This window comes from Mobula birostris, chromosome 26 (assembly GCF_030028105.1).
Source record: "Mobula birostris isolate sMobBir1 chromosome 26, sMobBir1.hap1, whole genome shotgun sequence".
In the NCBI taxonomy this organism is placed as follows: domain Eukaryota; kingdom Metazoa; phylum Chordata; class Chondrichthyes; order Myliobatiformes; family Myliobatidae; genus Mobula; species Mobula birostris.
In genome coordinates, this window is record NC_092395.1 from 24,400,842 (window position 1) to 24,472,930 (window position 72,089).

At 44.6% G+C, this 72,089-nt stretch overlaps 2 protein-coding genes across 4 annotated transcripts in view; both read right to left on the reverse strand.

Annotated features, from left to right (window-relative positions):
* Positions 1-12,917: 12,917 nt before the first annotated feature.
* On the reverse strand, positions 12,918-31,560 carry enc3 (ectodermal-neural cortex 3). 3 transcript variants are annotated; one of them, XM_072244215.1, is made up of 5 exons: positions 31,386-31,560; positions 25,797-25,883; positions 23,213-24,089; positions 21,110-22,032; positions 12,918-14,882 (listed from the first exon to the last, which is right to left on the reverse strand). In XM_072244215.1, exons 2-4 carry the CDS (start codon positions 25,817-25,819, stop codon positions 21,139-21,141), a joined length of 1,794 nt encoding a protein of 597 aa, XP_072100316.1. In that variant the 5' UTR covers positions 25,820-25,883; positions 31,386-31,560; the 3' UTR covers positions 12,918-14,882; positions 21,110-21,138. The 3 variants fall into 3 exon arrangements, with proteins under 3 accessions (XP_072100316.1, XP_072100317.1, XP_072100318.1); XM_072244216.1 differs by lacking the exon at positions 25,797-25,883; XM_072244217.1 differs by lacking the exon at positions 31,386-31,560 and having other exon boundaries at positions 25,787-25,844.
* A 29,647-nt stretch (positions 31,561-61,207) lies between these two features.
* The window catches only part of pex11g (peroxisomal biogenesis factor 11 gamma), a 16,723-nt gene continuing 5,841 nt past the window's right edge, over positions 61,208-72,089 (reverse strand). Inside the window, exons 2-5 of the mRNA XM_072244320.1 lie at positions 67,813-67,991; positions 66,593-66,661; positions 62,274-62,519; positions 61,208-61,961 (exon numbers count right to left, since the gene is read on the reverse strand). Of these exons, the coding sequence (XP_072100421.1) occupies positions 62,300-62,519; positions 66,593-66,661; positions 67,813-67,991 (468 nt within the window). The 3' untranslated portion in view covers positions 61,208-61,961; positions 62,274-62,299. The remainder of the gene's footprint in view (positions 61,962-62,273; positions 62,520-66,592; positions 66,662-67,812; positions 67,992-72,089) is intronic.

Below are 72,089 nucleotides of genomic sequence, written 5' to 3' on the forward strand. Positions count from 1 at the left end.
CTGAGATCATATCTGACCCCTCAAACATAGCCTGCCATTTTTCTGTCATCCATTTGCCTATGTCCCTAACGTATCTGCCTGTACCATCAACCCTGATAGGGGATTCCACGCATCCAACACTCTGTGTAAAACCTTACCTCTGACATCCTGCCCCCATATCAAACCATTGTGCTGTCCTCACTCCAAACATAAGGTCGCCATCACAAATGGTCCAGGCACACAATAATCCAGAATACGCACAAGAAAACATAAAAATAACATTAAATAATATGAAAAACAGTAAAAACACAGGAGCTACTACAACAAGCTGTCACTAGCATGGCACCATCTTTGCAGCTTTATGTTGGGGGGAGCAGCATCGGTGCTGGTGATGCAAAAAGACTAAATACACTCATCAAAAATGCTGGATTCATCCTTGGCTACAACCCAAACTCTTTTGATTTAACGGTGAAGAGGAGGTCACACCCTCTCCATGACCGACTGAATAAGCAGAGGACCACCCGTTCAAACAGAATCATTCAGCTCCACTGTCACAAGGATCATTACAGAAAATCTTTTCCACCAAATGCAGTAAGTATATACAACAGTTCATCTCTGTGCGACAGGAGAACGCACATCGTAGTACAATAGTCTCTGTTTTATTATTTTGTATCTTATCATTGCACATTATTGCACTTTGGTAGATTATTATTGTGTATATTATTATTCTGTACTTTATTATTAGTTAATATTATTTTTTATTATTATTGCTAAGTGTGTTTTAAATGTTGCTGCTGTAATGAAATAATTTCCCGCTCGGGATCAATAAAGTACTTATTATTTTATTATTATTATTATTATATTTTGCTCCAATCAGCTTAAAGTTATGTCCCCTTTGTATTAGTCATTTTTGCCCTGGGAAGTAGTCTCTGGCTGTCCATTTGATCTATGCCTCTTGTCATCTTGTCCACCTCTAGCAAGTCCCCTCTCTTCCTCCTTTGCTCCTTATCTTGCTACATAGCAACCTGCTGTCACTGCAAAAGGCTAACTTTCACGGCAAGCGTACGCTGTGGGTGTATGCCTGTGACAGCAATGAACGCATCGGTATGAAGAGTCTGCGGCGCAAGACCGGCTTTCCGTGAGAGAATCCCACCATGGGGGAAGGCCATTCAGTGTGAAAGAGCAACTGGAGAAATACAGGTAGAGAGACGCAGCTCAGGTTGTGAGAAAGGGAAGGTACTTTCAGAGATGACAATGGAAGGTGAAAACAGGATTAAAAATTCTTAATAATTTTTGGAGTTTTATTTCTGGTTTGGCTCTGAAGTAACTTGCACTCTTATTTTCAGTTACTAAGCAAATATAGTCAAGGGACATATTAGCATGCGATCTCAAAATAATTAAATTAAAATTAAAAACAATAAAAACATGGACAGTGTCATTAAAAGTCACATAGCTGGTGATCCTAGAAGTCTGAAATAAAACAAAGTGCTGGAAACATGCTGAAAATGGGCCTTCAGTCTGTTTTTCTTTCCACTGATGCAGCCTAATTTACTGAGGGCATCCAGCCTTTCAAAGTTCAAAGTTTATTATCACAGTACATATACAGTATGTCACCACGTACTTCCCGGAGATTTGAAATACAAGAAAATCAGTGAAAACTATGCACAAAAACTGACAGACAGCCATTGTGCAAAAGAAGAAAGCTGTGCAAATAAAAATTTCTACGCTGAAGTCAGATTAACTGATTGGAACTTGTCACTGACCATCAGACCATTGCATCCAATTGAACTGGTCTATGTATGTATTGTGAATCTCCTGTTTAGTATTCCTGAAGCAAAATGAATGAAATGTTCATGGTGAAAATGCTCTGGCAGCATCTGTGGAAAGAATATCTGTAAACATTTCAGTCCTGGCCTCTGCATGGGTTCAATTGTGATGAGGGGTCCTGGACCTGATATATTAACTGCCTGCCTGCTGAGTATTTCCAGCACTGGGATCATTGTGCTCTTGTCCAAGTGAAGGTGGGACCTGTACAGAAGGGACAGTTTGCACCTGAACTGGAGGTGGGCTAATATCCGAGCAGGAACGTTTATTAGTGCTGCACAGTGGGGTTTAAACTAGAGTTGCAGAGGGATGGGAACCAGAGTGCCAGGACAGTTAGTGGAGGCAAATGTTGGTAAGACCTCAGACAAAGTCAGGAAACAAAAAGTTGAGCATGGTGCGACTAGTGTTCTGAGCTGTGTATATTTCAATACAAGAAGTGTAGTAAAACAGGTGAATGAAGATGAGGGAGCTGGTTTACAAATCGGCAGTGTGTAGTAAGGAGAGGCTGAGGGGCAAAATTATAGTCAATGGGATGAGCTACAAATATAAAAGGCGGACAAGATTAAAAAGCGTGAATACAGGACTGAAGATATATTTGAACAAGAACGGTATAAGGGATAAGGTAGGTAAACTTGCAGCACAGTTGCAGATTGCCGTGTATGATGTTTAAGGCATCACTGAATCATGGCTGAAAGAAGATTATAGCTGGGAGCTTACACATTGTATCGAAAGGACAGGCAGGAAGGCCGAGGGGACGGTGTTGCTCTGTTGGTAAAAAATGAAATCAAATCATTAGAAAGAGGTGATACAGGGTTGGAAGGTGTTGAATCATTGTGGATAGAGCTAAGGAACTACCAGGGCAAAAAGACCCTGATGGGAGTTGTATACAGACCCCAAGAAGTAGTAAGGATGTGGTCTACAAATTACAATGGGAGTTAGAAAATGCATGCCAAAAGAGCAATGTTACAATAGGTATAGGTTTCAATATACAGGTAGAAAATCAGGTTGGTGCTGGATTCCAAGAGGAGGAATTTCTAGAATGCCTACATAATGGTTTTTTAGAGCAGCTGGTAGTTGAGCTCGATAGGGGATCAGCTATTCTGGATTGGGTGTTGTGCAGTGAACCAGAAATGATTAGAGAGCTTAAGGTAAAAGAACCCTCAGGGGAAAGTGATATTTAAGAAGGAGAAACTAAAGTCAGATGTATCAGTATCACAGTGGAGTAAAAGGAATTACAGAGGCATAAGAGAGGAGTTGGCCAGAATTGACTGGAAAAGAACACTGGCAGGGACGACAGCAGAGCAGTGATGGCTGGAATTTCTGGAAGCAATTTGGAAGGCACAGGATATATACATCACAAAGAGGAAGAAGTATCTAAAGGCAAGATGTTACAACTATGGCTAACAAGAGAAGCCAAAGCCAAAGATAGGACATAGAATAGTGCAAAAGTTAGTGGGAAGTTAGAGGATTGGAAGCTTTTAAAAACCAACAGGAAGCAACTAAAAAGTAATTAAGAAGGTAAAGATGAAACTGAAAGGTCTGAAGGAAAATAAGTCACCCTGGACTGGATGGTTTACACCCCAGGGTTCTGAAAGAGATGGTTGAAGAGATCATGGTGGCATTAATAATAGTCTCTCATAAATCACTGGATTCTGGAATGGTTCCAGAAGACTGGAAAATTGCAAATGCCACTGCACTCTTCAAGAAGGGAGAGAAGCAGAAGAAAGAAAACTACAGGCCAGTAAGTCTGACCTCAGTGGCTGGGAAGATGTTGGAGTTGATTATTAAGGGTGAGGTCTCAAGGTACTTCGAGGCACCTGATGAAATAGGCTGTAGTCAGTGTAGTTTCCTCAGGAGAAAATCTTGCCTGACAAATCTGTTGGAATTCTTTGAAGAAATAACGAGCAGGATAGACAAAGGAGAATTGGTTGATGTTGTGTACTTGGATTTTCAGAAGGCCTTTGACAAGGTGCTACACAAGGCTGCTTAACAAGCTTTGAGCCTAAGGTTTACAGGAAGATTCTAGCGTGGATAAAGCAGTGGCTGATTAGCAGGAGGCAGAGAGCGGGTATAAAATGATTGGCTGCTGGTGACTTGTAGTGTTCCACAGGGGTCTGTGTTAGGACCAATTTTTTTTACTTTACATGTCAATGATTTGGACAATGGAACTGATGGCTTTATTGCAAAGTTTGCAGATGATATGAAGACAGGTGGAAGGGCAGGTTGTTTTGAGGAAGTAGAAGGGCGACAGAAGGACTTGGACGGATTAGGAGAATGGTCAAAGAAGTGTCAAATGGAATACAGTATCAGGATGTGTATGGTCATGCACTTCGGCAGAAGAAATGAAAGGGTTGACTATTTTCTAAATGGAGAGAGAATACAAAAAACTGAGGTGCAAAGGGACTTGGGAGTCCTTGCACAGGATTCTCTGAAGGTTAATTTGCAGGTTGAGTCTATGGTGAGGAAGACAAATGCAATGTTAGCATTCATTTCAAGAGGGCTAGAATATAAAAGCAAGGATGTAATGTTGAGGCTTTATAAAGCACTGGTGAGGCCTCACTTGGAGTATTGTGAGCAGTTTTGGGCCCCTTATCTTAGAAAGGATGTGCTGAAACTGGAGAGGGTTCAAAGGCAGGGTTCACAAAAATGATTCCAGGTTTGACTGGTTTGTCATATGAAGAGCATTTGATGGCTCTGGGCCTATATTTGGTAGAATTCAGAAAAATGAGGAGTGACCTAATTGAAACCTATTGAATGGTGAAAGGCCTTGACAGGGTGGATGAGGAGAGGGCGTTTCTTATGGTGACAGAGTCTAAGACCAGAGTACAGAGCCTCAGGATAGGGAGGCGGCGTCCTTTTAGAATGGAGATGAGGAGCAATTTCTTCAGCCAGAGAGTGATGAATCTGTGAAAGTCCCTGTCATAGGCAGATGTGGAGGCCAAGTCTTTATGTATACTTAAATCAGAGTTGATAGATTCTCGATCGGTCAAGGCACAAAGGAATATGGGGAGAAGGCAGGAAATTGGAGCTGGAAAATGATGAAATGGCAGAGCAGACTTGATGGGCCAAATGCCTATATCTTATGGTCTTTTTGAATGTTTTAACTTCATATTTCTGGCCTCTGCTGTGTGTTTTAAACTTTCATTTATGGGGTGGCATGGTACTGTAGTGGTTAGCATAATTCTTTACAGTACCTGCAACCCAGGTTCAATTCCCACCGCTGCCTGTAGGGAGTTTGTATGTTCTCCCCGTAACCACAGGGGTTTCCTCCGGGTGCTCTGGTTTCCTCTCACAGTTGTAAATTGTAAACTGGTCATTGTAAATTGTCGCAACACACATCAAAGTTGCTGGTGAACGCAGCAGGCCAGGCAGCATCTCTAGGAAGAGGTACAGTCGACGTTTCAGGCCGAGACCCTTCATCAGGCCTGAAACGTCGACTGTACCTCTTCCTAGAGATGCTGCCTGGCCTGCTGTGTTCACCAGCAACTTTGATATGTGTTGCTTGAATTTCCAGCATCTGCAGAATTCCTGTTGTTTGTCATTGTAAATTGTCATGTGATTAGTCTCCAATTAAATAGGGGGATTGCTGAGCAGTGTGGTTTGAAGGGCCAGAAAGGCCTGTTCCAGGCTGTATCTAGACAGATAGATAGATTAGATAGATAGATAGATTATCTCTCAGCCTCAAGTGGTACCAGCAGAAGTGGCTGAGGCAGGTTCGATGTCGTTTAAAGTTAAATTGGACAGCTATATGGACAAGAAAGGAATGGAGGGTTATGGGCTGAGTGCAGGTCGGTGGGACTCGGTGAGAGTAAGAGTTCAGCACGGACTAGAAGGGCCGAAATGGCCTCTTTCCGTGCTGTAATTGTTATATGGTTATATGGTTATTAGATTAGATAGATAAATAGATAGATTAGATAGATAGATAGATTTATATAGGTAGATAGATAGATATCGATTTTAATTCTACATTCTGATATTTATTGCTGGCACTCAGCTTTAATAATGAATTAAAAGTATTTGGTTTTTGGGTCTCATTGCTCTGAAAATTCACACCCTGATAATGAGCACAAGCCCATATTCAGGGTGGAGGGCTCCGCAGACAGCACAGATGGGGGAGGTTTCTGTTCAAAGATTGAGTTACCTTTGTGCTTTTCATTTCGAGAAACAGCTGAATGTCAGACAGACTGTTTGTACAATGTGAGGTTAGAGGTCGATGATAACTGAAACAAACACACTCTAATTATGATTCATTCAGGTCTCAAAATGTAATGAAATTGAACCTCTCATTACCCAGGCCAGTCAGCCTGTGCTAACAATGAAGCTAATAATGCAGTGGAGCCAGTTTACATTTGTCTGGGAGACTCAGCACCCTCTGTGCTACCAGCCGGCTGGGGGAGGTGAATGTTGGGCGTTCAGACTGGGTCCTGGGGCAAGGTGAGGAAGTTGGAGCGATGGGACGTGGGGGAAGTGGAGCGTTCTGTGCTGTATCCTGCTGACTCCTTACTTCCAGCATTGTCCACTGACACAAAGTGCTCTCAACAGAATAACGGCTTCTTTTCCAATCTCTCACATTCTTCCAGAAGACAAGAGACATAGCATCAACGCTTGCACAGCTGCCTGGGAGTGTGTGAATAACTGAGGGAGTTCTCAGGCTGCACTAATTACAACCAAAGAACAGACCATTCAGTAGACTGATCCAGTACTTCTAGCATTCTCTTTTATTTTCATCAACTACAGCTTGATTTATCTATAGATACGGTGCGGAGCAAGCCCTTCTGTCCCTTTGAGCTGCGCCGCCCAGCAACACCCAATGTAACCCTAGCTCAGTCACAGGACAATTTACAATGACCAGTTAACCAACTACTGTTATGCCTTTGGACTGTGGGACAAAACCCACACAGTCACGGGGAGAACGTACAGATTCCTGACAGGTAGTGGCGGGAATTGAACCTGGGTCGCTGGCGCTGTAAAACGTTGTAGTGACTACGCTACCAGTTTTCAACTCACATTTCCCCAGTGTACTCTAACTTTCTGCATGCTCACTTGTTCTCTCCATATCTCTGCAGAGAAGTGGTGTCCTGCTCACATCGTTTTTCATATCATCAGCAAACTTGACTTCAAATCACTTGGTCTTTCATCTAAGCCTCTGATGAAGGTTGTAAGTCGCTGAGGGCCAGCACTCAGCCCCACGGCTCATTAATCCCCGTTCTTTGTTTTCTGTTGCTTAGCCTCACTCCTCTATCCTTTCCATTCAAAATTCAAGTAGATTTATCATCGAAGAATTATACAACCTTGACATTTGCTTGCTCAGAGGAAAGCCACAGAGCAAGAAACCTGAAATAATCCAATTAAAGAAAACAAGAATAAAAATAAAAAGACCAACATTTGATGTCTCTAATTACCTGCAGTGCTGTGAGTATTATGGGACAAGTCATTAAATACTTTCTGGAAGTTTAAATACTCTACATGTGCACTGCATGAGAATGCACACAGGGAAAAGAAACACAAAAACCAGTGTTCATAGGTTTAAGGTGAGAGGGGAAAGATTTAAAAGGGGCCTGAGGGGCATCTTCTTCACGCAGACGGGGGTGTGTTTAATGAACTGCCAGGGAAAGTGGTTGGGACGGGTACAATGACAATGTTGAAAAGACACTTCCACGGGTACAGGGAAGGGAAACGTTGAGAGGGTTATGGATTAAGTGCATGTGAACCTGACTTGCTTAGATGAGAATGTTGGACGGCATGCACAAGTTGGGCTGGAGGGCCTGTTTTTCAAGTTGTGTTACTCTGTAAATCTTTGCACCCAACTTAGGCATTGTTTGGACAAACTGTGTTTTACAAATTGCTCTGTCTGAAAATTGGTCAATGATTTTCTCAAAGAAATCTAATAAACTGCATGATTTTGCAACCACGTTGACTCTGCTTGGTTGTACTATGGTTATGTAGGTCCTTTTTAATCAGCCGGGCTTGACTGACAAGGCTGGTCATTCCCAGTGCTGAGCATTCAGCTTCAGCCCCTGACTGGGAACCAGTGATGGCACTGCACAAGGCAATGGCTCTAATCACACATACAGCATGGAGAGGTGGTATTATTGTGAGCCAGACCCGGTAAGGATGGCAGGAATCCTTACCTACAGCAGTCGGGACTTTACAGCAATTTGTACATTTTTAAATGCTGTATTTATAGACAGTATGTACAGTTGTATTCAAACTCACATTCGTTAGTTCACTGGAGTGGTGGTTTAACCATCACAACATCTGCCCCAAGCGGGACTTCCCAGGGGCCAAACATTTCAGGTCCGAGTCCCATTCCCACTCTGAGGCTGCCTGACCTGCTGAGTTCTTCCAGCACTCTGTGTGTCCCGCCTACCACTCCTGTTTGCAAAAATATGGGAAAGTCTACGAGGTGGCTCGGAAGCTCAAGAGGCTGAGGAATAGATCCAATTTCCTCCCACATTCCAGACATACTGGGTTAGTAGGTTCATTGGTCACGTGGGAGTAAGTAGCCAGCATGGCCTCGATGGGCTGAAAGGCCTGTTACTCTGCTGCATCCCTAAGTAAATAAAAACAAATAAAATAAATCTGGGATTACTCTCCTTTTAACAAAACAATTAAAACTTGGTTGCGGTGTACAGGACTACGTATAACACAATTAGGTAAGGTGGGCAAAAAAAAACAAGTTCATGGTCCCAGGACCAAAGGACAGAGGTATGAGGTCCAGGATATGAGAAACAGGGGAGATGTGTATGTCACAAATGGTATTGATTAGTGTGAGTAGTTGATCTTTAGTCACAGTGATACTGAAATCCAAGAAGCTAACCTGAGAAATAGATCAGTAAAACATGAAGTTCTCTTAATATTCTGCTTACAAATACTAGCTTGCTCTTTGTTGTCAGATGAACCGTCACCGGAGAGAAGTACTGGTAGATATAAAGCAGTCTCTTTACTCAACAAAATGAGATACAACAGGCATCATATGATGCCTTTCAGAGGAAGAAGGCCTCCTTGACCCAACACTGCATGACATTTTATATGCTAAAGGACAAGTCCATATTTACAAGGCATCCACAATACTTCCTTTGAACAACACACAAACTTCACAACTCCCGCTTTGCACCCACCACTCTACAGACACCCAAATAATGAATTCAAAACAGCATGACTGGTCTTCCAGTTATCTGTGATTCACGGTTCTTAGAAACCCATTGTTCAGAGCTAGCATTTTAGATTTAATCTACAGTCCATATTCAGATCTGAAGATTGGTGGCTGAAGTTATCTGCTGTATGTGCTAACCCCAAAAAATGCTCTAACACCCTTTAGCTTTAAACACCCTTACTTGCAATTCTAAGTTTTCTCAAATATCACTCATCTTGCCGATCATTTGGAGGAGTCTGGTACAATCTGTGCAGGCAACCAATCCTGTTTGCCGTACCTGCAAGTTGCTAAAGTTTGCTCTGAATATTCCTTCTTATAGTACAAAAGAAGGAATATTCCTACATGATGGAGTGATAGAGCAGACTTGATGGGCTGAGTGGCCTAATTCTGCTCCTATGTATTGTGGTCTTATAATCATAACTATAGTAATTTGATTGATTCTTCCACAATCTCTGTACAGTCTTTATCAGGATCTGTCAACTCTGATTGTGAAATGGTTGCTTTTCACTCCTATGTTAGTGAATTAGTCCATTGTTCCCTTGAAAGGGGAATTTCATCTGGCTATATTTTGCCCATTGTCACTCTGCTGTGTTTTGATGGGAAAAGTTCTGGTTATGTCAACATTCTGAAAGAATGATGAATGGATTTCAGTCCAGCAGTGACTTGGGTTCTAATATTTACAAGATTTGGCGGAACAAAGGTTGTTACTTCTCAGGGATTTGTAAACCCTGTGGCCAGCCAGACTTTAAGGGTTCAGGGAGAACTGATAGAGCTAGGCTTAAGCATGGTTCACACACTTTACTGCACCAGCGGCCGGGGTTCAGTTCTTGCTACTGCCTATAAGAAGTTTGTTCCTTCTCTGCGAGGGTTTCCTCTGGGTGATCCAGTTTCCTCCCACAGTCCAAAGATGTACCGGTTGGTAGGTTAATTGGTCATTGTAAATTGTCCCGTGTTCAATAGGTGGGCTGCTGGGCGGTGTGGCTCGTTGGGCTGGGATGGGATGGCCTGTTATGCGTTACGTCTCTCAATAAATACATAATAAGACCATAAGATATAGGAATAGAATTAGGCCATTTGGCCCACTGAGCCTGCTGCACCATTCCATTTCCCTCTCGCTCCAATCTTCTGCCTTCTCCCTATATCCCTTCATAACCCAACTAATCAAGAATCTGTCAACCTCTGCTTTAAATATACCCCATGACTTGGCCTCCACAGCCACCTGTGGCAATGAATTCTGCAGGTTCACCACTCGCTGATTAGGAAACTCCTCATCTCCATTCTAAACTGATGCCCCTCTATTCTGAGGTTGTGTCCTCTGGTCTTAGACTCCCCCACATCCACTCTATTGAGCCTTTTCAATATTGAATAGGTTTCAGTGAGATCCCTCCTTATGCTAGAACCATCAAACGCTCTTCATATGACAACCCTTTTAATCCCAGAATTATTTTCACAAACCTCCTCTGAACCATCTCCAACGTCAGCCCATCCTCTCTTAGATAAGGGGGCCAAAACTGCTCACACGACTCCGTGAAGTCTTAACAGTGCCTCATAATACCTCAACATTACATCCTTGCTTTTATATTGCCGTCCTCGCGAAATGAACGCTAACATTGCATTTGCCTTCCTCACCACCAACTCAACGTGCAAATGAAGCTTTAGGGAATCCCTACATGATAACCTCAGTTTGATCCCAATCTCCAGTGTTGTCTGTTGAGTTTCCATGTTCTGTGTTTGTGTGGATTTTCCCCTCGCTTCCTCTCATGCCCCTCAAAAATATGCAGTTTGACTGATTAACAGGCTGCTGTAAATTGATTTTAATGTGTAGGTGAGTGGTGGAATTTGGCAGGTGGGCGGTTGATGAAATTCTGAAGCACAGGTTGGCATGGTAACATAGTTAAGCACGATGCCTTACAGCACAGGCGACCCAGATGCAATTCTCACCACTGTAACTTCTCCCCATGACCACGTGGGTTTCCTCCAGGTGCTCTGGTCTCCTCCCACAGACCAGTTGGTCATTGTAAATTGTCCCATGATCAGGCTAGGATTAGATCATGGGATTGTTGGAGAGCTTGGCTCGAAGGGTCAGAAGAACCTATTCTGCACTGTATCTCAATACGTTTTTTTTAAATGGGACTAATGTTTGATCGCAGTAAGCAGGGGTTGGCACCAACCTGCGGGGCAAAAGGGTCTGTTTTTGACCCTGTAACTCAATGACCAATTGTTGCCGTCTGAATGTTCTTGATCCCCCGCTTCATCCTGGAATATGATAACCGGTCAATCTGATCTTTCAGGGCCACAAAACTAACTTTACAAATTGTCCCCTTTAATAGCGGCTCAGTTTATGCCGAGCTGTGCTCTTGCTGTGATTGTTGCACTGCAGTGCACAAGGCCAGTAGAAACAGGGAAAATAAATAATTCTAAATGCAATGGACACTTGAGAGTTCATATTCGGACCTGAAGATTGTTGGCTGAAGTTACTTACCGAATGTGCTTGACAGCTGACAGGTGTCATTCCAGAAGTGTGCTCATTTTGTGTTCTGGGGAAACAGGTCCCTGGTTTGGTTGAAGGTGAGGGGAATGAGTGGATGGTGGGTACAATTCACCTGAAGAACTCCTCTTTTCCCTATAACACTTAATAAAATTGCCTTAACAACCAAGTTTTATGCCTCGTTCATGACTTGCAAAGGATCCCAGGATCAATATCACCAGATCCAATACCATTCACTCCGAAAAGATATTTCACTCTAATATCCTTCAAATTTAGGAGTCAGTAATATTGAATTCATGGTCCTATTTGGTTTTCTTACAGAAATTGCAAAATCATATTTGAAGCTCCTTGTCAAACCAATTCCTATCTTTTTAAATTAAATTTTGTTTTAAGGATTTGGACATTATCAGTAAGACTGGCACTTATTACCCATGAGAAGATAGCAGTGACCTGCTTTCTTGATAATTTGCAAATCTTCTGGTGTTGTTGGGGGAAGGGGTTACAGGATTTATGAAGATATTGATATGTTAACACCTGCATGAGCAAAGGCCTGCAAGTACACTTCTCAACTAAATGTTGACAGACTTTTCTTCACAGAAGATTAAAATCAAAACAAATTGAAATGGCGAGAGGCCATTCAGCTCCTTTCCCCAATCCACCATCATGATTGATTTCTAGTCTAAATTCCATACGACTGGCTTTTCTCTATATCCCAAAATACTGCCGAGACCGATTAACCAATCACAGATTTAAAGTGAACAAGTGACCTAGCATTCATTGCCATTGGATACCAAACGTTAACCACTCTATGAACGTCAACGTTTTCACACTTCACTCCACAAAAGATCTGGATTTAATTTCTAAGAACATATCCCCTGGTCCATGGGTGGCAGGGTGGAGTTACATCTCTCCCAAAGGAGGTGTAGGGTGCTCCTTCCATCTGCTAGCCTGTAGGTCACCCCTGGGTGAGGTGTAGCACCTGCTTAGCCCCCCCTCCCCCACCCCTGACCAGGGTCAAATGAAGCCATGAGAGCAGGTGGTGGATGGTCATATGAGCAGTTGGTACATATCACATGTTCAGGTTATATGACCACTGACCCCAAGCTGACAATCTCTGCTGAGCATTGATAATGGCTGGGGTCACCCATCTTGTAAAGACACTGCCTGGAAGGCAGCAATAGCAAATCACTTGTCTGTAGAAAATTCTGCCAAGAACAATCACGGTCATGGAAAGCCCAAGTTATATGACACAGAACATACTAAACTAACGTACCCCTGGTTCCAAAAATCCCCCTCCAGAGTTAGCCAGCCATGCAAAAAAAGCAAATTTAACATTTAAACATTAAAAAAATCAGGCATGTGAAAGCAAATATTTTAGATGCAAGATAAAATGATAATGCTCTTGCTGAAAAGAATGTGTGTGTTGGTGGGGAATGAAGAATGAGCAAAGGGCTTATTATTTATTTCAAAGACCATTTATTGAAATCTTCAATGCAGCACCAGGCTGTAAAGATGAGTTCTTCAAAACTAAAGTGACACACAGTGTTAGACATATACAAACTCAAACACAAGGCTCGGAAGCAGATAAACACCGACAGACGGCTGTGCAGGTCAGACAAGGACCAGAAGAATTCTCAATAAAAATTCCTTACATTGTTAGAAAACACAACATTTACAGTACAAGAGTACAAATTGTTTCCTTCATCTAAAAATTTTGAACAAAAATAAATACTGCTCCACCCTGGTAGATGAAGCATTCAAACATTCCCTAGTGCTGGAGATAGGTTTTCAGCTCACAGCCCAAGCGTGGCTGTCTCTATAGCCATCAATACCTGTGCCCTCCCGAATTACAGGGGTCAGGTTCTGCTGTGGCTTGCCACCTGGGTTCTTGGATTTTCCTGTGCCCTTTTCACCCGGCATCGTGTGGTAGAAGCCTTCACCAAATCTGCCATCCAACATGCATTTTAATTTATTTGAAAAGGTGTGGGCTTCACAGGCCCAGCCAACTTATCCTGATGAAATTGGGGGGAGGAGGTTAAAAAATCTTCAAATGAGAGAATGATGAGATATGGCAGAGGTACACAAAATTAGAATCGGGTAAATGCAAGGCTTTCTCCACGGAGGTTGGCTGAAACTCAAACTAGAGGTCACAGGTTAAGGGTGAAATATTAGGGGAACCTGAGGGGGGCGGGGGGGGGGGGTGGAGAAATTCTTCACTCACAAGTATGGAATGAACTGCCAGAAGTGGAAGATTGGGTACAACTGCAACATTTAAGAGAGGTTTGTGTAGGAACATGGATGAGGGGGATGTGGAGGGCTATAGTCCAGGTGTGGGCTGATGGGATGAGGTAGGACAGTTTGGTACAGGCTAGATGGGCCAAAGGGCCTGTTTCTGTACTGAAGTGCTCTACGGCTCCATGAGGTCATCCCAATGGTTTCTTGATACAGGGTACTTCAGTCACTTTCATTCTCTCCAAACTCTGCCCAGAACTAGAGTACAGAACTGCAGGTGAAGAGCGAAACTCTGGGAACAATATTTCTGACGCTGAGGTGCGTCTCTGGTAACTTGGCTGATTTACAAGCAAAGCACATTGGGCTTTTATTTACTGTTCCCCCATTGTAATCACCTCCTCAAAGATGCAGAACTCTCCCGATATGAAAACAGTACCAAGTAGTCTGCAAGGGCATTAAAAACCAAAGTGCAAAGCAACAGTAATGGTGATGGAGACACCATACGGACCAAGAACACCCTTGCTTGATTAATTAGGTTGTGTTCAAATGGACTTCTCAGGGTCCCAGATTAAAAAGTGTGGATTACAGGCAAGAGGCACATCACAAATTAGTATTCAAAATGGCATGTACTATGTCTGAAGAGAAACAAGACGACAGTTCACAGCTCCTGCTTTTTAAGACATTAGCATCTGGGAGGTGTTTTGCTGGTTTGTCCAACAGTTCCCCAACACTAGTCTTCAGCAAATTGTGACGTCACTTCCTTGAATTGCTGTAAACCTACCCATATGATGCTGTCCGATAGACAGGATGGAATTCCCCATCTACCTGCACACACACTGCCTCCGTGCAGTGGTGAAAGTCAAAGGCCAACCCCCACTATTGGGATGGCACCATAAACTAGCAGCCATCCACCGAATCTGTCACTGTTACCACAACAGCAGCCATTTTAGCAAATGCTTTGTCCTAATGACTGGATGAGCAAAGGAAACGTGTGACAGAGATGGCCATCTAAAAACTCTCTGGAAGCCCCAAACTCTTGGCGTACGACTTGCCGTCCATGTACCAGTCCTCAACTGGATGTCCTGGTTCAATCCTTCCTCTCGCTCCATTGGTTCAAGTAACTGAGGAAAGGCTAGCAAACATGGCTTCGCCAATGCAGCTCTTCACAAAAACTCTCCAACAGCACCACACGGTCCTTCACACCTGCACCAAACAGAAAGAGAACACTAGTTTTATTCAAAGCTTTCAGTTATGAGGGCTTCTGCTCACTATCTAAAGGTCACATGTTTCATTTTCATTCTAAGGTGACAAATTTGGTTCTCAGTTAGTAGAAGGAAGACTATTAGCCCTATGGTGCTGTTCAATGAGAGCATAGCAAACACGTCTTCCCCAGACTCCCGAAACCTCAGGTCACCAAAAATCCCTCAGAATTGTAATTATCAACTGATGCCAGGCAGATGGATATTTCACACTATCTCTATGCTCTGAATGTACAATCTTCATCACAGAAAATCATTCTAAATCAAGTTTCCACTGATTGAGTGCAAGCCGATGGGTTACCCTGCATCTACCTGTTGACCGCGTTGCCTCGCTAACTTTTATCAAACCACCATTAATCTTTTAAGTTCAAGGGACCATCAAAGATGTTAACATTTCTTGAAAGGCCTGGTATTGACTATGAGAGCACCTACTTTTAACCATCTGCACCCCAGCTTCAAATCTAAAGCCCTGCACTCCATAAGCCTCTCTTTATTCATCCATGAGCTTTTCATTCTCCCGAGGTCAAAATGAATAGCAAGTTCTACGTATGTGCCATAAAATCAAAGCATTTTCCAGGGAACATAGATATGTTTGACTGAATACAAGTCTGGGTGGGCGAGACACTTTTATCCAATGAGGGGGAAAATGAAGTAGACTGGACCTGTACGGTTTGGAGTTTAAAAGAGTTACGAGTGCTCTGACAGAAATAAACAGCATGGGATTACTGTAGCACAGTGTCACAGGATTAAAAGATCAGCAGTAATTTTGGAAATGGTGGGGCAGCCTTAAGGGGCTGAATGGTCTACTTCTCAGCCACATTTCCCAGAGGAGACAGGGACCGTAATCTGTCGATTTCCTGACTGGGCTTGCTCGCAGAATGGCAACTGACAACGTTCAGACAGCTGCTGCCGGCAGCCCATGCCCCAACGGGGGAGGACTGGCTTAACTACTGTAACTGCTCGCCAATTGCCTTGATGGTCATGGCGGCTTCCTGAACCTCTACAATGACACAAAGCCAAAGGACATGCTTCCATCCGTTTAACGGAGAGCAGGCCAGGCTGCTCGAAGCCTCGAGCTCACTCCTATGGAGTTCCTCCTGTCCAAGGGAAGCGGAGGCCTCCATTTTCTGCCGGACTTTTGAGCTTGGCACCGCCATATTTGATAATTCAGTCGGTGCAGCATTCACCACAGGTTTTTGGTTTGTCCCCCAGACAAAGGCAAAACAGGAAGGCTTCATGGTCATAGAAGCCAGCTGCTTGGCTGGGCACCCCCCTTCCCATTTAGAATAATCACCAGTAATTCTCCTATGTACACCCCAACACCCCCTCCCACTAAACAAGGCCCCTAACAAGGCAGTTTAATGGTCTCACAGCACACCGGCTCCCTCAGCACACGGTCCTCTCTGGCCCCTCCCTCTTGGCTGTGGTTGCCATTACAGCAGTTCAAATTGTAATTGGACACCTTTCCCTTGGCCTTTTACCAGCAGAGATCAGCTGACAGAATTTTGCTGCTTTGTCATGCTGCGACACCCCCACGAACGATAACCAGCTCAGCCTAAATTTCTACCTGACGCGGGTGAGTTGACACTGGTTTCCAGTGAAAAATCCCGCCCACTCAAACGGCAGTGAAGAACCTGCCAAGCAGCCTGGCTAATATTTTAAAAAAAAAATCACTCAACTGTCTGCACTAAAACAGGGCACCTGGCTACTAACACAATTACTGCGCAAGGGAGCTCGATGTGACAGCAATCTCACTCAGAGAGGCTTGGAACATCCTGGGGTAGATAGCCAGCAAGCTAGACACAGGGAAGTAGCCATACCGACAGACACACCATGTAACCTGTTCACAGACGGGATCCAGCTGCCTCACACAAGCCTAGGGCCATTATCATCTTCCTTGAATTTGACAGTATGGAAGCATTTTGTAAATATATTTATTCAACAATAATTGTTTCATATCTCCCAATACTCATGAGTAGAGTGGTCTTCTGGGCCTCAGAAGGGATTTATAATTTGACCACAAAAATCACACGAGACCATAAATATAGGAGCTGAATTAGGCCATTTGGCCCATCAAATCTACTTCACCATATCATCATGGCTAATCCATTTTTCCTCTTGGCCCAAAGCTCTTGTCTTTTCTCTATATCCCTTCATGCCCTGACCAATCAAGAATCCATCAACCTCTGCTTTAAATATACATAAAGACTTGGCCTCCACAGCTGTCTGTGGCAAAGAATTCCACAGATTCACCACACTCTGGCTGAAGTAATATACATGCCAAGACCATGACACCCAATTGAGCACAGCACCCAGACAGTGGCGGCCTCTGCCCTTCCCCGCCCACACTGTGGGAGTGACAGTGAATGCCCAGTGGCCAGGTGTGACCCAGTTACAATCCAGTGGCTGCGCTGTAATGCCAGCATCTGCTAGTGAACTGGCCTGAGAGCCCAGGACTAGATGATCTTCACATTGGTACCATGCAGTTAACAGGAGTCCTGCACACTCTCCTGGCTTCCCCCAGACATGGGCTACTGATCTAATCCTGCTACCACACCCCACGGGTATGTGAAACTAACAGCCTAAAATAGCGATCCAACACAAAAACCATAAAATTATCAGCTCGTGAAGAGCAAAATATCTGAGGTGGTGACCCAAATAAAATTTTCATTCCAATTCTACCTATTAAAAATGGCACCTGCTTCCTTGATCTGCCTGTTGTCCATTGATGCTGTTTACAGTTATTGTTAGATTTGTCAAGTATTCCCGCAGGAAAAAAGAATCTCCAGGGTTGTATGTGGTGACATGTATGTAATCCGATAATAAAATTTACTTTTGAACTTTCAGCCTCAAAGGTTCATTTATTATCCAAGTATACAACTTGAAATTCTTCCCACAAGACATGGGTGCAAAATTGGGCTATTCTCTCCACCATTTTGCCCTGCCTATCCATCATGGCTAATTTATTATCCCTCTCAACCCCCTGCCTCCTCCCCATTACTTTAGGGTGTCAGGACCCATCAACCTTTAAACATACCCAATGAGCTGTCTGTGGCAATGAATTCCACAGATCCACCATCCACTGGCTAAAGGGATTCCTCCTCATCCCTGTTCTAAAGGGAAATCCTTCTATTCGGAGGCTGTGCCTTCTGGTCCTAGATCATCTCACTATAAGAAACATCCTCTCCACATCCAACACACATAAAAGTTGCTGGTGAATGCAGCAGGCCAGGCAGCATCTCTGAGAAGAGGTGCAGTCGACGTTTCAGGCCCAGACCCTTCGTCAGGACTAACTGAAGGAAGAGTGAGTAAGGGATTTCCTTTTGCCAATCACCTGTCCAGCTCTTGGCTCTATCCCTTCCCCCTCCTTTCTTCTCCTATTTCCGATCTCCCCCTCCCCCTCTCAAATCTCTTACTAACTCTTTCTTCAGTTCGTCCTGACAAAGGGTCTCGGCCTGAAACGTCGACTGTACCTCTTCCTAGAGATGCGGTCTGGCCTGCTGCGTTCACCAGCAACTTTCATGTGTTGCTTGAATTTACAGCATCTGCAGAATTCCTGTTGTTCTCTCCACATCCATCTAGGCCTTTCAACATTCAATTGATTTCAATGACATCTGCCCCTCATTTTTCTAAACTCCAATTAATACAGGCCCAGAGCCATCAGATGCGCATTTAACCCTTTCACTCCCGAAATAATTCTCATGAACCTCATTTGGACCCCACCCAATGGGAGCACATCCTTTCTTAGATAAAGGGGCCCAAAACATCCCTTCCCTCCACTTTATATACCACCCACCCTCTTCTCAGAAGAGATGGCTGATAAGCACACATTTCCCCCTCCCCAACCCAGCAACCATGTGGTCAGATTTGGGAGTTATGGATGGGTATGTGCATGTGGCCCCATCCCAACACAAATATCAAGAGGACTTCGACCGTTGGTTTGCAATCACAACACAGATCAGCAGGGAACACACATCAAAGTTGCTGGTGAACGCAGCAGGCCAGGCAGCATCTCTAGGAAGAGGTACAGTCGACGTTTCAGGCCGAGACCCTTCATCAGGACTAACTGAAGGAAGAGTGAGTAAGAGATTTGAAAGTGGGAGGGGGAGGGGGAGATCCAAAATGATAGGAGAAGACAGGAGGGGGAGGGATGGAGCCAAGAGCTGGACAGGTGATTGGCAAAGGGGATATGAGAGGATCATGGGACAGGAGGTCCGGGGAGAAAGACAAGGAGGGAGGGACCCAGAGGATGGGCAAGGGGTATAGTCAGAGGGACAGAGGGAGAAAAAGGAGAGTGAGAGAAAGAATGTGTGTATAAAAATAAATAACAGATGGGGTACGAGGGGGAGGTGGGGCATTAGCAGAAGTTAGAGAAGTAGATGTTCATGCCATCAGGTTGGAGGCTACCCAGACGGAATATAAGGTGTTGTTCCTCCAACCTGAGTGTGGCTTCATCTTTGCAGTAGAGGAGGCCGTGGATAGACATGTCAGAATGGGAATGGGATGTGGAATTAAAATGTGTGGCCACTGGGAGATCCTGCTTTCTCTGGCGGACAGAGCGTAGGTTAATTCCACAAATAAATAAATAAATAAATAAATAAATCAGCCAGCAGCAAGCCAAAGGCACTGGTAGCTGCACAGAATCATTGGGAACACCCAGTCAAGTGAAACGCAGGAGCTCAGGATATCCACCCAGAAGGCCATTCCAGTGGGAAGGATCCACAAACCAAACCACCGTAGCTACACTGAAAACAACAGGTAACCCCTGTACTGAATTTAACCCACGCAAGCCCTCATCTGAAGCGCATGGATTAGTGACCATGGAGGCTGATAACCCAAGAATTACAGTGTGCTGACCTGGGAACGCGATTGAAAAACTAGCCTTGAGAAAGGTTAAACGCATCACATAAACACAAGAAATCCAGCAAATACTGGAAATCAAGCGTAACAGTTACAAAATGTTGGTCATGGAAGCATTTGAGGAAAGGAATAAAGAGGTGATGTTTCGGGCTGAACCCGCTGGTGAGGACTAGCACAATGAAGGGTCATCCTGAAATGTTTCATCTCCATTCCTTTCCACAGATTCTGTCTGACCTGATGAGTTCCTCTGGCGTTTTGAATGTGTTCAAAGCATCACAAGGCCATCACTATTCAGGAATCCCCTGGTCTGGCCTCACTAAGTTTTGCAGTTAACTCTTAAAGCACTCCAAAGCAGCCTATTCTGACCAAAGAGCTACCACCTCTTCCCCGATATACAGGTTACTCAGTCCAATCCCACACCACAACTCACAGTACATCACACACGAGAGTCTGCAGATGCTGGAAGCCTTCAGCAGCGCACTCAAAATGCTGGAACACAAAGTCAAGCAGAGGTTTACTCCACAAGACATGGGTGCAGGTTCAGCTCATCAAGACTGTTACACCATTCCAACATGGCGGACTTACTAGCCCTCTCAATCCCATTCTCCTGTCTTCTCCCTGTAACCTTTGATGCCCCAACTAATCAAGAACCTATCAAACTCCACTTTAAACATATCCAATGACTTGACATCCACAGCCGTCTGTAGCAATGAATTCCACAAATTCACCACCATCTGGCTCCTCATCTCTGTTCTAAAAGGGATATCCTTCTACTCTGAAGCTGTGCCCTTTGGTCCGAGACTCGCCCACTACAGGAAACATCCTCTCCATGTTCACTCTATCTAGGCCTTTCAATATTCAACAAGTTTCAATCAATGAGACCCTCCTCCCCCATTCGTCTGAACTGCAGCAGGTAAATCCTCATGCATTAACCTTTTCATTCTCACGAACCTCCTCTGGACCCTCTCCAATGCCAGTACTTCCTTTCTTGGGTAAAGGGGCACACAACTGCTCACAATACTCCAAGAACGGTCTGGCCAATGCCTTATAAACCCTCAGCACTCCCCTCCGTAGAGGCCGGCTGACTTGCTGGGACAGCCCCTCCAGAGATCACTTTGCAACGCAACAAGGGTTCTTGCCCCTCTTTCCTCTCTCAGGTATCAAGTCCTAGCTTGTTAACCCCTGCCCCACCTTGTTGCGAGGAAAATTCCTGGTTTCTCTTAATAGGTCCTTCCCTTAAACGTGGAGCCTGCTTCTGGGAAGCTATCCCAGTGGCCCAGCATAAGAAAAGGGGCTTTGCCCCACCGTTACCTGAAGGCAGCAGTGTTTGACGAGAGGTCTTAAACCGAGAGGTACTTCCAAGTGCTGACAAAGGCGGTGGGAATGAGCGAATACGGCACTGTGCTGATGTTACTCCAGGTGTCAGTCGATGCATCGTAACAGTCCAGGGTCTTGCACCGCTGGTCACCAAAGTAGCCCCCAACGACATAGAGCCGGTTGCCTGAGGCCACCGAGTGGCAGCTCACCCTTCTGGCTGCCACGTCGCCGAACTTGGACCACTGGTAAGTGTCGGTGTTGAAGCGGTAAGCGGAGTTGGCCGAGATCTCGGTGTCGCCGCCGATAACAACGATGTGGTCGCCCACCACGGCCGCTGAGGTGTAGCGCCAGGGCTGCGGGCACTTGGCAGGCACCGTCCAGCGGTTCTCCCCCGGGGTGAAGCACTGGACGCGGGGCAGCTTCTCCCGGTTCACGCTGGTGCCGCCGAAGACGAAGAGTTTGAGCTTGGCGCCGACCACGGCCGCATTGCTGACGCCCTCGCGGAGGGGGGCCACCAGGCTCCACTTGTTGGTCTGGGGGTCGAACTGCTCCACCTGCTTGACAGAGACAGAGGGTGAGGCGGGCAGCGTGGCACTGACCGCCGTGTGCCCGCCCACCGCGTACAGGCACTGCTCCAGCTCCGCCGAGCCGTGGCCGTACCGTGCCAGCAGCATGGGTGCCGCCTTGGCCCACTCGTCGTGCAGCGTGTCGTAGACCCACACGTCCCGGGACACTCCGTTCTCCGAGCTCCTGCCGCCGCTCACGTAGACCTTGCACCCAATGGCACACACGCTGCACTCCTTGCGCGGGCTGGGGATGTCCGCCCTGGGTGTCACTGCCTTAGTCTTCTGGTCGATGGCGTAGATCTTGTCGCAGGCGAAGGTCTGGCCGCCTAGCAGCAGGATGTCATGGTTGACCTGAAAGGCGGCGATTGAAAAGATTAGCTTTATACACCACACATGGTAAAACACGTAGCTTGCATAATGACCAGCACAGTTTGAGGACAAGCCGGGGGCAGACCATAAATGTTGCTAAGCTTCCTGTGCTGACACAGCATGTCCATTACTTACCTGTACGTCTTTGGAAAGTGGGAAGAAACTCGAGATCCTGAAGGAAACCCACGTGGTCACGGGCAGAACGTACAAACAGCAGCGGGGTATTGAACCTCGATCTTACAGCTAACAGCTAGCTGCTATGCTACCATGCCATCTCTCTGAAGTCAATTCCAATACAGTAACAGGAAGGTTGCGGGAACAATGGTTAAAATGACGTACCCTCAGTGGCCACTTTATTAGGTACACCTGCACGTTAATGCACATAGCTAATCAGCCAATCACTTGGCAGCAACTCAAGCACGCAGACGTGGTCAAGAGGTTGAGTTGCTACAGCAGAATGGGAAGAAATGTCATCCAAGTGAATCTGACCGTGGGATGACTGTTGGTGCCAGATGGGGTGGTTTGAGTATCTCAGGAACTGCTGCTCTGGGATTTTCACACACAGCAGCCTGTAGAAAATGCTGAGATAAATACACAAACACCCAGTGAACAGCAGTCCAGTGGGGGGGGGGGGGGGGGGGAATGCCTTGTTAATGAGAGAGGCCAGAGGGGAATGGCCAGACTGATAGGAAGGCGACAGCAACTCAGTGAAACACACATCACAACAGTGGTGTGCAGAAGAGCATCTCTGAATGCACAGCACGTTGAACCTTGAAGTGGATGGGCTACAGCAACAGAAAACCATGAACACACATTTAGTGATCACTTTGTTAAGTACAGGAGGTACCTAATGCAGCCATTGAGTGTATGTGTGTATATATATAGATATAGAATTCTAATAGTCATTTGCTAGGTCCCAAATAAAGGGCTCGTCACCAGAGTTGAATGCCCTCCAGGTGGGATTAGGACGCTGATCTGTTACAAGCCCTGTTCATCATTCACTTCATCAAACCATGTCCATCCAGTACCCTACTAACCTGAACATCTTTGGGATGTGGGAGAAAAACCAAGGTAGACCCAGGGAGAAGGTACAAACTCCTTCCAGGGAGCAGAGGGAACCGAGCCTCGATGGCAGGCTGCCCCACTACGCTATGATACTGACCTTGCGGGGCCGGGCGCACAGCAGCGTGATCACGCCGTCGTTCTGGAGGATGCGCAGCTTGCAGGAGATGGCCTCCTCCACCACGCCGCGGCCCAGCTGGTGGCCGGCCACCAGCTCCTCGCCCAGCACGCTCTGGTACAGGTAGGACTCGGGCAGCAGGGCCAGGCGCACACAGCGCAGCAGCTCCGGCAGGTGGTCGCGCCTCCTGCATAGGTCGTGCTTCACCCAGCCCAGCACGGCCTCGTAGACCAGGCTCTCGTCTTCCACCTCCAGCTCCTCGCTGAGGATCAGCTCCAGCAGCTTGTCCTTGGGCAGGCTGAGGAAGTCCTCCGTCTGGTAGAGCGCGGCGAAGTAGGTCAAGCAGGTCTGCCAGGAGAGCTCGAAGAGCTGCTCACACTGGTGGGCGTCGGACAGCAGCATCATGCCCAGGCAGTTCATGGGGTGAAGGTTCTTCTCCAGGAACTCAGCCGATGCCTCGCGGATGTCGTGGAACTGCAGCATGTCGCTGGCCTCCAGCAGGGACTCTGCGTTCTCCTCGTTGATGAGGACCCGCGAGGTGTAGGCGTAGTCCAGGAGCAGCTCCAGCACCTCCGGGTGCAGCGAGTCGTGGAAGTTCACCTCGTCGGCACGGCTCTCCCTCATGCCGCCCGCGAACATGGCCTCGAAGTAGCGGCTGCACGAGGCCAGCACCACCCGATGGCAGTGGAAGGCGCGGTTACCGGCGCGGAGGGTCACATCTGTGAAAAGCTGCCGCTTGCGGAGGAGGTTGAGGTGAGTCAGGAGGCTGTCGGCGTGCGAGGGTTTGTGGAACAGTTGGATGTTCATCGAGCCCGAGCTGGAGCGAGATTTTCGGTTTTCGTGCACAGTCACTGACATTCTGCCAAAACACAAAAACAAAGTGGACGTCAACACCTAATGCACTAATCCACCTCTATCAAAATCCGACAATCCTAACCAAAGTAATCCTCTAAATTATAACCTATATACACCTTATTAAACTGAAGTTTATGGTAATTTCTTGTTTGATTTCCAAAATTTAAAATTTTATTACAAATACTGATTAGTGACTGGCTATTTTTTTAAAAAAATATATACAGCCATGTACTAAAACTCATATCTTCCATCACAACCCTATCTAGTCATCAGAAACCTCAGCTTCCCACACATCTGATCAGTTGTGGTTAGAACTTGCTTTAAAATCGAAATACCCTCTTAGTGGATGCACAACAGTGACAAAAAAAATTATACTTTTACAGCACACAATTAATATCCCAGAGAATAACAGAAATACAATGGCAGAGAAGATGCGCTTGGTGCAAAGGAAGGATGCTTTAAGACTTGACTTTACCTAAACACGCTCATTGCAGGAGCGAACAAGCAAGTTCTGATAGTCCACAATACTGTACATTTAAGAGGAATACAGTGATGTGCTGGCCATCCCCTTCCATATCTATGTGATGCCAAAAGCACTCATTTCCACAGTCCTGTAATAACAGCTTCTACTCATTCAATAGGACTGAGATGGTATGAAGTTCCCAGCCATCCACGTCTACCCTTACTAAAATAAAGATTAGCTTGAAATGTCACGTGTACATCAATACAGTGAGATGTGTTGTTTGTTGCCAAATCAGTAAGGATTGTTCTGGGTAGCCCCCAGGTGTACACCATCACAGCATGCCCACAACTAACTAACCCTAAATATACGCCTTTGGAGGGTGGGAGGAAACTGGAGCACCCGGAGGAAACCTACATGGTCACAGGAGGAACTTACAAACTCCTTACAGACTGTGGCGGGAATCGAACCCCCATCTTAAAGCTGCACGGTGTAAATGCTGCACTACTGTGCCTCCATCCCTGTTCAAAAGGTTAATTCAGTCCAGACTCAGTCTTGCCCAGGAAGCAATGATCCTGGGCCATCTCTTCGGCAAATTTCACAGTGCATCGCCCGAGAACAGGAACGCAGAGCTCCCAACACTGGCACCGTTTCATGCGCCTTGGAGCACATCAGAGATGTGCTTTTCTGATTCATGTCCAAATCAGAACACAGCCGCTGAATATTACTACATAATGTACTGGCTGGGCACAGGAGTACATTCAGCCAGAGGCTCATTCCACCGAGATCCAACACTGAGCGTCATAGGAAGTCATTCCTGCCTGTGGCCATCAAACTTTACAACTCCTCCCTTGGAGGGTCAGACACCCTGAGCCAATAGGCTGGTCCTGGATTTATTTCCTGGCATAATTTACATATTACTATTTAACTATTTATGGTTTTATTACTATTTAATTATTTATGGTGCAACTGTAACAAAAACCAATTTCCCCCGGGATCAATAAAGTGTGACTATATCGAAACGTGGTAGGAATCAACTCCCGTCTGCGGGTGAATGAACTCCCATTCACCTCTGGTTCATTATTACAAACAGCCACAAACAATTGCTGCAGGTAATAGAGTCTGGGCTCGACTGAAAGGTCTCTACAGCAAGAGTAAGAATACGAGGGGCGATTGACAAGTTTGTGACTTAAGGTAGAAGGAGTCAATTTTAGAAAACTTAACACATTTATTTTTCCTACATTTACACACTTAGTCCAGCGGTCGTGGAGCATACGGATCCCTTCTTTGTAGAAGTCGGCGTCTTGGATCCCAGAAAGTGATTGATAAGTTCGTGGCCTAAAGTAGAAGCAGATGAGAGAAACATCAAACTTTCTGCATTCTCACTCAGAGTTGAACTGCACGTTTATGTAACGAGAGCTGTATAACTCATCTCCTCCTACCTTAGGCGACAAACTTATCAATCAGCCCTGCTGTGGACCACCTGCAGGTCCAAGACATTACATGCACGTTCAGCTTTTGGGTGATAATGCAGAAAGTTTGAAGTTAGTAACTCATCTCCTTATACCTTAGGCCACGAACTTATCAATCACCCCTGCTGTGGACCACTTCTACAAAGAAGGGATCGTTATGCTCCACGACCGCTGGACTAAGTGTGTACATGTAAGGAGGGGACTACGTTGAAAAATAAATGTGCTAGGTTTTCTAAAATTGGCTCCTTCTACCTTAGGGCCCGAACTTGTCAATCACCCCTCGTACCTGTCTGCAGCCTGGTTAATTACAGAAAGGGGAAAGAGGCCGTGTAGCCCACTGAATCTGCAGCACTGCGATCACATGAGCACAATTTTCTCCTCAGGGGTTATTCCCTTAATGGAGAACACCTGTATGAGACTTTGCTTAACGTGGGGAGGCTGAGGCACAGGCAGTCACCAAACAGTCCTTGACGGATTGGCAGCCGAGTCCGCTAGCAGGGAATGCAGACAACTGGGGACCCTTCTCTGCTGTAGCCCTCCTCCACCTTCACTGTCATCACCTCCCATCAGCTCCACCATTGAGGCCTTGGTTGGATTGACCTTTGTCTGGAACCTTCCCCTGGCCATTATTGGTTTGGGAGACCTTACCAGGAGCCAATCTCCACAAGTCATTGCTCTTGGAATCTCACAGCTACCTCCACCGTGACAGTGTGACGATCCTCAGATTGCCACAGGCAGTCTGGGCAACTCAGTGCCTCTCAAGATCCAGCTCTTCATCTCTGTCGCAGGAGGTGGAAGGCAGCAAGGCTGGCCAACAGGGCTCTGGTGAAGCTGTACAGGCCAATCCCCTGTACAGTGGATGCAATGGACTGCAGGAGTGTGGATGAACTCCAACCATAACCACTGACTTCAGAGGATGACGGAGATGGGAGGTCAATGGCCTATGCTCCACCTCGGAGCAGAGGGCCCAAATCTTTAAAAAGGCACCACTGTAACGTAGTGGTTAGCAAAATGCAATCACAGCTCAGGACATTGGAGCTCAGAGTACAATTCCAACGCCATCTGGAAGGAGTTCGTACATTCTCCCCATGACCTCCCGGTGCTCCGATTTCCTCCCAAAGACACAGCAACTAGTAGGTTAGTTGGACATCGTAACTTGTTCTGTGATTAGGAACAGTTGGGTGGCTCGTTGGTTTGCAAGTGCCTGTTGTGCATCTCCAAATAAATAAAAATATGCATAATCACTGACTGACAGTTTAAAATTAATGAAAACCCAACATCAATTGACTTCAGTGGAATAGTTCTGAATTTCCGTCACCCTGAAAGTATACAAGAACTCATGGAACGCCTGGCTCCAATTTAACCATCACCAGACTACTACTCTGCTCCATCCAACAAAATATGACAATCTCACTTCAATTTAACAAGTTACACTCACACAAAATAACAGGAGTAAAAGGGGATTAAAAAAAGGGCTATTGGGCTGTGTTTGGGACATCTTCCCAGTTCTTCAAGAAAAACTTTTATTTATGCTTTTAATTAGATAAGATGTCCCTAGCAATGAGATTTTTCTGTTTCCCTGAAGGCACTGACAAGGCCTCTGCTTCCCCAGAGCCCTTCTCTGGAACTTCCTCCAATCCCAACATTTATTCAAGCAACACACACCAAATGCTGGAAATACTCAGAAGGCCAGGCAGCATCTATGGTAAAAAAGTGCAGTTGATGCTTCAGGCCGAGACCCTTTGGCAGGATTTTATTTAGGGATACTGCTCAGTAATGGCCTTTCCAATCCAATGAGCCTGCACTGTCCAATTATATCCATGTGGGAGGAAACCAGAGCACCCGAAGAAATTCAGGGTCACAAGGAGTACGTACAAACTCCTTGCAGACAGCAGTGGAATCGAACACAGATTGCTGGCACTAATAGTTTTATGCAAGCACTGTGCCACCTTTGAAGGTTCACCAAGGTCTCTTCAATCTGCCATTTCTTTAGCACCTTTCACATCCCCCATTGGTAGCTGTGCCGTCAGCTGCCAAGGCCCAAAACCTCAAGGATTTAGCCCCAAAGCTCTTCACCTCTGTCCTGCTCTCTCCCCTGGTGTCAAACTTTTTCTGGGTTTTTTTTTTGCAACTCCAAGGCATAAAACTAATTGAAAGAAAACACAAAGCCAGGAGGTGTGCGTCCCCTTCGGTTTTACTTTTAGTGAGGAGTGCACACATGCCATTCACGTACTTTACACACAACCCGTAATGAATTATGTAAACAATAAATGCTTAAACAATATTTACAATATTACTGAAATATTAAATACACAGCAGGTTTGAGATGATCTACTGCATTGAACAGCCCAATAAAACACACACTCACTATCATTTCCTCGGTACAATGGTTGGGCAACAGTAAGGATTGCTGACGCTGACTCTCCACTGGAGCTCGAATCCATGGTTACCAGATTCTGAAGGTGAGCAAACTTCCTCTGAGGCAAGGCAGCAGTGCCCACGTTCAAAAGGATTCAGCCAAGAGCAGACTCACGCCACAATGCAGACAGGAAGACAGTGTTTGTGGGGGAGGGGTGCTCTTTGCCTGAATAAAAAAGAATTCAGTGCACATTTCTTTAAAGTAGTAGAATCCTTTTATCCCAGGCCTTGTGGGGGCAGCAAAAGGCCTTTTGAAGATTTAAAGATGCCTTTTCATGTGTGTAGCACTTAATCAGGAATGTTAGTAGTTCAGGGCCATTTCCTGCAGTTGGCTGAAATTATATATAATGACACAAGGAAGAATGATTCGTCCTTTCTTGCAGACTATAGACCCGAGGCAAAACAGCTAATGGCAGAAGAATTTCTCCTCAGCCAGATATACAGGGGATCAAGTTGGAATTCATCCATCACCTGCACCCAACACTGGACGATGGTGACAAAGTCAACACCGGAAAGCGTGCGTTTATACTTAAATGGGACCATCTTCCCAGGCAAATCACATTAGCTTCCAGACAATAAGTAGCTGGCTAAAAGCTTGGTCATGAGAGCGCGAGAGAGCGAAATGGCATGGTAGCTTAGCAGTTACCACAATGCCTTACAGCACCAGGGATCACAGTTCAAACCCCACTGGTGTGTGAAAGAAGTTCTGCACATTCTCCCCGTGACTTCCGAGTGCTCCGGCCTCCTCCCATACTCCAAAGATCAGGTTAGGGTGAGAAGGTTGCGGGCACGCTACATTAGCACCAGAAGACCACAAGACATAGGAGCAGAAGTAGGCCATTTGGTCAATCAAGTCTGCTTTTGCACACCATCACGGCCGACTTATTATCCCCCTCAACCCCATTCTCCCGCCTTCTTGTAATCTTTGATGCCCTTACTATCAACCTCCAGTTTAATAATACCTAATAACTTGGCCTCCACCGCTGTGACAATGAATTCCACAGATTCACCACCCTCTGGCTAAAGAAATTCCTCTTCATCCCTTTTCTAAAGGGAACATCCTTCTATTCTAAGGCCCTGCCCCCTAGACTTCCGCACTATTGGAAGCATCCTTTCCAAATCTGCTCTATCTAGTCCCCTCAATATTCACCAACATGGAGACACTTGTGGGCTGCCCCCAGCACATCCCTGGATTGTGTTGACCGCCGATACGTTGGACAGTATGTTTCGATGTTGCGACGTACTAATGATAAAGCCAATCTTTAAAAATCTTAAACGCAAACACGAGGAAATCTGAAGACGCTGGAATTTCAAGCAATACACATAAAAGTTGCTGGTGAACACAGCAGGCCAGGCAGCATCTCTAGGAAGAGGCACAGTCCTGGCGAAGGGTCTCGGCCTGAAACGTTGACTGTACCTCTTCCAATAGATGCTGCCTGGCCTGCTACGTTCACCAGCAACTTTTATGTGTTGCTTTAAAAATCTTTTCTATTCTGATCATCATGCCACTGTTTGAAATTTTCATGGGGAGGGAAGACATAGGAGGGGAGGGAAAAGAAAAACTGATTTTGAGGGTGGTAGTGGTGAAGAGGTTTGCACCCATTGCAATACAGAAAATACCGTGTCATAAAGTCATAATCCAATTGGGCTGATCTGCTTCCGCTCTGGGACAAACTACACCAAGTGAGCCGATAAGTACAAGTACAGATGGAACGTCACGGTTGTGATATTACTTCAAAGAGCAAATTAATTTCAGTAAATTCTCTGTAACCAATGCTAGTGACTGCCCTGCTGGCCATGGTGGTCTTACTGGATGGGGCGCCAACACTGGTGTAAAGGACAACATTTGAAGAGAGTTTATTTTCCCCAGGGTCAATATTAGCCTCTCACTTAAGATGACTATAACATTGTCTGTGCATTAGCATGCTGTCTTTGTGGCAGGGTGTCGTGTACACACTGGGAGCTGCGTTTGCGACAACCACAAAAATTATTTCACGGGGAGGGTTGTTACCCTCTTCACAGTTTTAGTCTGGAGAGCTTGAAGACAAGCCCAATATCCCAGCTTCCCTGGGAAGAATTCCGCACTCCCACCACGTGGAGTGAGGAGCTGCTGCCTGACCGTCGGGATCCAGTTTTGTTCCCCTGCACCCTCCCCTTTTTATTCTGGGCTCCACCAGAGAAAGTGAACTCTGCAAATTACCCCTTAAAGACCTCAAATTAATTGTGCCTTCATCTCCTATACTCAAGGGGATACCAGCCCAGTTCCGCAACGGATCCTTACAAATTAACCCTTCAACTCACTCCATTAAAAATCCGGAACAGTTCTTTATTACACAAAGCAGCAAGCCTGTCATAATTGTGTCTGGGAAAAGGCTCATACAAATATTAACATATGAGCAATGAAAAACGTAGGAACGCGTGCAATATAACAATCGTGAAAGCAAAAGATAAAGGAGATGAATGCAACTCCGCCATTCAATAAGATCATGGCTGAAATTTAACCGCAGTATCACATATTGCAGCAACCCGCCCCCACCCCCCAAATCCCTTAACATCTAACAATCTACCTCCGATACCGATACATTTTGCAGCCCTCTCGGATGAAGAATTCCAGGACTGACTACCTTAGAGGGGACGGAAAGTCTCCCGTTCACTGTGAAACTGGTCCGATTACGGAACCACTACAAACTAAAACAAAAGCTTCAAGCGTAGACCATTAATTCAGCGCTGCACGCTTTTGCGTCGTTCTAAACTCCACCGAACACACAAAAAAATTAAACATTTAAACGACGAGGCAAATAAAGTTCTTAACTGCACTTGGCTGCAGTTTGTATCTTGCCAGGACCTGTCTGCTCCCATTGCTCTTTGAAACTACATCGAACGCCCATTAAGCACTGCGCCTTGTCTAAGTTTTTCGTGCGCCCCCCACCCTCCGGCTCTGGCCACGTACCTTGTGGCCCTGCAGAAAGATAGAGTCGATGCTTGGAGATCACGATCCGCGTTTGGAGACGGTGAAAAGGGGAGAGAGGGATATTGTTTTAGAAACAGAAGAGTCGAAGTTAGCACTACACTTTGCTCATGGCTCTCCGACTACAGCAACCTCCACTCCCTCTTACATCCCTCGATTGCCCCGCTCTGCTCTACACTCGGCGGATTTATTGAGCGCTATTCCCCACCCAGTGGGAGGCACCCGGGAGGACGCTCGCCCGGCCCACAGTGAGACTGGCTCGGCCAATTTCTACCAAAAACTACAGACTCAACTCAACTCCCCCTCACCATCCAAAACCTCCTTCAAAAGGTCACACCTTCCTTTTAAAGTTTATATGTAAACTCAATTTGTTCATAGACGAAACACGCGAAACATTTTTGATTGATAGTGTGCTGACAAATAAGGAGCGCAGGATATAGATTGACAAGATTGTTGTCAAATCAGCATCGACGGAGAAAGAACTTTGGTAGCGAGGCGTTCTTGTAAACTGATCTGTTCGCCAGCAGGTCAGTTACTTCCTCTGAAGTGCGTCTCTTTATTCTGCCGAATTTATAGCTGATTATTTTATATATCGCCGGATCAAAGTTCATTCAATTCCTTTAAAATCTTCTTGGTGTTAGTTTATATAGAGGAGAATTAGCTTAGAGCAGGAAAGATTGAAAGTGGAACAGGCTGTAAAATTTTTATACAACAGCAGACAAGCCATTCGGCCCTTCATTTATTACTATCAAACTGTGTTTTTAATCAACACTATTCTTTCTGCAAGTTTTCCCTCTTCAACCGGGGTAAACATTTATAGCTTGCAACAAGAACATTAACATTTTGGTCTGTGCCTAAAACTGAACGTCAGGGATTTATGGTAACAGACCTCGAGTGAGTCGGAAGAATTTCAATCGGGTGATTGGAATCTGGAACGAAGACTGGATGGTGGAGGCAGAGCCTCATAACAGTTGAGAAGTCTCCGGAAGTCTCATGAATCATCAAGGCTACGGACCAAATTCTGGTGATTGAGATGAGCATGAATGGCTGGTACAACCGTGATGGGCCCTAAAACCTGTTATGGTGCTGTGTGTTGTTATAACGTTATATATAAAAAAAAGTTATGTGCCATTCAGACCCTCAAATATATTCCACTATTTAATGATGTCCCACTTGATCTCCTTGTTCATTGAAGCCTTTGTTCATCAACGTTTAATGGACTCATTTGTGGAAATAATTTCAAATTTCTCCAGCTGTCGCCTATGGAAGTGTTACTGAACTCAGTCTCTAATATTTAGACACTGTTCTGTGGTCAATGCTTCAGGCCACGTCCATTCTTTGGGTCTGGAGGGGAAGGGGGAAGATGCCAGGATAAGAAGGGGGGAGGGGAGGGGAGGGAACGTCGACTCAGGCCGTGAGAGGTCTGCGTTGGGCATTTTCATGCCTTACAAGGCGCAGATTGGAAGTCTGTGTGGGGACCCGCTCCTTGCACAGACACTAGAGCAATGTGTGGTTAAGTGCCTTGCTCAAGGACACAAACACGCTGTCACAGCAGAGGCTCGAACTAGCGACCTTCAGATCACTAGACGAACGCCTTAACCAGCGGGATCAGTAAAGTATGACTATGACTATGACATTTCCTGTCACGCCCACTGTTGAGCTTGAACGCACGCGACATCATTACACACGCGTCATCCATGTCAGCGCGGGAAGGAGATCAATGACGGTGAGCTGAAAAGCATGTTTGACATAACATCTCTGCCGGCATTCTGGATCAAAGTCAAGGCTAAATATCCTGAGATAGCCATGAAAGCACTGAAAACATTGCTTCCATTTCCAACATATCTCTGCAATGAAAACTAAATTGCGGAATGGACTGGACACAAGGAACCCCCTTCGAGTATCGCTGTCTCTCATCACCCTTCGATGGGACCATCTTGCTGCAGGAAAACAAGCCCAGGGCTCCCACTGATTCAGCGATATTGGTGTGATGCAATGATGTTATATGTTCATACGGGGAAAATATGTGCTGTGTGTTTAATATCCAAACGTTACTTAAAATGTTATGATGTTATTGACATATAACCATATAACAATTACAGCACGGAAACAGGCGATCTCTGCTCTTCTAGTCCGTGCTGAATGCTACTCTCACCTAGTCCCACCAACCTGCACTCAGCCCATAACCCTCCATTCCTTTCCTGTCTATATACCTATCCAATTTTTCATTAAATGATAATACCGAACCTGCCTCCACCACTTCTAATGGAAGTTCGTTCAACACTTACTTCAAGCTCCCCGTCCTCCTCTGATAATTGACTTATCGCTATATTCATGCGAGGAAAATATGCGCTGTGTGTTTAATATCAAATTTGTTAGATAATCCCTTTTAGAAACGAAATTGAATGTATTAGCCACTAATCACCAATATTCCGGTCGTGATTAACACCCCTCAGCCCGAGCAGAATCGCCAAAAACGATTTGTAGAAAAAATCGGCACGTACACGCATGCGCACTGGTGCCCGCGCAAGGCTTCATGGTCATTGTAGTCTTTCTCAGGGTAAACTCAACGTATTTGACTGCTACTCTTGTTCGTTGGCAACCCTACCACCCCCCTCCACCCCCACCCCCCCCCCCCGTCGGCCGGTCCGCAAGAATATTGTCAATATGAAACCGGTCCGCAGTGCAAAAAACGTTGGGGGCCCCTGGCCTTAACCATTTGGTCACGGAAGAAGGTGAGGGGAGGAGAAAGAGTACAAGTTGGCAGGTGATAGGCGAGTCCAGATAAGGGGGAAGGTGGATGGGTGGGTGGAGGAGGGGGGTTGAATTATAAAGCTGGGAGGTGACAGGTGGAAGAGGTAAAGGGCTGGAGAAGAAGGAATCTGATAGGAGAAGACAGCAGACCATGGGAGAAAGGGAAGGAGGAGGGGCACCAAAGGGAGGTTAAGGGTATTCTTCTTGAATATTAAATTGTGAATACAAATCTCACCAATGCAGCATTTATAAATATATAAATATAAAGTTGGTATCAGTAAAACTGTAGAATCAATGAATAGTTATGGTGCAGGAGTTCATAATAAGGCATAAGACCATAAGACATAGGAGCAGAATTAAGCCACTTGGTCCAATGACTCTGCTCTGCCATTCCATCATGGCTGATTCATTAGCTATCTCAGCACCATTCTCCTGCCTTCTCCCCATAACCTATGATGCCCCAAGCAATCAACTCAAACATCCAATGACTTGGCCTCCACAGCTGCCTGTGGCTATGTACTCCACGGGCTCAACACCCTCTGGCTAAAGAAATTCCTGAAGGAATGTCCCTTTATTTTGAGGCTATGCCCTCTGGTCTTAGACTCTCACACTACAGGAAATACCCTCTTTACATCCACTCTACCTAGGTCTTTCAATATTTGATAGGTTTCAATAAGATCTCATACATTCATTCTTCTTTTCCTAGAATCATTCTCGTAAACCTCCTATGGACCCTCTCTAAAGCCAGTGCCTCTTTTCTTAGATAAGGGGCCCCAAACTGCTCACAATACTTTGTGTGATTCGACCAATGCCTTATAAAGCCTCAATGTAATATTCTTGCTTTTATATTCTAGTCCTCTCAAAATTAATGCTAACGTTGCATCTGCCTTCCTTACTACCAACTCAACATGCAAGTTTCCCTTTCCCACACTGTATTTCATCTGCCACTTCTTTGCCCATTCTGCCAATCTGTCTAAGTATCTCTGCAGACTCCCTGCTTCCTCAACACTACCTGCTCTTCCACCTATCTTCTTATCGTCCACAAACATGGCCACAAAGCCATCAATTCTGCCATCCAAATTTTGACATATAACATGAAAGGAGAACACCACTAGTAACAGACATTCAACTGGAAAAAGTCCCCTTTATTCCCACTCTTTGTCTCCTGCCTTTCAGCAAGTCTTCTATCCTGTAATACCATGAGCTCTTGTTTTGTTAGGCAGCCTCATCTTGGCACCTTGTCAAAGGCCTTTTGAAAATCCAAGTACACAACATCCACTGACTCTCTTTCATCTATCCAGCCGGTTATTTCCTCAAAGAATTCCATCAGATTTGTCAGGCAAGATTCCCCCTGACTTTGGCCTGTTTTATCATGTGCCTCTAAGTACCCTGAAAATCTCATCCTCAATAATGGACCCAACATCTTACCAACTACTGAAGTTGGGTAACTGGTCTATAATTTCAAACACGATGAAGTCTGCAGATGCTGGAGATCCATTGCAACACACGCAAAATGCTGGAGGAACTCAGCAGGTCAGGCAGCATCTATGGAAGAGTAAACAGTTGACTTTCAGGCTAAGGTCCTTCATCAGGTCTGAGAAGGAAGAGGAGAAGCTGCCCTCTTTAAATCCATTATGATCTTGCAAACCTCTACCAAATCTTCCTTCAACCTCTTCTACTGCAATGATATTAACCCTAAACTAATCCTGGAGCTGAAAAATGCCTTGGCCCTGGAACCATTCTTGTAGCTCCTTAATGCTAATTATTAAGTCGTCATCAAGAATCCAAGATTCTCACTTATTTAGGAAAGGAGAACTACCATCTGCACCAGTTCTACGTTCTCTATGTGACTATAGTCTCATACTCAACGTTGTTTCATTTTGATCAGCTACTGAAGTGAAGGCTGTCCCAATCCTCATCTGTCACTCTTCCAGACACTGGCAGCTTGCCAGTGATCCTCAGCTCCCGGATTAGAAATTCGCACAAGGTAAATCAGAGAAAATCATGCAAAAGTCCAAAGAAAATAATTGAGGGATATTAAATTGTATAGCTAGGTTAAAGTAAAACAAAACTATAATACTGAAAATTGGAAATAAAAACAGGAACAGAAAATAAAAACAGAAAATGCTAGAAACATTCACTGGCTCAGGTAGCATCCGTGGAGAGAGAAACAGAGTTGGTATTTTAGGCCGAAAACCCTTCATCAGAGCTGAGAGAGGGGAAATGAGTCTTCAGTTGTGAGGGAGGGAGGGTTTATCTCTGAACGCTAGGGTTGCTATGGAGCTAAGCTGTTGATGAAGAAGGCGGTTAGAGGGAGGGATATTCTTGATGGAAATCTGATGTTACTGAATTTAGTAATGAGTCAGGAAGGCAATCAGGAGCGGTGAGGTGCTATTCCTCATATTGAGCCACATCAGAGCAGCGGCAGTAGCCGCGGGTGTGGAGATCAGGGATGACTGGCTGCTCAGTTGTGGAGGCTCCAGTGCACAGAGGGTTGTAGCTCAGCCAGCTCCACCATCGACACAACCCTCCCACCATCAAAGTTCAAAATACATTTATTTTTCAAGTACGTATTGTCACCATGTTTTAGGGGAGGCAACAGCTACAATTCGGAGGGTCAGGGACCGTGATGGATGGAGAGAAGTGATCGCCCACGCCAAAGAGCAAGGCACCTGAAGGATTGTCGCCATCTACTACCCTGAAATTCATTTTTCTCTCTGTAGTACAAATAAATACAATCGAATCAATGAAAAACCACACAGAGACTCACAATCAATCAGTGTGCAAAAGAAGACAAACTCTGCAAATACAACAACAACAATAATAAATAAATAAATAAATAAATAAATAATACTGAGCACACGAGTGATAGAGTCTATAAGTTGTGTTCAGTGATCAGTTCAGTGTAGAGGCTCTTATAGCTGCTTCACCCTTCAAGAAGATTATAAAACCATAAGACACAGGATCAGAATTAGGCCATTTGGCCCACCGAGTCTGCTCTGCCATTCCGTTATGGTTGATTTATGACCCCCTCCCCGCCAATCCCATTCTCCTGCATCTCCCTGTAACCTTTGACACCCTTGCTAATCTTGGTTGATCTTTCACCCCAACTTCACTCCCGATCCCACAACATTCTTAATAGGCATGTATCTATTTGTCTCTGTCTTGAGTGTACACAGAGTCTGAGTCAGCACAGTCCTACTGAATACGGAGTTTCAGCACTCTCCTGATGAAGGAATTTCTTGAAATAATCCCCTTATGACAGAGTAGGAAGCTATTTGGCCGACTGAGTTTATACCAGCCTATCTGTCCTTTTCCTCCACACTCCTGTTCTGAATGGCTGACCCCTCATGTTCAGACTCTGGTCGGAAACCTGGACGTAGCCACCTCTATGTGTGATCCCTGGTTCTGGACGCTTCAGCCTGGAAGGTATCACCTCTGCACTTTCCTCTTCAAGCTCTGCCAAAATTAGTGTGTTTGAACAAGCTCATCTCTCACTCCTCGAAACTCTACCAGGATTTGCCAAGTTGCTCAATTTCTCTTCAGATCACAAACCTGCATTTCCAGGAATCAGTACGGTTTTTGTTTGCGGTGATATTTAATTCTTTCTTAAAAAGCTATCGCCCAAACACTGGCTTTAATATTTAAAGGCAGGGTCCAGGACTTAGTGCTGAGCTAAAAGAGCTGAATGGAGCAGGGAATTAAGAGGGTGCTGGTGATCTGCATGGGCCAGCCAGCAGTAAAACACACTAGGCTGAACCTGCAGCCCTTCCCATTACAATGCCCAGACTGAGACAGGCTGTGTGCTTTGAAAATGAAGGGAACAATTGTGTGCTTCTTTCACCCCTATGCAGGCGGACTGCTGATGTTCTCAGCACAGACTGCTCATTGTGCTCGCCCCAGCGCTTGTGATGGCTTTTTATTGCTTGTTTTGCCCTGCCCTTCGCAGGGAGAACATCGGAACATGAGCCACCCATTCAGCCTCTCGAGACAGGTTTGCCATTCAGCTAGACGAAGGCCGGTCGGTGTCTCAGCCTCCTTTACCCGTCTTCAATTCACAAGCTCGGTCAATAGTCTCGGTCACCAAACTTCTTTCAGTCTCTGACCAGAGAATGTCCGTTAACGTGCAGCTTTCTCAAGGAGAATGGTCCAGGTCTCCTCTGCGAGAGGACGGTTTCCGTGTTGCCCTCTTACATAACCTGGCTCTAATTTTAACAGTAGTTGCCTACCCTGTATTCCCCCCACTACTGGAAACAGTTTCAAGATTCAAGATTATTTATTGTCATTCTTCGGTATGCAAGTGTAAAGGCGAACAAAATGGTTGTACTCGGGTTCTAATGCAGCATAAAAAACACATTAAACATAAAAAACACAATAAATATAAAAGCAATCCTATAAAACACAATGTAATGATGATTTCTCAAACTTCCAGTAATTGTTCCCCCTTCTCCTTCACCATTCCCCATTCCCCTTTCCCTCTCTCACCTTATCTCCTTACCTGCCCATCACCTCCCTCTGGTGCCTCTCCCCCTTCCCTTTCTACCATGGCCTTCTTTCTACTCCTACTAGATTCACCCCATTTCCAGCCCTTTCACCAATCGACCTCCCAGCTCTTTATCACCTCTCCCCTTTTCCCAGTCCCCTTCCCCTCATATCACCCTCTACCTCATAGTTTTTGCCCCCTTCCCCTCACCTTCCTGCTCTGACTCCTCGTCTTTGTTTTTTCCGGTCCTGATGAAGGAACTCGGCCCGAAACATCGACTGTTTACTCATTTCTATAGATTCTGCCTGGCCTGCTGAGTTCCTCCAGCACTTTGTGTATGTTGCTTGGATTTCCAACGTCTGCAGAACCTGTCTGGTTTTTAACAATGTACGAGTAACTATTGATTGTGACAATAAATAAATAAATAAACAAGCAAACAAACAAACAAATAAATAAATGTGTACATGTGTGTGTGTATACCAACACATCATATATATATGATGACTTACAATATATACTGTACATAGACACGTAAATATAATTGGATGACTGATCAGATATTTCTCTCCATTTAAGCTATAAAGTTATAAATTGTTACTTTAAAAAAGGGACAGTTGCCTCTCGAGACACCTCAGAACACCTCACTCACTGTTCTCTCTTTTATGCTGTTCGAATGTGTGAAACTTGTCACTGTAATTGAACTCAGAAAAGTCTGCTCGTGAATCTAATGGTTCACCTCAGGCCTGAGTGAGTGTGGATTCCAGCAATGTCCAACATTTCTGAATTCATTTCTTCACAGGATGTGGACATGCTTGGCCAGTATACATTCTCCATTCTTACTGATGGCTGCGAGCAGTTGAGAGACAACCACTTTGACAGCTCAGGACAGCAGATGTCATGCCTGAGGAACACTTATGAACCACGCGGGCTTGCTTTGGACTCTCCGCTAGGTTTGTAGCTCAGGAAGGATTTAAACCCCCAGCTGCCATGGTGGGATATGAACTCGAGTCTCTGCTTGTATGTTTTGGCCTTTGGTAATTAGTCCAGTATCTTAACCACTGCACTGTCCTGCCAGTAAGCTTCGTTATTCTATATTCTAACTCACTGAGGCAAAGCCTGACGTTCAACCAGGCTTTTTATTGTATTTATACTGTACTGTGCAAAAGTCTCAGGAACATATACATAGCTAGGGTGCCTAAGACTTGTACTGTAGTAATTTTATGTTTTACACCTCACTGCTGCCACAGAAGAAAACAAACTTCATAACATATGTGAGTGATGATAACCTGATTCTGATCTGGGTCTGTATTGTGGACTGAGACTGGGAAGGGGGCAGGGAGAGGGGAATCATGGTTGGGAAAAGGGGAAAGGAGCTGGAAGCACCAGAGAGACATCCTGTAATGATCAATAAGCTAATTGTACTGGTTGGGCACAAGAGTACATTCAGCCAGAGACTCATTTCACCAAGGTGCAACACTGAGCGTCATAGGAAGTCATTCCTGCCTGTGGCCATCAAACTTTACAACTCCTCCCTTGGAGGGTCAGACACCCTGAGCCAATAGGCTAGTCCTGGACTTATTTCCTGGCATAACTTACATACTATTAATTAATTATTTATGGTTTTACATTGCTATATCTATACTCTATTCTTAGTTGGTGCAACTGTAACGAAACCCAATTTCCCTCGGGATCAATAAAGTATGACTATGACTATCAAATGACCTTGCCTGGTGTCTCAGGGCTGGGTGCGTCTGCCACCCGTGCCACCCCCTCCCCTGGCACTCCTTCTCTGCCACCTGTCCCACAGCCCTACCACAGTGCTCCACTCTTGCCATTCCCGACATTTCTTCCGCCACATTTACAAGCTCACTCTCCACTCCACGCTGACGAATACGTGGAGTGGAGCCTTAGACACCCTAGCTATTCATATGAGCCTAAGATTTTTGCACAGAACGGTTATCAGAGTCATGGATCTAGTAGAGTTGGGAATGGGTCAGTGGCGGTCCAGGCTGAACAGCCCACCGAGCTGCTGAGGCCTCGATGAGGTCACCTTCACGTTGAGAGTGGAGTGGAGTGCAAGGGCAGAGCCCCCGTGAGATTTTTTTAAATGGTGGGGAGTGGGGTCGAGCGGGGTCTGCATCTGTATTATAGCCTGTAAGCTATATAGGGCAATGGTGAGGACAAATCCAGGGAATGGAAGTGCCAGGTTACCCATGGGGGGGGGGCGGGGGTGCCCGAGGAACAAAGCCCTGCCAGTTTCCCGACTCGCGGCTGATTTCAATTTGCTGTCAGCTAGTGGATTCCCACCGTGCTGGGTCACGGGAGGGCAATGGTGTTATTGACTCGTGTTTGATCGGCAGCCTCGGCTGCAGCTCTGTACCGTGACAGTGCTGCCTTTCGTTAGTGATCTGCCCTCACTCACCGACCGGGCTCGATGCAGGGAACCCGTTATCAGTAGAGCAGCCCGATCCTGTGGAGTGTGAGAGAAGGAGCCAGGGCCGTTAAGCTTGTTTATCTGTCTGTTTGTTACCAATATCCTGCCTCGTTAGTCAGTTGCTTCTGAAGCTCCACTCAGGCTCTGGGGCAGATAAATTTCATTTGCTTTTCTTCCGGGGAAAGATGCGCAGTAGCCGAAGGTGAATGCACACCCGCAATCTCACCACATCATACGTCAGTGATGGTCAGTTTGACCCCGATTCTGTCTATGTAACAGTCTGGCTGATTCGAACTGTGCTTTGTATCTTTGTGTGTCTATTTATTGGCTTATACTGTCACACTGTCTGAGATACAATGAAAAGCTTTTGACTGTGTCCATCCCAAGCAGATCATACCACAAGTACATTAAGAGAGTAAAAAGAAATTAGAATGTAGAATATGAAGTTTCAGAGAAGCTGGTGATGGAGAAAGGTAAGGACAGGTAAGCAAGTGAAGTTCAAGGGCTGTGATGAGGGAGTTAGGGAGCTCAAGAATTCAACTTTAGCTTTTTAGACATCTGTTCAAGAGTCTATTAATAATGGGATGTAAGATGTCTTTGAGCCTGTTATCTTCAGCTCGGTGGGAGAAGAGAGAAAGAGCCAGGTGGGAGGAGCAGTTGATTATATTGGGGAACGAGGCAGAGGGAGAGAGAGGGGGGCAGAGAGAGAGAGAGAGAAACTCATACACATAAAACAAGTTGGTGCTGGTGATGTGCAGTGTTTTGCATGAAGCTCACAATACCTCTAGAAATAATTCTTCTGAATTACTATCACTTCAATCTACACCCTTTATGTAACATCATCGGGGTCTCTCTTCCTGCCGTTAGAGACATTTACACCACACGCTGCATCCGTAATGCAAACAGCATTCTGAAGGACCCCACGCACCCCTCATACAAACTCTTCTCCCTCCTACCATCTGGCAAAAGGCACCAAAGTATTCGGGCTCTCACGACCAGACTATGTAACAGTTTCTTCCCCCAAGCCATCAGACTCCTCAATACCCAGAGCCTGGACTGACACCAACCTACTGCCCTCTACTGGTGCCTATTGTCTTGTTTATTATTTATTGTAATGCCTGCACTGTTTTGTGCACTTTATGCAGTTCTGGGTAGGTCTGTAGTCTAGTGTAGTTTTTGTGTTGTTTTACGTAGTTCAGTGTAGTTTTTGTATAGTTTCATGTAGCACCATGGTCCTGAAAAACATTGTCTCATTTTTACTGTGTACTGTACCAGCAGTTATGGTCGAAATGACAGTAAGAAGTGACTTGACTTGACATACTTTTGAACGGTCTAAACACCTGATATTTATTGCTTTTTTCCCTTCTTTTTGTATTTGCACATTCTGTTGTCTTTTACACATTGGTTGTTTACCTGTCTTTGTTGTGCGTGGATTTTCATTGAGTCTGTTGTGTTAGTTTGTATTTATGTGAATGCCCACATGAAAATGAACCTCAGGGTTGTATATGGTGACATATATGTACTTTAGTAATAAATTTATTTTGAAATTTGAGAGAGAGCACTTGTTTCTGTTTGGTTTTTGCTATTTCTTCCAGCTCTTCTCTCTTCCTGTTTCAGACACGAGCTGCTAAAGCAGACTCCCCATCCCAAAGGAGACTGGAATGACCCCATCTGTTCACCATTGACCTTTCGTGTTATAGTTCACACCCTCAATTACATCATTTTCAAAAAAATATTACCAGCTAATCGACGAGAGGATGTGAGAAGAGCAGAAATCACAGCACAAGAACATCACATCATCATAAAACCTGGCAGGCTGATGCTCACATGCAACGATGTGAAAAGGAGGGAGGGAGTGAGTTTTCAATATCCGCCATTACTTCTTCCAGGCTGCTCCCAACAATGATTCTCTTCCTCCATCTGCTGGCCGTACCAATTTAATACAATGACTCAGAACTTTGATGTTGGTGCCATCTGCTGATACTTTGCATGAACTGCAAGGTGCCCAAGGGATTCTGCAGATGCTGGAAATCCAGAACAACGCTCTCAAAATGCTAGAGGAGCTCAGCAGGTCAGGCAACATTTACGGAGGGGAATAAACAGTCAATACTTTAGGCTGGGACCCTTCATCAGAATGAGCCAAGTCCTGATGAAGGGTCACGGCCCGAAATGTTGACTGTTCATTCCCTTCATAGATGCTGCCTGACCTGCTCAGTTCCTCCAGCATTTTGTGATTGAGAGGGATTCCCAGGCCCTATCGAGCCAGTGTGGTAGCTGATTTCCAGCAGCCATTCCACATTTAAAGAAGCTGCACATGGGCAAATCCATTCTGCAGTATAAAAATCTACTCAGGGATTCAATAAGGCTTGTTTGGAGAAATCTCTGCCCAATTACTATCAGCATAGCACCAGGGGTAAGGAATGCCTCATGTGTGCTGAGACTGCATTTCGGTAAATCTGATCGCTCAGCTGTCCTTCTCCAACCTGCACACAGGCAGGGGCTGAAGAGCAAGGCTCCAGAGTGGCTACAGGGAGGCTTCGAGTCAGTGGACTGGGCCACGTTCAAGGACTGGTCCGAGCATCTGCATGAATACACCTTGGTTGTCACCGACTTCATAAAAGCAATCATAGACCAGTGTGTCCACACAAAATCATTCAGTCTTCCCCAGTCTGAAGCAATGGATGAACCGTGAGATCTGGAATCTGCCGAGGGCCAGATCAGTGCCATTCAGGTCTGGCGACCAAGTAAGCTACACAAGGTCCAGGCACAGTCTCCGGAAAGCCATCCCACTGGCAAAGTGACAATCCCGGACTAAACCTGGATCACTGAAGGATGTGGTAGAGCTTGAATGCTCTCACCTCTTACAAAGTGACATAGGTGACAACGAGGCTTCGCTCCCAGATTGAGCTCAACGCCTTCTATGCTCGCTTTGACCACAAAACATTGAGGAACCTTCATGAACTCCCACAGTCCCTAATAACCCTGTCACTTCAGTCTCTGAGGCCGAAGTGGGAGCGTCCTTCAGGAGGGTCAGCCCATGGAAAGCATCCGGCCCGGATGGGCTACCTGGCCGAGTACCAAAGACCTGTGCTGATCAATCGGCTGGACTGTTCACTGATATCTTCAACCCCTCGCTTTGGCAGACTGACGTACCCACCTGCTTCAGGCAGACTTCAATTGTACCGTGGTAACCTGCCTCAGTGGCTGTTGTCAAGGCTTTGGCCTCGGTACCTCTTGGTTCGATTGGATCCTGGATTTCCTCACTTGCAGAGCCCAGTCAGTCTGGACTGGCAACGACATCTCCTCCACGCTCTCCATCAACACAACCGCACCATGGGGCTGTGTGCTTAGCCCCCTGCTTTACTTGCTTCATACTTATGGCTGTGAGACGAAACACAGCACAAATGCCATATTAAAGTTTGCTGACGATACCACTGGCCAAATTAAAGGAGGCGATAAACCAGCATGTAGGAGGGAGACTGAAAATCTGGTTGAGTGGTGGCACGACGACAGCCTCTCACTCAGCGTCAGCCAGACCAAGGAGCTGATTATTGATCTCAGGAGGAGGAAGCCAGTGGTTCATGCGTCAGTCCTCATCAGGGGAGCAGAGGAGGAGAGGGCCCAGCACCTATCAGCAATTATGAAGAAAGCACGGCAGTGCCTGTACTTCCTTAGAAGTTTGTGAAGATTCAGTATGACATCTAAAACTTTGAAATACTGCTACCGATGTATGTCAGAGAGTATATCGACTGGATGGATCACGGCCTGGTATGGAAAAACCAATGCCACTAAATGGAAAATCTTACTAAAAGTAGTGGATACACCTCAGTATGTCAGAGATAAAGCCCTCCCCACCATTGAGTGCATCTACACAGAGCACTGTTGCAGGAAAGCAACAACCACTCACTGCCACTATCAGGAAGAAAATACAGGAGTCTCAGGGCCCACGGCACCAGGTTCAGGACCAGTTATTACCCCTACTCTTGAACTAATGCGGTTAACTTCACTTAATTTCACTTGTATTGACATACAGCACGGAATAGCCCATCAGAACCTTCAATCCATGCCACCCATCAATACCCCAATTTAATCCTAGCCTAATCATGGGGCAATTTACAACGACCAACTAAACTACCAACATGTATACCTTTGGACTGTGGGAGGAAACCAGAGTACCCGGAGGAAACCCACACGGACACGGGGGAATCGTACAAACTCCTTACAGGCAGTGGCGGGAATTGAACCCGGGTCACTGGAACTGTAAAATGTTGTGCTAACCACTACACTACGGTGCCACGTTCTATAGTACTTGCACAGTTTGTTGTCTTTTGCACATGGGTTGTTTGTCCATCCCGTTGGGTACGGTCTTTCATTGATTCTACTGTGCTTCTTGGATTTACTGAGTATGCCAGCAAGAAAAATGAATCTCAGGGCTGTATATGATGACAGATATGTATTTTGATAATAAATTCACTTTGAACTTTGAACAAATCCACCCTCCAGACTGAATCTGTTACCCTCATGGACAGTCCCAAGATTGACATGACAGCCTGAGGAAGTCATAATGCGGTGGGTACATTTTCTGGAAGAACAGACTGTTCATGTTTGTGCACTTTGTCATCAAGAATGAGCTGGTGTAGCATCTCAGGAACTCTCCCCATGGATTACTAAAGAACTGAATATACTGTGGCACACTCTATTACAGAACCAGCATGCTACAGACAGCAGTGGATAATAAGGACAAGGCCCAATTCCTGGCCCACGTCCCAGTTAGAGACTGATTGATTATGCTGGACAAGTACAATGTTAGAGTCAGCAAGGACATGATCCTTTGGCAAGGTATGACTGACAAGGAGGGAAGACTAACCTTGACAATATGTCTTGTCATAACTAACGCACAATTTTATCACAGAAACAAGCACAGTGTCCCATGATAACACATTCAGGCACTGGTAACGTGGACTGTGTTTTCGAAGGTGCAAGAGCTCAAGGAGGTTTGGACCACTCACACCATGACAGACGCTGACGACTGTTGGACTGGCTGGCGTGTAATCTATCCTGCTGCTTCCAGCACCAAGCCCCAAAACAACAGGAGCAGCGGAAACATTGTCACAAGAAAATCAGTATTGACGCTCTCAAGGACCCTGAAAGATGAACCCCACCGAACAGGGGCAGCAGAGTTCTCACAGCACCTGCACTATCCCAAGATCCACCATCGGTGAGAAACTCCTGACTTCTCCATGAGATATGACTATGACTTTTGATGAGAATGACCAGGAGACTCGGCAGCTCACTAACTGTGAACACAGAAAATCCTCTTGGCTGAAACTCTGACAAGTCAACGTTCCCAGCATTAAGGACCTTGCTCGGATGGGCAGGACATGTTGCTCGTTTGCATAAGATCCCCAATTGGATACTCTAATCCAAGAGCTGTCGAGGAAAAGATTACCAGATAGACAAGGATATTCTCAAAGCCCACATGAAAAGTAAAACATCCCCATTGAGCCCCGTGAATCTTTTGGCACATGACCACTCAAAGCGTGATAGATCAGCTGATTGCGTGGTGTTGCAAAGAACCTTGCCCTCAACAATAGTAAGATCAAGGAACTGATTGTGGACTTCAGGAAGGGGAAGTTAAGGGAACACACATCAGTCCTCATCAAGGGATCAGCAGTGGAAAGGAGCAGGGCATTCCTGGTCTTGGATGTCAACATCTCTGAAGATCTATCCTGGGCCTAACATACTGATGCACTTACAAAGAAGGAACAACGGTGGCTATATTTCATTAGGAATTTGAGGATGTACTGTGGAGAGCATCCTAACTGGTTGCATCTCCATCTGATATGGTGTGTCCAGTGCACAGGATCAGAAAGCTGCAAACTCATCCAGCTCCATCGTGGGCTCTAGCCTCCCCAGCATCGAGGACATCTTCAAAAGGCAATGCCTCAAAGAGCTGCCACCCGTTATTAAGGATCCCTATCATTCTGGACCTGCCCTCCCCTCTTCTCACCGCTATCATCCGGGAGGAGGTATAGGAGCCTAAAGAAACATAATCATCAACATTTTATGAACAGCTTCTTCCCCACCACCACCACCACCAGATTTCTGCATAGACAATTAAACTACGTACACTACCTCACTATATATATATATTTTTTTTCTCTTTTTGCAGTACTTATTTTAATTATATATATTTACATAATTAGAGCACACCTCTTCCTGTAATTTCCAGCTGCCTCTCTGTCATCGACCTCCTGTTCCATCAGAGACTGAGGATGAAGATCAAACGTTTACCCTTGAAACCAAGAATGGAGCAGAAACAAGTCATCCTCAGTTCCAAGGGATTGCAAAAAAGATGCTAACATCAGCTTCACTACTGAAGAAATCATGAGTTGGGGATGAAATTTGTGCACTCTTTTTTTTAGCGTGTTGCACCAGACAGTCAGCCATTCTTGTCTGGCGTGTGGTGTTAGGATTGGTCTCCTTTCGGATTAACCGGGTCATGATGTCAACGTTCCTGACTTGACCCTTTTTTTTTCTATGAGGCCGAGTGGCTAGCTCGACACTCAACCCAGCACGGATGGAACGCGTGCTCAGGGGGTGGCCCAACTTGTATTCGAACTTGGGAGCCTTTGCTCCAGAGTCCAGCGCTGATGCCATTGCGCCACTGCAAAATTTGTGCACTGCAAAGTTTACAAATAAAGTTGTTAATGTTTTTGTATTTTGGGGAGATATATCTGCCATGCCACAGTGAGTAGGGAAGTTCAAGTCCTACTCCAGGACAAAAATAAAACTGGCAATCAAATACTGAATAGAGGGAGTGCTACGCATTTGGGGCTGTTGTCTTTTGGACAAAATCTTGAACCAAGGAACCTCTTGCCCTCTTAATTTAGGGAATAGAACCAGTTTGAGAAAGAACGAAGGAATATGACTCCTTGACTCTACAATATATTCTTGCAACTTAATCCCAATACCTCATCAATTCATTGATCCCTTGTTCAAATGCAACATTTAAGTTAAGTTTGGATAAATGCAAGGATGGGAAGGGTAGGGAGGGCAATGGTTCAGGTGCAGGTTGATGGGACAGTTCAGCAGAAGCTGAATGGAACAAAGGGCCTGTTTCTGTGATGTAGCTCTCTATGATCCCAAGTTTCTCTAGTGACCTGGCAAGAATGATCATTATAAGGAAATTATCTAGTATTACCGTCGATGGGAACATTCATTTTTAAATCTTTTTTATTAATTATTATTGATCAACCAAAAAAATACATGAAAGTATTCAAGTCAGCATGTCAATATGTACAATGAGGAATTAAATTACCAAATAACTGATTAACAAAGCTAAATGATATATCAATAATAATAAGAAAAAAGTGTTAAAAATATTTTTTTGGAAAAAAGAAAGAAGGGAAAAAAGAACCCCTACTAACTAAAACAAAAAAAAACCCATGCTAACAAAAAACACCAAAAAGAGAAAAAAAAACATTGGGAGCACAACCCCGGATCTATACGCCATACAAGCTTCCATTAAAGAAAAAAACATTAATCCGCCAACTCAAATCCATTTCAACAAGAATCAGAAGGAAACAATCTTAATTAACTCAAATCAGATGATAGTAGTGGGCAAAAGAACCCCATCTTTTCTCAAAGTCAAATCGAGGATCAAAAGTTCAACTTCTGATTTTCTCCAACATTGAGATAATTGTTGAATGTTGTCCATGACTGAAACTATCATTAACTGTCAGTAGACTATTCTATGTTGGAGAAGTTCATTGTAAAGCTAATCATGTTCCTTCAGGTTTAGATGGACCATGCTGGTCCTCCACATCTCTACATGGGTTGTTGAGATCTGGGAGGCTGATGGACACAGTTTGATCAGTGACCTCAAATGGTAACTCAGGTAAGTAAGCAGAAGACAAGTGCATTGGGCTGTTTTGCGTGTCCCTTCCAAGAACTTCTGAAGTGTAGTCACTATTGGAGGGTGGTAAACGTGGCTGCAGGTTTACGTGCAGCATGTTGTATGTAGAGCAATGCAGTAATGACCAGGGGATATACTTTAGTGAGCATGTAGAGCAAGGGAGTGGATTTGAGGATCTGAGGAGCCGACACAGGCATGATTGGCAGGGCAGCCGCTGAGCCGTAGCATTTCGTAATTAACAAGGACTTGAAAGCAAGGTTTCCCCCGTTCACGTGGCTCTGTTCAGACCAGCTGCTGGGTGCCGAGTTTCTCTGATGTGCAGAGAACAGACTGAGATTTGGAAAAGGATTTTATGTTTATATTCCCTGAACCAAAATCTGTAGAAACTTGTTGCTCCACATTGGCACCCTGATTAGTCCCATTTCCCGTCTCTCCCCTGCTCATGCAGTGTTTCCATTGGAAGCTGGTGGGTGGATTTCTGGCAGGCTGCCTTGAGGTGTTGTATGTATCATTTATCTCAGTGCTAGTCTGCTCTCTGAAACTCTAAACTTGTGCTACTAACTGTTGTGTACATAAGGCAGTAATCTGATGTGATGGAGTTGGATTAGATTCAATAAACAATCATCTCAGACCTCAAGGTGTTTGTGAATTGTTTTCACTTTAAGATAAGATCTCTTCCCTTCCAAGGTGTGCGGCCCCTGTCAATTTATACAGCATATACACTGTACGGATTCTAAACTGTTACTTTCATTGATAGCTTTTTAAAGCTCATTTAAAATACTTGAATTATTTTATAATTAAATAATTCCTCAGATCTATTCCTAACCTCACACACTCTCCCAACCCCTACTTTGGAGCTGACGAAGGCAGGTGAATTTGGTGTGAGTCACCTGTTTCCTTGTGCGAAACTTGCCAAGTTGCAGATCTGAACACAGAAGTCAGTCGAGTACAGGACTGAGTGGGTGCTGGCTGCAATATTAAAGGTGCCAGTTATCAGCTGTAACTTAAAAGCAAGGCTTTGCTAACCCACTCAGATAGGCGTAAACATCCCTGGACATGATTTTGTAGTCAGGAGCTCTCCTGACTCATATTTATTCAAAAAACTTCACATAAAAGTACAAAAGTGTATTTGCTATATCACAAACAAGAGAAAATCTACAGATGCTGGAAATCCAAAGCAACACACACAAAATGCTGGAGAAAGAGTAAACAGTCAACATTTCAGTGGAGAGACCCTTCAGCAAGGCACATGATACAGGTCCTGAAGAAGGGTCTCAGCCCGAAATGGGGGAGGGGAGAGAAGATGGCAGCCACTTCAGTGGTGATGTCTGTTATCTGTCAAGTAAGGGACCGTGCACAATTCTGATTTGATGGAGACAGACGTGAGAGCACAGAGGAACATCTGGAAAACTTCTGAAATGCCCGCTTCGCTGCCGCTGCTACTGTGTGGTAACCGGAATCTCCGGAGCAGAAGGCCCCGAAATCCTCGGCTTTGCTTGTTTCAGCGGCCGGGGAGAGGTTGAAGACGCTCGGTAGAGGATGGCGCTCGGGAGGCTATATCGGGGAGGCTGCTCGGAAGCTCGGAGTTTTCGGATGGATGGACTCAGGGTCGGTTGGGGTTGGCTGCTTCCAAGGTATCGGCAAGTTGACGGTGCCTGGAAGTTTACGGCAGGGAGTTTCTCCCTTCTGCTGCCTGCTATCGGGGACTTGGGAGTCGATCGACTCAGGACTTTGAGACTTTATTTTAACTGTGCCCATGGTCTGTTCTTTATCAAATTATGGTATTGCTTTGCACTGCTGTAACTATATGTTATAGTTATGTGGTTCTGTCAGTGTTAGTCTTTGGTTTGTCCTGTTTTCTGTGATGTCACTCCGGAGAAACATTGTATCATTTCTTAATGCATGTTTGCATTTCTAAATGACAATAAAAGAGGACTGAGTGTTCTCATAATCTAAAAAAAAATGCCAACTTTCATTATATCCATAATGTAGAAGTCTTGTCTTCAGTACACTGCTCTGCTCCAAAAGTCAAATGAATCCTGTTTTTAATAAAGTTAACTTAACCCTGCAGAACAGCTTTTAATGATTGGAGACAATGTGGCACGGAAAGTATGACGACATTTGGAAGCTGCCCTCAGTACATCTTCGGCCTGCGTTGGGCACTGACACAAATGATGTATTTCACTGTACTTTGAAGTTTCAACGTACATGTGACACATAAAATTATTTTTTTTATCTTAAAACCCTAAGTTTGCTACGCATAGATTGACTGCTCAGATTTTTACAACCTTGGGGTGTCCTGAGACTGTGAAGGGTACCATACAAACATAAGTCTCTCTTTTAACTAGGCTTGAACAATTTCTGGATTGAAGAGATAAGGAAAGGAAGTATTGGATTTAATTACTTTTCCTTTTCCTATGAAATCAATGATTTTTTTCCAGTTAGTTGATGGGCTTATGGGTATAATTTCAATTGCTTGTAGCCTTCTGCTCAACTCGATCCCTCAGTAAATGAGGGAATAGAGCACTTCTTCAACAAAGGGATTGTGCCTACCTGGGAGAGCAAAGGAGGTTTTAGTTTAACATCCCGTCAGAAAGACAGCACCTCTGATTTTTCTAGTATTATACTATAGCTCCCCCTCCCAACTCCCAAAAGCAGGAATTAGAGAAGGATACATGAAGGGAAATCATAGAAGGTGTAGAAATAATAGGATTATAATAGTAGATGGTTTTAATTTCTCTAATATTGACTGGGACTGTTTTAGTGCTAAAGGATTGGATGGGGCAGAATTTGTTAAGTGTGTCCAGAAAGTTTTCTGAAGCCGTATATAGATGGCCCTGTTAGAGAAGGGGCTGCACTTGACCTCCCCTTAGGAAATGAGGCTGGGCAAGTGGTTGATGTGTCTGAAGGAGAGCCCTTCGGGACTGGTGGCCATGATTATATTAGTTTCAAGACAGTCATGGAAAAAGTCAGGACGAGACCTCAAGTTAAGGAGTCAAACGGAGGAAGACAAAAATTCAATGAAATCTCTCAAGAGGCTGTTTGCAGATAAAGGAGTGCCTGGTAACAGGGAGGCTTTTAAAAATAAGAAGAGTTCGGGACCCAGTGCTCCAGGTAGAGTGAAGGGCAAAGCTGTCAAGGTCCTGGTTAGGGAACCATGGTTGCCGGCGATATTGAGTAAGCTGCTAGAGGTAGAAGATAGTAACAGTAATAACAATACAGTTACAATATTTAAATGCATCTGAACAGGTACTTGAATACTCAATGCATAGAGAGATATGGAATATACGGTTAACACAGGCAAGTGATAGTATGGATTCATGATGGCCAATATAGACTCAGAGGACTGAAGGGCCTGTTTCTAAGCTGTACACTCTTCTGTTCTATGATATTGCCACCCTTCCTTCATAACAGAATCAGGGAGAATGATATAAGAAGTGAAATGGCTCATGACTATACCAGCTATCTGGTGTACACAACTGGGGGAGATTCAACTGTAACATTAGAAATTAGCATCCGATAGGAATGAGACTGCAGGGCCAGTGGTTAGCAACACACGCAGAATGCTGGAGAAACTTGGCAGGCAATGAAGCATCCATGGAAAAGAGTAAACAGTCGACGTTTCGGGCCGAGACCCTTCATCAGGACTGGAAAGGAAGGGGAGAAGTCAGAGTATGAAGGTGCGGTGGGGGGGGGGGGGGAAGGAAGAAGTACAAGGTGGCAGGTGATGGGTGAAACTGGGAGAGGGGGAGGGAGTGAAGTAAAGAGCTGGGAAGTTGGCAGGTGAAAGATAAATGGCTGGAGGAGGAAGATCTGATAGGAGAGGACAGAGGCCATGGAAGAAAGGGAAAGGGGGAGGAGCACCAGAGGGAGGTGATGGGTAGGTGAGAAGAAAAGGTGAGATAGGGAAACAGGGTCGGAAATGGTGAAGGAGTGGCCGGGGGGGTGGGGCAATTACCGGAAGTTGAAAAACTCAATGTTCATGCCATCAGGTTGGAGGCTACCCAAACGGAAGGTAAGGTGTTGCTCCTCCAACATGAGTGTGGCCTCATTGTGACAGTAGAGGAGTGGATTACTCTTGCTTGGGGCCAGTCGATGTTCAATAACCTTCTTACATGCTATAATCATTCTGGAATGAGTTTAGGTGAAAAGGAAAATGAATTTCAAAGCTCAAAGGCCTGAGAGCAGTTTCGGCTTTCACTTTCTTTCTGTAGCTCTGCAGGTCAGAGTTCTTCAGCTGTGATCCCAAGTACACACTAAACGTGGTGAAGGTTTCTACCACTATTCAGGCCAGTGAGTTTCAGACCCCCAGCAACACTACCACCCTGAGTTGTGAGCTTTTATTATTGTGGAGCTTAACTGTCTGTCTTTGACGGTGATACAACAGGAGGAAGCTCCATTGTGTCAGTGTGTGACCAGACTATGAGTTGAGTCCACATGGTGGCCGTTTGACTGGGTTTTACAATTTGGCAGCTTCAAGATCACTGTTTCTATATTTTATGATTGGTGGCTTCTTATTTTTCCTCTCAGGCTGCTACGTTGGGATTCAAACCTGCAAATCCAGTAACGTAACCACAGCATGACTATAGCCTTGCATGCATTTACCTATGCTCACAGAATCTCAATAAGCTCTGCTTTGATATTCTTTCTTAAAACCTTTTGACTGAAGATGAACAAGGCTTTATTTCAGGGAAATTATATGGTTGTCATAGCAACAAGTTGGCACAATTTACAGCATGGCGTCCAGTACAGAGTCTACACAAAAGTTCCATGAATAAGGTGCCCCTGTCCTATCTTCTCTGAAACCTCCAGGGGCATCTTGATGAAGCAGCAAGGAAGTATACATAATCAGAGGGAGATTTACAGGCACTGTCTGTCTCCAGTGTTTTCTGGTGATTTCAGCAGTGTTGCAGATTTAACAGATTGTGTTTAGAAACGACACTCTGCAGGGAATCTATGGACCCCTTTATGTTTCTGTGCAGGTTCCAGATATTTCGTCCCCCCTGCAGAAATGCCACAGGCAAATTCCCATGTTCAACAAATTACAGGAGGGAAAAAAAAAAGCCCTTGTATTCCACACACCTTTCATGGTATCAGCTTGTCTCAGAGTGCCTTTGGAGTCAAAGAAATAGTTTTCATGTGGTCACATTTGGCTTAACACAGCAAGTTCCTTCAAAGGACTAGACAATCTGCATTTAATAATGTTGGCTGGGAGATCAGTACTCACTGACCATATTCTAATTTCCCGCTCCCAGCTATGTCTGTGACCTCCTGCACTGTTACAACAAAGCCCGATGCATCTTCTGTCTGGGCACGTTGCTGCCTTGCAGACTCAATATCAAATTCTCCAGCTTTAGGGAATACTCTCTTTCTTTAACAGAACTGGCCTTTTTTTTTTGTCTGTCATGTCCACAGTTCTACTATGAGCGATATATTATGCAGACAAAAAAGCATAATCTAATCCATATTAATTCATTTGCTCTCACCTGATTAGGGACCTTGCCTATAAAAAGTATTCCCTCCCCTTGGAAGTTTTCACATTTTATTGTTTTACAACATTGAATCACAGTGGATTTATTTTGGCTTTTTTGACACTGATCAACAGAAAAAGACTTTCATGTCAAAGTGAAAACAGATTGCTACAAAGTGATCTAAATTAATTACAAATATAAAACACAAAATAATTGCTTGCACAAGTATTCACCCCCCTCTCATATGACACAATCACTGGTGCGGCCTTTTGGTTAGAAGTCACATAATTAGTTAAATGGAGATCTGTGTGCAGTCAAGGTACTTTCACTAATTGTGGTAAAAATACACCTGTATCTGGAAGCTCTACCTGCTGGTGAGTGAGTATCCTGGCAAAAACTACACCATGAAAACAAAAGAACACTCCAAGCAACCTTGCGAAAAGGTTTTCTCTTTACCAGTTTTGACAAAGCTTCTTGGACCTGAGATGTTAGCTATTTCCAGCACTTTCTGTTCTTACTTCAGATTTCCAGCACCTGCAGATCTTTGATCTTCATAACTGTCCTGCTCTTATTCAAATGGAGCCTTCAGTCTTCTTGTGTCCTCCAGTGAGAGCAACAAGGCTTTTCATGTGAAAGTTGATCATTTCAAATCTCCTCCATTTCCTGGACATCCACACACACCCATATTCCTGCCACCTTAACAGTGATAGAATTCTCTGCAACTTCCACCATCTCCAAAGGGATCCTGTCACTAAACACATCTCTACCACCCCCCCTTCCCCCACTTTCTGCTTCCCACTGGGATTCCCTTATGCATTCATCCCTTCTCCTGGCACTTATCCGTGCAAGCCGCCAAAGTGCTACACCTGCCCATTCACCTCCTCTCTTACCTCTGTTCAGGGCCGCAGACAGTCCTTGCAGATAAGGCAACACTTCATCTGCAACTCTGCTGGGGTTGTCTATTGTATCTGGTGCTCCCAATGCGGCCTCCTCTACATTGGTAAGATCCGTCATAAATTAGGGCATTCATTAAGTACCATCCACCAACAGCAGAACTTCCCAGTGGCCCAACATTTTAATTCCAATTCCCATTCCTGTTCCGATATGCCAGTCCTTGGCCTCCCCTTGTGCTGAGATGAGGCCACTCTCAGGGTGGAGGAGAAACACCTTGTATTCCATCTTGTTAGCCTCCAGCCTGAAGGCATGAATATAAATTTCTCCTTCTGGTGAAAAAAAAATTCCAATAAATCCACCCCCTTCTATTCTCCATTCTGGCTTCTTACCTCTTCTCACCTCCCTACTACCTTCCCTTGGTGTCCCTCCCCCTTCCCTTTCTCCTATGGTCCACTCTCCTCCCCTAACACCTTCTAGCTATCTTCCTTCCCCCACCCCCCAAAATCTTTTCATTCTGGCATCCAGATTGAATAATATGTCAAATGCAATACTGATGAAGGGTCTTGGCCTGATCCGTCAACTGTTTATTTCACTCCATAGACGCTCCAAAATGCTTTGTTCCTCCAGCATTTTGTATATGTTGCTTTGGATTTCCAGCATCTGCAGAATTTCTAGGGCTCAAATATGCAGTTCTCTTCACTCAATACTGGAATCAAAATCTCCAAAATAGAGAATGGAGAATGGAATTTATGATCTTAAATGCATTAGCAAGGAACAAGCCACCACTGACAGCCAATTGTGGCAAGGTTGATTGAAGATAAAACACAAGTTTAATTTTCTCAAACTCTGCACACCACATCATCGAACAATATAAAAGCTGACAAGTTTCTCACCCTCCCTCACTCTGAATTTCAACTATTGCAGACAATTTTACAACTAGATAATGCTTAGGGTCCTTCCTGAGATTCCCACCATTACAGAAGTTCAAATTTAGAATAGTAAGCTACGGGACCAGATAACATCTTGGATGTAATAAAGGCCATGCTCCAGAATTAGAAGTCCCTTTGGTCAAACTGTACCAGGACTGATACAACTATTTATTGAATTGAATTGACTTTATTACTTACATCCTCACATACATGAGGAGTAAAAATCTTTGTTACGTCTCTGTCTAAATGTGGAATTGATAGAAATTTATAATAAATAGTATGTACAACAGGACAGTCAATATAACATAGAAATACAATTGCATCAGCATGAATTAATCAGTCTGATGGCCTGGTGGAAGCAGCAGTCCTGGAGCCTGTTGGTCCTGGCTTTTATGCTGCGGTACCGTTTCCCAGATGGTAGCAGCTGGAACAGTTTGCGGTTGGGGTGACTCAGGTTCCCAGTGATCCTTCAGGCCATTTTTACACACCTGTCTTTGTCAATGTCCTGAATAGTGGGAAGTTCACATATACAGATGCGCTGGGCTGTCCGCACCACTCTCTGCAGAGGCCTGCAATTGAGGGAAGTACAGTTCCCATACCAGGCAGTGATGCAGCCAGTTTAACCTGCTCTCAATTGTGCCCCTGTAGAAAGTCCTTAGGATTTGGGGACTCATGCCAAACTTCTTCAACTGCCTGAGGTGAAAGAGGTGCTGTTGTTCTTTTTTCACCACACAGTTGGTACGTACAGACCACATAGATCCTTGGGAATGTGTATGCCGAGGAACTTAAAGCTGTTCACCCTCTCAGACCCAGATCCATTGATGTGAATAGGACCTAGTCTGTCTCCATTCCTCCTGTAGTCCACAACAGCTCCTTTGTTATTGTGACATCGAAGGAGAGGTTGTTTTCTTGACACCACCATGTCAGAGGGACGACTTCTTCTCTGTAGACTGCCTCATTATTATTTGAGATTGGGACAATCAGTGTAGTGTCATCAGCAAATTTAATTTGCAGATTGGGGCTGTGGGTGGTGACAGAGTCACAGGTATACAAAGAGTAAAGGAGGAGGTTAGGACACAGCCCTGAGGGGCACCTGTGTTGAGGGTCAGAGGTGAGGGAGCCCACTCTTACTATCTGCCAGTGATCTGACAGGAAGTCCAGGATCCAGCTGCACAAGTCAGGGTCAAGGCTGAGGTCCCTGAGCTTCTTGTCGAGCCTGGAGGGAACGAAGATGTTGACTGCTGAACTGTAGTCCAAGAACAGCATTTTCACATAAGCATCCTTCTTCTCCAGATGTGTAAGGACCATATGTAAAGCTGTGGCTATTCAGTCATCTGTTGATCAGCTGTGTTGGTAGGCAGATTGTAGGGGGTCCAGAGTGGGTGGTAGCAAGCTGCAGATGTAGTTCTTGACCAGCCTCTCAAAGCATTTGCTTATTACTGAGGTGAGTGCGACAGGACACCAGCCGTTCAGACATGTTACCTTTTTAGGTACAGGGACAATGGTGGATGTTTTGAAGCAAGAGGGCACTCTGCACTGGGCGAGGGAGAGGTTAAAAATGTCTGGAAACACATCTGCCAGTTGTGCCACGCACATCCAGAGTACCCGCCCCGGGATGCCATCCGATCTTGCGACTGTCCACTTGTTGGAAACACCTGAGTCCTTCAGCCTCAGAGTTGACGAAGGAGCAGGTCACTTCGGGGGCTCTCCACAGGAGCTCAGTTTTGGCGATATCGAACCGAGCGCAGGAGGGAGGCAGCTCTTGAAAAATTACTCAGGTATGCCCCATTCACCACCTTAAACATTCATTCATTCCATACTATTCCTGATGTACATTGTCTATAAAATACACTGACGTCACTTACCGGGGCTGCTCCGCAAGCATTCCCCAAATCTCTACTGCTAAAAATGACAAAGCCAACAGGGGAAAGGAAATACTGCCACTTGCAGGCTTCCCTCAAGTCATGCAGCCCACGTTCGGTCATCACTGCTGAGTCCAAATTCTGGAAAACCCCACCCAACAGTCTGCATTGCTTCAAGAAGCTTATCAATACTTACCTGATAGGCAATAGCAGAAAGGTAACAAGTGCTAACGTTGACAGTAACATCCAAACTCAAAAATGCAAATCAAAAAATAAATCTCCCTGGAATTAAAAATCACTTACTTCAAATAACTGTTAACTAACATATTAACAAAACGATTTGAATTATGCATCAAAAATCACATAAAGTGGCACTTTTCTGTGTGATTTCTGATGAATAATTCAAATGGTTTTGTTAAGAGATTAGTACTCTAGAAATAAAGACTAATAATCTAGAGAAGGGAATTCAAATCTCAACATTGTAAATTGTGAGGATGACTTTAGATACAAAACTCTGCTTTAGGGGGCTGGAATCAGAAATGTTGATCATTGTTGCAAAAAGCTTAGAAATACAATCAAGCCCTTTATAGGTACAAATTTAGACTCCTGACCCAATCTAAACTATGTGCAACTCTAGACCCTCCACAATGGACTCTTGGAATTATCCTGAGGAATAGTCATAGAGTAATAAATCAGACCTTTCAGCCCATTTTGCCCATGCTGACCACAATACCCACCAAGCTGGTAGCATTTGCCCGCATTTGGCCCTTATGTCTCTAATTCCTCCCAACTATGTACTTATTCAATTGCCTTTGGATGTTGTTATTACACCTGCCTCAGCTACTTTCCCTGGCAGCTTATTCCATCTACAGTACTATGCAAAAGTCTTGCGCACCCTAGATTTTTTATATGGTTTCAGATGGTATGGCCTTCACAGAGCCCTGATCTCAACCCCAGCGAGCCTGTTTGGGATTACTCAAGAGGGACAGAAGCGAGCAAGACAGCCAAAGCCTGAAGAGAACTGTGGCAAGTTCTGCAAGATGCTTGGAACAAACTACCAACTGTTTTTCTTCTACAATTGCACAACAGTGTACTTAAGAGAACTGATGAAGTTTTAAAGGCAAAGGGTGGTTTGATATAGTTTGATTTGATGTTTTTTTTCTGTCTACTGCTCTTTATAGTAATTTTTTTGATATTTAGAAACTTTTCATTATTTTTCAAAGCACCTTTGCTTTACAGAATATTTTACATTTGCCTAACTTTTGCACAGTCCTGTACACATCACCCTCTGCGAGAAGAAACTTGCCCCGGTCCCATATAAATCTTTCACCTCTCATCTTAAACGTATGCCCTCTACTATTTAGTTTTTTCCTGTGTATTCATCCTACCTGTGCCTCTCATGATTTTATAGAGTCTAAAAGATCATTCCTCAATCTCCAGTGCTTCAAGAATTAAAGTCTTAGCCTACTCAAGCTCTCCCTATGGCACAGAATCCCGAATTCTGGAAGCTTCCTCTTAAATCTCTGAACACTTTCCAGCTTAATGACATCTTCCCTACAACAGGGTGACCAACACTGGATACAATATTCCAAGTGTAGTCTCACCTACGTCTTGTACAACTACAGCATAACATCCCAACTCCTATACTCTATATCTTGACTGGTGAAGACCAGCATGCTAGATGCCTTCTTCATGAGCAGGATGCTGATGCTGTTTTCGGAGAATTATGTAGTTATAACTCCTAGGCCCCTCTGTTCCCAGAGTGTAACCATTCATTGTGTAGTTGCTACCCAGTCTGACTTCCCCAAATGCAACACTTCACACTTATCCACATTGAAAACCTTTTGCTATTCCTTGTCCCAGGCCACTCTTACCTAATTGATCAAATCTCCCAGTAATTTTTGATAACCTTCTTCATTGTCTACAACACTACCTATTTTAGTGTCTTCTGCAAACTTATTAACCATGATTTGAACATATACAGCCAACAGAGGTCCAGGATCCACCCATGACACACCACAGACCTTCAGTCTGAGAAACAACCCTCGACTACCACTGTCCGCTTCCTACCATCAAACCAATTTTGCATCCAATTAGCTATTTCTCCCTAGATCCCATGCAATCTAACCTTCCAGAATAACCTGCCATGCAGGACTTTTGTCAAAGGACTTGCTAATGCCTTTATAGACAAAGTCCACTGCTCTACCCTCATCAATGTTCTTCATAAACCCTTTGAAAACCTCTAGATCACATGCACAAAGCTGTATTACAATTGTCTATCCAAATGTCGACAGATCCCTTCCACTTTTCCACCACTATTCCCTGGCTTGTCTGTGCCACCTTTCTTAAATAATGGTACAACTTTATCATCCACCAGTCTTATGAAACTTCAGCTGTGGCTAAAGGTGAACAAACTATTTCTGCATATAGCATATAGTATAAGCACTGGACTTCGGGACAGATGGTCCTGAGTTGACATCCGGACGGATCCCAGCCTGAGTTTGAACCCAGCCGGGAAGAAAGGCCTGGCAATCTCCTTCCATATCTTGCCATGTAAACCCTGTGGACAGCTACACTATCCATAGGGTCGCCATCGCCATGAGTCGACGACGACTTGACAGCACTCAACAACACCAACAATGCTCTTTCAGGCCAATAACTCCTCACTAGGCATCACTCATTTCTTTAGCATCCATAATCTTCTCCACAATAAAACTGATGAGAAATAGTCATTAAAATAGCCCAGCCACCTTCTCCATTCCATTAAACTACCCTAATCAGAATGAGAATGAAACCATGAGGCACATGGCATGAGCACTGAACAAAACTGCCTACTGAGGTTGAGAAAGGAAGCTCAGTGTCACCATCTCCTGGAGAATTAGGAACAGGCACTAAGTGCTGGTCTTACCAGTTACAACCATGTCCTGCAAGTTAGCCTTTCTTTGGTACCAAGGCAGCAACTTTAACTTTTACCATACGCTATAAAGGTTTTGGAATTTCAGAAATCTTCAACAACATGATTAAATGTAAAATAAGAATTTTATTGAAAATTACATTTAAAAAAGTATTTAAAATTGAAATTCCCTGAAATATCCTTCATCTATGTGCTGTGAATTAGGTCTGTGCCTCTGTTATCATTCCATTATATTAGTTGACAGTTTACTGTTATTTTACTTCTGTGCTTCTGTGAATACATCCTCTCTGCAACAGTGGTTCAGTGTTTCCTAGTGAAGTTGATGTCTGTTGGAGCAGAAGGTGTGGGTCCTGGCAGAATGTTCTCCAAACAAAAACCATCAGTGAAAGCACAGAAGTGTGTTCTGATGATAAATTGTTTTAACTGCAAGCCTTTATGATGAAAGACATGAAATGTTAACCAGTTCTTTGTCCACAGATGCTGTCTGACCCATCAAACATTTCTTCCATTTTCTATTTTATATCACATCACCGACAAATAAAGTGGAATTAAACTAATACATCTACAGGCTGCCAAACTTTATTTCGGACTGATATTGAATCTTTGCACTTCTCCTGGAAGCTGTCTCTCCTAGAGTCTGCCAATTCTCAAGTCTTCTTGGTGAAGCCTTAACCACGATTGGCAAAAATCAGTGATTCAGAGCCGGTCTCTAACAGATTAGTAATCCACTGCTGAGGTCAGAAATTGGATCCCAGACTTTCACTGCCAACCTTGATGCAAAGTCTTGTCCACGAGGTGATGGGGAAAGCTTGAAAACCATGTTGCTTCATGGAGAAAACTTCTCAAAGAGCCCTGGTGAATAAATAACTGGATTTTTCTTTGTGGCAAGAGATTCGATGCTATGGGTTGGGAGGAGGAAGAGACAGATTGTTAATAAAGTGTAACGAAACATAGATGCCAGGTCAAAGAAGCCATATGTAAGCAGAACAAGGCTTCAGTGGGATAAAGTCACAATGCTCCTGCTCCACCTTGGTAGCATTAGCCCAATAGCCTCATTCAGTGGTATGAGGAGGGTGAGAGGTAATTATTCTCTCTCCCACCTCAACCTGCACCCCCACCAAAAAAATAAACAATGGCCTCCTACCTCCTACCCCAGAACAAAATAAAACACTCTGGAATCAAGTGAACTCCTTATCCCATTGCTGGATTACCAGGTCAACGTGAAGAAGCCATCTTCTCAAGGGTCCTTGCTGGCATTGCTCACACACATCTGATGGAGACTGATCAGGGAAGAGATTGTGCCCAAGAGTCCGACCAGCCACTCCGGGAAGCGTCCTGCCCACAGGAAGCCAGGTGGCATCCAATGCACAGCATTGGCCAGGTCACTCAGGTTGCTGATGAGGTTGAGGGTTTCTGCTTGTTTCCGGACCCGGTAATTATCCAGTGCCCTCAGTTCTCTAGAATGGGGGAAAAACATTTATTTTAGGTATTTAAAGAAGCATAATTAACCCTCAGACACATCAGAGCAGTTCCTCTTTGGATAATAGTGCTGAACAGTTATAAGGGCATTTCACCTTTTACCTTGTGCTCTCACCATCCAGGGACCCAAATAGCACTGTCAGGTGAAGCACCAGTTCACTTGCACATCTTTCAATCTAGCCCAGTGCACTTGCTGGTTGGGATGTGGTCTCCTCCATTCTGAGAAACCAAATACATACTGGGTGACTGTTTTGTAAGGCAACCTTGTTCAGTCTGCAGGAGTGACACTGAGATTCCAATTGCCTGTCCATTTGATTCACCAGTCCCCTCCCACTTTGACCTGTATGTGTATGGCATCCCACTGTGTTCTAATAAGCACCTCATCTTCTGTCTGAACACACTGCAGTCCAGGCACTCAATAATAATTCAACAATTTCCGTTAACTAAAATCTCCAGTTTCTGTCAAAACTAACCAGATCTATTAACTATCTGTTAATATTAAGGTTAATCATCTGTTACATTAATTCAGTTTTTCTCTCTGGACACTGCCTCATCTGCTGGGCACTTCCAAGTTTTTATTGGTTTCATTTCTTTGCAATAGCCCTGATGTTACTCTCACAGGCTCTGTTTGTTTTCTCTCCTTCCAGCTATTCTCATTAAACAGACACCTTCATTAAGACTGCAGCACCACAGCAGGCCTAGCCTCACTCTATCAGAGACACACCCTTTGTGCTGACCCCCAACCCCTCTCTGTAACTTGAAACTACTGTTTTCTTCCATATTTCTATGAAGTATTTTTGACCCAAACTGTCAGTACTTCATTTTACCAGAGCTGCTGAATATTTCTACCATTTTCACATTTTTTGGGCTGCTATTGTGAACTTTACTGCACATTTCTGTTTACTGAAATTGGACCAAAATAATATAAAAAGAATAATTCAACTCAGTCTTGTTTCATTATTCAATAAGATCACAGCTGTCCAATCTTGTCCTCAACATCACTTTCCATTCTGTCCCCCTGCACCTCACTTCCCTTGAAGTTCACATAGTCAAATACAACATGTGGACAATTCACTTGTATGCATTTAGGTCTTTCTCACCCACTCAATGTATTGTGCAGAAACAGGAATCCCACCACACAAAGAACAAGATCCATTATCTTTTGTGTATTTATTTGGCTCCCCCTTCCCTGCAACTCAATTTCTTTCCATTCTTTAGTTAAGTATATTTTACTTGACGTCTTTTAAATCATAAAATCATCGAAATCTACAGCACATTATAGGCCCTTCGGCCCACAATGTTGTGCTGACCATGTAACCTATTCTAGAAACTGCATGGAATTACTCTACTGCATAAACCCTCTATTTTTCTAAGCCCCATGTACTCTAAGTCTCTTAAAAGACCCTATTGTATCCACCTCTACCACTGTTGCTGGCAGTGTATTCCACACACCCACCACTCTCTGTGCACCTACTTCCAAGCACCTTAAAACTATGCCCCCTCGTGTTAGCCATTTCACCCCTGGGAAAAAACCTCTGGCTATCCACATGATCAATGCCTCTCATCGTCTTATACACCTCTATCAGGTCACCTCATCCTCCGTCGCTCTAAGGAGAAAAGCCAAGTTCACTCAACCTATTCTCATAAAGCACACTCTCCAATCCAGTTGATGTATTGGGTGCGTTAATTCCTGCAATATTTATATCAATTGTACTTGAATTCCACCCAATCACAAACAAGAGATCGTCTGGAGATACTGGAAATCCAAGCCAAACACACAAAATGCTGGAGGAGCTCAGCAGCCCCAGGCAGCATCTAAAGAAAAGAGACAGTCGACATTTCAGGTCGAGACCTTTCAGCAGAACTGGAGAAAAAAAACAAGGAGTAGATTTAAAAGTTGGGGGGAGGGGAGGGAGAAACGCAAGGTGATAGGAGAAACCAGGAAGGGGAGAGGATGAAGTAAAGAGTTGGGTAGTTGATTGGTGAAAGAGATACAGGGCTGGAGAAGGGGGAGTTTATTAGGAGAGGACAGAAGGCCATGGAAGAAAGAAAAGAGGGGAGGAGCACCAGAGGGAGGCAATGGGCAAGCAAGAAGATATGGTGAGAGAGGGAAAAGGGGATGGGGAATGGTGAAGGTGGGGGAGGGGACCATTAGTGGAAGATTGAGAGCCTTCAGCAGGACAGGAGAAAAAAAAGATGAGGGGTAGATTTAAAAGGTGTGGGGAGGGGTGGGAGAAACACAAGGTGATAGGTGTTTCACTCTGCTTGGTACCCCTAGTGTGGAGGATTTTGGCCAACTGGGTCGGGTAAATACCTCTGCAAGAATATAGAATTGCGTGTCTGTGTTGCTTAACGCCTGGATCAGCAGGAAATCCTGGTGCTGCCCTTTAGCCTACTGCTAAACACAAGACTACGTGGCACTGCCCTCTAGCCTATTGCTGTATACCACGAGGCTACGTGACTTAATTGTGGAAGAAAATTCTGAAAATACCTGAGAAATATCTGAGTTGTTAACACCCTGCACCTTCCTTTAATTAGCAATATGTCTAGTGCTGATCTTAGTGCATAACACAGCAGCGAAAAATCAAGTTGGAGACGGTGAAGGTCAAAAATTGTAGGGAGGACCCTGTGGGCTGTCAAGTAACTGACAATTAAACAGTGTGTATAGTTTTCCTTCATCTGTCCAGTACTAACATATAAAACAAATTATATTTTTGTACTTTAATGACTTACTGGATCTAAGGGTTTAATGAACCTTCCTTACACTATAAATAAAGACTCACTATTCGGCCTGGTTTCTTAGCATGCTTGCAATAATCTATCTTAGTTTCAAAGATGTTCTGACAACCTCTCTCTGCATGTTGTGGGCAGAAAAGAGACTGTCTCTGGCATTTTCATGGGAATTGATAAGATGTGCAGGACTGACTTTTTAAACTTTGACTGATGCATGTATAGAAAAGGCTGTGACCATTGTGCTTTGGAAGACCTGACAATCGGACTGTTAGCGAGTCATTCTTCCCTTATTCATGAATAAAGGTATTCTCTAGTCACTTTGAAGTCTGTGTCCAATTTATTAGTGACAAACTTCAACTGAAATTCCTAAGCAAATTAATTTTCCTAACAGTTAGTCACTGAAGTTCTCAGGATGGGCCTGATAACCTCTGAACATCCGGCAGACGAGCATGGCTACATGGATGGCTGACACACTGGTTATAGTATTTACAAATTCTATAAATTTTGCAATGGTTCTGCAGACCGGAGGATAGAAATTGTGACAATATTCAAAAGAGAGAGAGAATGAAAAAGGGAATTATCAACCTGTTAGTCTGACATCAGTCGTATGAAAAAAGCTGAAATTTATAATACAGTATGTAATAAGTAAACATCTAGAAAAGAATTTATCAAAGGGAATTTGACTAATTTATTGGAACTTTTGGGAATGCAATTATTAAAGTAGATAAACAGCAACCGACTTGTTTGGTGTATTCAGATTTTCATAACGTCTGATACAGGAGGTTGGTCAACAAGAGTATAGGACATGGAGCTGAGGTAATATGAGGGATTGCAAACTGGTTAACAGACAGAAAGCAAAGCGTGAGTACAAATGGGTTTTTCTCAGGCTGTGACTACTGCAGAGTTTGATGCTCTGGCTCGACGTATTCCATTGATTTCACTGAAAGGAGTAATGCCATATTTCAAAGTTTGCGGATACTAAACTGGGAGGTCAGTATTGAACAAAGGTTACTTGAGTTATGAGGCAGTGGTTCTACAAGCTGTAACAACATGTTGCCCTTCACCACTCTGTCATTGCTGATCTTTCCTATCCATTCTTTGAAAGACGCAGCTGTCAATCCTTCTTCCACCTCAATGCAATGCAGTGTAAAGTAATCACATTCAACAGTTCTCTCGTTCATCTCCTCTTACCTGTCTCCAGACTTCTACTAAACTAAACCAGGACCTACCTCAACTAAATCAGTTTCTTAAAAAGCAAAATATTCAGATTCTGGAAATTCAAAATCTCAAAAATGAATAGTACTCTGTTTCACCGTACTCTGTTCCAAGGTGGCCTTTTTGATCCCTTTTCAATTTTTTCTTTAGCAGCTGCAGAACTCTTAAAGATCTGTTAGGTAAGGAAGAGAAAGGAAAATTAATTCATTCAGCCCATGTGTTTCTGATGATCTACTATTATCAAGTTCTAAATAACAGAAATATAGAAACATAGAAAACCTACAGCACAATACAGGCCCTTCAGCCCACCAAGTTGTGCCGAACATGTCCCTACCTTAGAAATTACTAGGGTTACCCATAGCCCTCTATTTTTCTAAGCTCCAGAAGTCTCTTAAAAGACCCTATCGTATCTGCCTCCACCACTGTTGCCGACAGCCCATTCCATGCACTCACCACTCTCTGAGTAAAAAACTTACCCCTGACATCTCCTCTGTACCTACTCCCCAGCACCTTAAACCTGTGTCCTCTTGTGGCAACCATTTCAGCCCTGGGAAAAAGCCTCTGACTATCCACACAATCAATGCCTCTCATCATCTTATACACCTCTATCAGGTCACCTCTCATCCTCCATCGCTTCATGGAGAGAAGGCCGAGTTCACTCAACCTGTTTTCATAAGGCATGCTCCCCAATCTAGGCAACATTCTTGTAAATCTCCCCTGCACCCTTTCTATGGTTTCCACATCCATAGAAAAAAGCTCTCTTTCCCTCATCACTAAACACTTAGAACGGTGAGCTATGCAACTCAATGACTTGTTGAGTTACAGAAGCCTAAATTGTCATCTCAAGATGCAAAAACTTCCATCAGCATTATTTTTAAAAATGTCCAGAGGAAATTTAACTGTGGTTTGGCCCAGACATGTCATCACTAGCAAGGCTCAGCTCTAACTGTGTTTAAACCTACTGCCAGGCTATGTCAGAGGACTGCTGGATGTACAGTTTCACCTAGGTTAGTCTGCATGAGGATTGCAGATTCCCTTCCTAAAAGTATCTGTCAATCAGGTGAAAATTTCTACAATTTGGTAGCTTCAAGGCCAGTTTATTGGAGCTACCTTTTCACACAAGAACTTTAACTCAATTGAATTTAACTTAGACAGCCTGAATGGCCAATGTGGAAGCTGAACTCATGTTAATCAATAGTCCAAACCTCTAGTCAATGCTCATGTAATTGCTGTGTGAAAGCTGACTGCTCCGCTTCCATCCCATTTCAGAATGGAACTGCTTTATGTGACAGAACATGAAAGGACTTTTAATGTGTCAGTCACCGTAGAGCTCCCAGCACCAGCGACAGACTCCACATCACGTTACTAAGTGTCCACCACTTGCTAGAGTTGACGCTGAGGAGTTTGTAATCTGCAGCCCAAGCCAGGTGTTCACAGGGGTAGAAGAGCTGATCTGTCATGTTTGCAACTATGGACAGCCAACGAATAACAGCATCTTCCTCCTACGAAGCAAGTGAAATGGCAAAATTATTCCAGTTGTCACATTTTCTTTTTGTTTCCCAAGAGTCAAATCAAATTAAGGGCTTGGCCTCTGTGACAATCCCCTGAGATCAAAAGGAAAAAATCCCAAAATGAACATTGCACCTAATATTCAGACATCCTTTCCAAAATCTGCGAGTAACATCAGATATGTCTTCAGTGTTACTGTACTGCCATCTGAATGTGACATTAAACCCAGTTGAATGCCCCCACCTCCCAGGACATGCCCTCTTACACTGTTACCATCAGGAAGGAGGTACAGAAGACTGAAGGCACCCACTCAGTGATTCAGGAACAGCTTCTGCCCCTCTGCCATCTGATTCCTAAATTGACATTGAATCCATGAACATTACCCCACTACTTATTTTAACTATTTTATACATACACACACGTTCTCCAAGTCAGTTTTTTTCTGTTTATTATGTAATACATTGTACTGCTGCCGCAGAGTTAACACATTTCACAACATACCTCAGTGATAATAAACCTGATTCTGATTCCAGCTATGTCTTATTAATGCCGTGGAATTTGTAAAGGAAACTTGTGCCTCCAGAGCTACTACCCAGTATTCCTCAACATTGTTACGACATATTACCTGTCCTTTGTCACAAAGTAAAGGCTGGTTGCCACACTTCCTGCACTATGATAATGGCTGTACTCTGTTGGTGTTGCATTTTCATCTGGCAGGTCCACAGACAACAGACAACTCACTGTATCGTATGGCCAGCTTGTTTCTGATTTCTATGCTTACTTATTAGAATAAGGAAGTTAGGAACCAATGGAGTTCTGATGCCAGTGCAGCCGAGCTTCTTCTCCATGCCCCGACATCCAACCCTGCTGCTTTTTATTACTGCTGGCTTGAGAATAAAGACCTTGAATGAAAAGCTAATTGATCTGCTTCTACTTTACTTAATCTTAAGGCCTTTAAAATTTTTTAGCCCTAGAAGATGTTTTTGAAATACATTTACCTTATTCATTCTAGTTACAATGTTATTTTAACAACCGGTTAAGTGGAGTTGCAGCAACAACCTTGCACCCAAAGTCAGCAAGCCCAAGGAATTGATTGTGGACTTCAGGAAGGGGAGGTCAGGGGAACTCACACCATTCCTTATCGAGAGAGCAGAAGTGGAAAGGGTGAGCAGTTTCAGGTTCTTGGGTGTCAACATCTCTGAAGCTCTATCCTGGGCCCAACATATTGATACGTTTACAAAGAAGGGACAACAGTGGCTAAATCTTATTAGGAGCTTGAGGAGAATTGATTGGTATGTCACCAAAGCCACTGACAAATATACCGTGGGGAGCATTCTAACTGGTTGCACCACCATCTGGTATGGAGGGGCCACTGCAACGGATCGGAAAAAACTGCAGAAAGTTGGAAACTCAGTCAACTCCATCATGGGCACGAGACTCCCCAGCATCCAGGACATCCTCAAAAGGCAGCATCCATCATTAAGGAACTCCTTCACCCAGGAGATGCCCTCTCCTCATTGCTGCCACCAAGGAGAAGGTACAGGAGCCTAAAGACACACACTCAACACTTCAGGCACAGCTTCCCCTTTGCCATCAGATTTCTGAATGAACAATGAACATTACCTCAGAATTTTTCCTCTCTTTTCGCACTACTTTATTTTTTTAATATATACTTCTTAAGGTAATTTAGTTTTAATGATCATGCATTGCACTGTACTGATGCTGCAAAACAACAAATTTCATGACAACTGCCAGTGATATTAAACCTGATTCAGAAAAAAGTCATTACGTAATACACAATTCGATAAGGAGTGGGTGGGAGGAGGGAGGCAACGAGTAGGAAACTCAAGACAGCAAATTAGACAATAAATGTCAATGAGAAATTGCTGGAATCCATTCTTACAGAGCTAACACCAGAATCATACTACATGCAATAAACTCAACATGGAATAATGGTAAAGGAACTGCCACTGCTTAAGGTACAAAGTCTAAAGATACAAAGGGAGCTGGATTAGCTAAGTTGTTAGGGGACACAAAGAGCCTATATTAGTAGGTTAGATGAGCGGACAGGAATTTGGAATATAATGTGGTTAAATATGTAGCCATCCAGTTTGGAAGGAAGAAACAATATATTGAAACAGAGTAAGATATTTTGCAGCTAAAAGGTTTCCTCATAAATGAGACACTAAAGGTCGCATGCAGGTACAGCCAGTAATTAAGAAGGCTAATTAACATTGGCGTTTATTGCCAGGGATAAGGAGTATACAAATTGAGATGCTTTGAGGTAACTTCACAGGACCCTGGTGAGACCACATTTGAAATACTGTATACTGTTTTGGTCCTATTTAAGGATTGGTAAATTCAGCCCATACAGGAAACTGAGGAGATGAAAAGATAGGAGCTACAGGGAGGTAGTCACCCCTAAGGTTGCAGGATAGGTACCTGGGTGACAGTTAGGAGAGGGAAAGGAAATAGGCAACCACTGCAGAGTACCTCTGTGGCCGGTCCCCTCAATAATAAGTTTACCGCTTCGGTTAACCTACCAGAAAGGAAGCTGCAGCAACTGGGTCCCTGGCACTGAGTCTGGCGCTGTGGCGCAGAAACGAACGGGGGAGAAGAGGAGTGATAGGATATTCCATAACTGAGGAGCAGATAGTAGATTCTGTGGGTGTGAAAGAGACACTTGGATGGCATGTTGCCACCCAAGTGTCTGGGTCAGGGGCGTCTCAGATCAGGTCCACGGCATTCTCAAGGGGAGGGTGAGCAGCTAGAAGACTTGGTACATACTGGCACCAATGACATACGTAGGAAAAGGGAGGAGGCCCTGAAGAGAGAATTCAGGGAGCTATGTAGAAAGCTGAAAAGCAGGACCTCCAGGATAATAATCTCTGCATTGCTGTTTGTGCCACCCGCCAGTGAGGGTAAGAATAGAATGATTTGGCATGGCTGAAGAACTGGTGCAGGGGGCAAGGTTTCAGATTTGTGGATCATTGGAATCTCTGCTGGGGAAGGTATGACCTGTACAAAAGGGACAAGTTACATCTGAACCCAAGGGGACCAATATCCTTGCGAGCAAGTTTGCTGTAACTGTTGGGGAGGGTTTAAACTAATTTGGCAGGGGGATGGGAAACTGAGTGATAGGGCTGAGGATGGGGCAGTTGGTATACAAACAGAGGTAATGTTAGACTCTCAGGAAGGACAGGCAGGTGATTGGGCAAAATTGCAGTCAGTGGGATGAGTTGCTGTGTAATAGGGGTACAAAATTGAAAAGGGTGTTGAATACAGGACTGAAGTTGTTATATTTGCATGCACGCAGTATACAGAATAAGGTAGATGATCTTGCAGTGCAGGTAGAGATTGGCAGGTATGACATTGTGAGCATCAATGTGTCATGGCTGAAAGAAGATTATACTTGGGAGCCTAACATCCAAGAATACACATTGTATCTAAAGGAGACTGATAGGCAGAGGGGCTGGGGTGGTGCTGTTGGTAAAAAATCAAATCAAATCCTTCGAGGTGACATAAGATTGGAAGATGTGGAATTGTTGTGGGTAGAGTAAAGGAACTGCCAGGGTAAAAAGACCCTGATGGGAGTTATATACAGGCTTCTGAACAGTAGCCAGGATGCGGGCTACAAATTACTACAGGAGATAGATAACGCATGTCAAAAGTACAATGTAATGATAGTCATGGAGGATCACAATATGCAGGTAGATTGGGAAAATCAGGTTGGTGCTGATTTTAGGTCCCGAGAGAGAATTGTAGAAAGCCTGCAAGATGGCTTTTCAGAGCAGCTTGTGGTTGAGCCCATGAGGGGATCAGCTATTCTGGACTGGATGTTGTGTAATGAACCGAATTTGATTGGGGAGCTTAAGGTAAAGGAGATCTTGGGAGGCAGTGATCATGAAATGATATAATTCACCCTGCAATTTGAGAGGGAGAAGCTAAAGTTAAATGTATCTGTATTGCAGTGGTAAAGGGAATTGTAGTGGCATGACAGAAGAGCTGGCCAAAGTTAATTGGAAGGAAACATGAGCAGGGAAGACGGCAGAGTTTCTGGGAGTAATTCGGAAGGTACAGGATAGATACAT

Bases quoted from the DNA above. Each gene is read 5' to 3' on its own strand.
- enc3 (XM_072244215.1), bottom strand. From the start codon at position 25,819: ATGCTCCACGACCGCTGGACTAA. The intron at 24,090-25,796 runs GTGTGTAAATGT...GTGTTTTGGCAG, and splicing joins CTCCACGACCGCTGGACTAA to AATGTCAGTGACTGTGCACG. The intron at 22,033-23,212 runs GTCAGTATCATA...GCCGCCTTTCAG, and splicing joins TGTGCGCCCGGCCCCGCAAG to GTCAACCATGACATCCTGCT.